General features: G+C 38.4%; 1 protein-coding gene across 11 annotated transcripts; it reads left to right on the forward strand.

Annotated features, from left to right (window-relative positions):
* The first annotated feature begins 5,467 nt into the window (after positions 1 to 5,467).
* LOC149789715 (uncharacterized) lies at positions 5,468 to 29,215 on the forward strand. 11 transcript variants are annotated; one of them, XM_089971713.1, is made up of 9 exons: positions 5,468 to 5,639; positions 6,014 to 6,043; positions 6,783 to 6,824; positions 7,199 to 7,228; positions 7,968 to 8,009; positions 15,536 to 15,577; positions 15,952 to 15,981; positions 16,720 to 16,761; positions 24,016 to 29,215. In XM_089971713.1, the coding sequence occupies exons 1-9, from the start codon at positions 5,561 to 5,563 to the stop codon at positions 25,092 to 25,094; spliced, it is 1,416 nt and encodes a 471-aa protein (XP_089827839.1). In that variant the 5' UTR covers positions 5,468 to 5,560; the 3' UTR covers positions 25,095 to 29,215. The 11 variants fall into 11 exon arrangements, with proteins under 11 accessions (XP_089827839.1, XP_089827842.1, XP_089827843.1 ...); XM_089971716.1 differs by lacking the exon at positions 15,536 to 15,577; XM_089971717.1 differs by lacking the exon at positions 7,968 to 8,009.
* The last annotated feature ends 42,874 nt before the right edge of the window (positions 29,216 to 72,089 follow it).

Here is a 72,089-nt window from a genome sequence, read left to right on the forward strand (position 1 = left end):
GTACTTTTCTGTTTTCTCGCGTCCGGAATATAGACGAAACGTTTTCACTACGTAGACCTTATTGTAAGCATACATGATTACGTCTATATTTGGACGATTGTAGCATGGCTTTACGGTGGACGTTTCTGTCCCTGTTATATTAGCTACGTGGTAAATCACCTGCCTGGCGATATCATCGACCTGCGCATTATCAAATGGCTTGCAACCGGCGGTTTCCTCGGTGTTTTAAATTATAGTAGTATTGGAAGCCACGTATACTGCTGTCCTACATCATAGGTACCCGCATGACGGACATCGTATATGCTGTACCTGTATAATCTCCAGTATGGAGAGTGGTGTAGAACTAGCTCGTTTCTAAGTTAAAGTCGCTAGCACAATCAGGCGTCAAGTTGACTACTGTATTGACCAGACTTATGCCCATGTCCCAACCCGAGAGGTATGAATATTTGCTGCCAGGAACTAATTGCAGTCGCAATGACCTTTTCTGCAGCGTTTCTACCGTTGTGGGAGTGCACATTTTATACCCTTCTTAATCTCGCTGAATGAGACCGTACCCACGATCTTGGACATTGGAGCCGCTGTCCTATGTGTCGCCGACGCCATCAAATGGGCTGTATTGATGATGCATCAAAATATGTTACCAAGCAGTTTACCGTTAAGTAGCTGAGGCTGTTAACGTTTCGAGTTAGACGGGTCAAGCAGACAAGTGTCGTTGTTATGAAAGTCAAGAGCTCGACGGAGAAGTGTCAAGGAAAAGGTATGAAGCTCAATGCCATTGCTGGAACGTTGCTTCGACAGAGTTCTCTTGGGACTAGCACATGACATAATGAGTGAGATACACGGGGGTGGGCGTGGTTTTCACGATGCCACTCTAAAAGTTCAAGCAAACTATAGCGAAAGAAGAACCGCACGACAGGCCGCCGAGGCTGCCACAAACGGATGCCTACAGGGAAGCATCGATGTAGCGAATGTTCACCATAGTTCCTTCAGCTCCCATCGTAGTGACTTTCCGTTAGGTAACTATCTTGATGGCGTCGATCTCTTAGACCCAGACGGCAGACAGTTCTTATAATGGAGACCTATAAGAATGTTCTTAAACGGTACGTTGCAAATGGATTGGTTAGATCATTGGGCCAGCTGTAATAGACCAGGATGAAGTCGTTCCGTAAACCTTTTGGCTCCACTCAAAGTTTTAGTATTCGCGACGTTACTGGTGTTGACGGATGGCGGTATGGGTCTGCCAAAAGGGACTATATGCACTGGTAAAATGTTTTACTGGTTTGTTGGATTGTCCGGTAGGATGACCTCGTTATAACACGATTCATACCGGTACAACGTTGTATTCGTCATCGTCCCTTCCGAATATTTTCGTCTTGGTGCAGATTTTAAGAACGTCCTGCCGTCTTTGGTATGTTCTTATGGATAGCCAACGTTTCACTCTTAAGCATCATGCTTGTGCTGGACGTAGGTACTATCTCCGTAACCAACCTTTTATTTGCGTTAAGAGAAGACATATATCCGATATTTCGATAGGCACAACACGGCCTTGTCTAGATACACCGGACGGTTGGGCTTGAGCTAGGTGTTTGGTCGTGTGAAGCGCTACTCGTTTGCCGTCAAATATGTTACGGGTCTGAATGGTTGCGTCAGCTATCAATTCTGATAGCGTGTATTCGTGACCTTCTGGACGAAGCAGTTCCAAGTAGATACGATGGTATTCTATGGTCTTGTAGTTGACAATTCAATGAGGCTGGCAATAGCGTATTACCACGGCATGTTATCGGTGGGTTTGTCATGCCATCATTGAGGAATTCGACTCGTGGTCTTGTAGGCGCCGATCCATAAACACTGCTTGTTGACGTTGACGTGCTTATATAGCATCTAGGTCGGTTTAGATGACATGTGACACATGCAAAGGGTTGAATATTAAAGTACACATTGTTGTCTCCTGGCGTTGGTAGGTTAGTCTGCTGCTGCTTAACACCTATACCACGGCTGTCTCTGGTGTTTTCATGGACCACGTTCTTCCCATTGAATACGTGGAAACATGATCTGCAGACTGGGTAATCAGCATCGGATTTCTTCTGGATTCGTATGTGTCCGGTCCCTATTATAAATATATTTGGTTATCGTTGGCCTTGATATGTCATAGACCCTAGTTGGATTCAGCTTATCAAATAGGAGGCCTCTCGCTCTCTCTCACTTTCTCTTACATCTAGTATTGCTTCTAACGGCCCAGGTTCTGACGCCGGCATGGTGCAGCCATGAAAGCAAGACCGATTCAAAGCATCGTTTTTCACTGACTTTAACATTTACGATGATCTGATTGGGAACGTGTTGTGTCGTTTAAATCTGACTGTTGCCGTCATATAGTCAGTAATGCAAGGTCAGCAGGTCTTTCTCCTGCCAAAATCCAATAACGTTTTGAGTCTTTTATTTATATAGGTTTTCTTGATCAGGCTTAGGTGAATGTGGGTCTCTAGCTCTGCTCGGGTTTGGTTGCTATGCAGGTACTTAGTGCTGGTTAACGCATTGTCCTGGTCGGTCATGGGTCTTTTGAACGTGCACCTTCAAGCTCAGGCTGTACATTACTATCTTCCTTATCTCTCGACGGTCGTGGCTTGGAGCATATAAGCTGAGTCCGCTTCTATGTTTCTTGCATCATGTGATGTTTATGACTGCTTTATTTGGATTCGATTTCGGTGAATGATGGGTACATTTTAAACATAGATCAGGGATTTGGTTGTTGGAATATGATGTGGACTACCCAATTTATGTATTTTTTAAAACTCTTTCAGAGAAAACGTCTTACCACAAATACCATAACCCTCAGAACCTTATAGGTACCAATTCAATAAGAATCGTTTCTGTGTTTGATTGAGCTGAAAATGTTTTTGGTTTTATTGCTCACGGTTTTTTATGCTTTCGGTTTTGCTTCGCAGAATTCAATAACGCTGCATATTCTGAGATGTATTTCAGTTGCTTTTTAAATGCTTCTCTGGGTTCCATAAATTACGGAGAAACATTTTTTCCTCTCTTTCTAGGTTACAAATATATTAAACTGACTGAAGCAATTTAATATTTTTTTCACATTTAAAATACATTTAGCTTGGTTTCGTTTCAATTCTATTTTAGAAATTCACCAAATTGTAACACGTAATTAACTTCCCAGTAGGAAGTTTATTAGGGATTTATGTGATTTATCGTTTGTTCACATACTGTTTGACCTTTAGCTACTGAACCTCACTAGATGTTATTGTGCATGCATGTAAAAACAGATTTAGTATCAGGTTTCTCGCCTTGTCAAACACTATCAAATTTATAGGCTTATGCAACAACAATATTTAAGACTAGAACGCGAAGTTACTCATCAATCGTATGAGATTGTTAGAAAGTTTGAAAGATAACAAAAGCCAATGACCTGATGGTTTCACAGCTAAATTTGTAAACGCTTTCGATATTGACATTGAGGTCTTTGTAGAAAGAACAATGAGTGAAACAGATTAATCTGAATCCTAACCAACTAGATCGAGACAATGCATTATAACTTGCAAAAACAAAGAGCACGAACGAGAGTAATTCAAGAAACCTCCTCGGCGCCCGTCTTCTATACTTCATGAATTAAATAATATGTGACGATTCAATTCGTTCTGAAGAAAGGAGATATACTGGAAAAAACTACAGGGATAACGTGTGATATTCTGTCATTCACATAACAGTAAAAACATTCGGATATATTATTTCATCTGACTGAAAAAGCATTCATTCTATTCTATTCAAATGTATTCAGTGTGATTTCATTTTCATTAATTTATACTAATTATAAGGCACTGAGTTAAACGTTTATTGTAATATCTCTTCGGCAATTTTAGAAAATGAAATTATCTCTACTTCTCCAAAAAATGTCTCCAGGTTGGAGAGACGGTTATCTATTATCGCAATACCTTATTGTATTATGCATACACATATTCTCTGTACTAATAAGGAATAATAAGATAATGAAAGGTATCAAATTAAAGGAACCATACTATTTATTGTCGCAGTTCTTTGAATCTATCAACATCTCTATTGAAGCATTTAAATTCTTTTCATTTATTTTAGGACTGAAACATTCAATTGCTGAAAAAATAAGAGTGTGTATAAGAATTGCGATGTATTGTTTAGAAACATTTCATATGAGTTTACAATTATAGCGGGTAACTGAATTTAAATCATTGGCCATAAAGGTTTCGGTCGATTTCCGTTGCGATAGTATGGTGTAGTTAACGTTTGACCATTTTGATATAAAGTAACAGTTATCGATTGGTAAATAACCATTTTGAGATAATAGTTTAATCATCCCAAAGAATAATTATTTCATGGTCCTGTTACCATATATACCATTTAATATTCTCTGAAATTAAAGTTAATAATCTTAAACTTTATATAGCAATCAAAAGTGGAAGCAAAATGTATAAAATTAGTTTTGAATAAAAAGTGTTAGACATGGATTAATTTATATAGGTTTGTAATTAAGAATGTTTTGTAGAATGCATTAATCTAATAATAAATGTATCAGTTTGCTTGGATAAAATATACAAGAACAAATACCTATAAGATTATGAAATGCAAATGTGATGATAGTATCCTATGAGATACAACAAAGCATTTTATTGTTATGTTTTGATGGCTTGGAAATTGTTATTAGAAACAGACTACACAGCACATATGGGGAGATCTAAGGATAGCAAATATATGTATAAATCCACTTGTAAGGATTAATTAGCTTCTGTATTCTATTAGAAATAGCTTGAAAATAATGTAATTTGTATTCGTGATATACTAGCAGTTGTTGGAAGTATTATTGATGTTGTTAGGTTTAAAGCTAAATATGGCCTCGACATGATATTTCTTGCCATTAAATCATTATTTACTATAGTACACTAAAAATATTTTAATTATCATCAAGTATCTTAATCTTCAAACACCAAAGTTCTAATGTTAAAAGATCTCGACGAATGGGTGTGGGTGGGCATGCACATTAAAAAATTATTTGATCAGTTTATAACATGCGGTTTGAGAGTGATCATGATTTTATGCCCATTCAAATATATGCCTTCAGCATAAATATAACTTTGGAACGTCTGCTTTTTTAATGCCTGCGTTCTTGTATGCATTCATGTTTCTAGTCGTGCATATCAAGTTTGACGTATACTTGGACATCACTAAATGTTCTTGCGCATGAAGTTGAAATTGAGCATAAAATCATATGTGTGGCATTATTATACGCTCCATCTATACCTACACAGTTCCTATGTAAGAACAATCTTGAAGATTACTACGCAAAGTTACGCCTAAAAACGGACTACATTGTAGAAACGTATGACACACGGCAACGAAATGTTTACAAAAATATATTAGAATGTCATGGACAATATAAAATTGGATCCTTACCAACTGTTTTGAGACAAATGACCTGTCAATATCGTTACTCAATAATGAGGAAGACACTAGACTGGGTTAAAGATATATACATTGTCTTACATTAGGTTGAGTTATTTTGTTGCTAATTCGTTATCTGATGGACCTGAATTATAATCTATTTTCATATCTTTCAGAAGGAGAAAATGTTCCAAGCGGTAATTCTTCAAACAATGGGGGTAAATATCAATAATTCCCAAAAAGCATTTTCTCCGTTTGCCTTGCTTACGTATGAATAAAGCTGTTGATTCCTTAGTTGCATAACCCTGTAAATCTGCACATTTGCATTTTTCTTTCAGTTGCTTTTGTCATTCTGAAGCGTGTTCCACGAGATATGACCAAGGTTTCTCTACTTCGATTTGCCCAAAAAAACAAATCAAAACTTACTTTGATGTTAATAGTCACATTTAAAATAAATCTCTGCTATATTTATTTCAATAAATTGTTTATCATATACAAGTAGAAATAAACACAGTCTAAGATTTCATTTCATGCTTACACATGAATTTAGTTGTTCATTCATTAGTTGTACAAATCTGTATTTTACTTTCAGCTGCTGTTGAAATGAGGGCGACTCCGCAAGGTATCACGAAGTTTTCTCTCTTTCGTTTTCCTTAGAACTTGAAACTGACTTTGAAGTTTTAATATTAGTAGTCAAAATAGAATTAAACTTACCTATATTTATTTCGATAAATTCATTATCATAGATTAGAATAAGTAAACATATTGTAAGACGTGATTTCAAGCATATAAAATACTTATACGCATGAAGTCTTTTAGTATTTTCAATGATTCGGTAATTTAATAATCAAATATATGCCTTCAGCATAAACATAGCTTTGGAACGTCTGCTTTTTTAATGCCTGCGTTCTTGTATATATCAATGTTTCTAGACGTGCATATCAATTTTGAGGTATACTTGGATATCACTAAATGTTCTTGCGCATGAAGTTGAAATTGAGCATAAAATCATATGTGTGGCATTATTATACGCTCCATCTAAACCTACACTGTCCCTATGTAAGAACAATCTTAAAGATTACTACGCAAAGTTACTCATGATAACGCACTAGATTGCAGAAAAGTTTGACACACTGCAACGAAATTTTTACAAAAATATATTAGAATGTCATGGACAATATAAAATTGGATCCTTACCAACTGTTTTGAGACAAATGACCTGTCAATATCGTTACTCAATAATGAGGAAGACACTAGACTGGGTTAAAGATATATACATCGTCTTACATTAGGTTGAGTTATTTTGTTGCTAATTCGTTATCTGATGGACCTGAATTATAATCTATTTTCATATCTTTCAGAAGGAGAAAATGTTCCAAGCGGAAATTCTTCAAACAATGGGGGTAAATATCAATAATTCCCAAAAAGCATTTTCTCCGTTTGCCTTGCTTACGTGTAAATAAAGCTGTTGATTCCTTAGTTGCATAACCCTGTAAATCTGCACATTTGCATTTTTCTTTCAGTTGCTTTTGTCATTCTGAAGCGTGTTCCACGAGATATGACCAAGGTTTCTCTACTTCGATTTGCCCAAAAAAACAAATCAAAACTTACTTTGATGTTAATAGTCTCATTTAAAATAAATCTCTGCTATATTTATTTCAATAAATTGTTTATCATATACAAGTAGAAATAAACACAGTCTAAGATTTCATTTCATGCTTACACATGAATTTAGTTGTTCATTCATTAGTTGTACAAATCTGTATTTTACTTTCAGCTGCTGTTGAAATGAGGGCGACTCCGCAAGGTATCACGAAGTTTTCTCTCTTTCGTTTTCCTTAGAACTTGAAACTGACTTTGAAGTTTTAATATTAGTAGTCAAAATAGAATTAAACTTACCTATATTTATTTCGATAAATTCATTATCATAGATTAGAATAAGTAAACATATTGTGAGACGTGATTTCAAGCATATAAAATACTTATAATCATGAAGTCTTTTAGTATTTTCAATGATTCGGTAATTTAATAATCAAATATATGCCTTCAGCATAAACATAGCTTTGGAACGTCTGCTTTTTTAATGCCTGCGTTCTTGTATATATCAATGTTTCTAGTCGTGCATATCAATTTTGAGGTATACTTGGATATCACTAAATGTTCTTGCGCATGAAGTTGAAATTGAGCATAAAATCATATGTGTGGCATTATTATACGCTCCATCTAAACCTACACAGTCCCTATGTAAGAACAATCTTAAAGATTACTACGCAAAGTTACTCATGATAACGCACTAAATTGCAGAAAAGTATGACACACTGCAACGAAAGTTTTACAAAAATATATTAGAATGTCATGGACAATATAAAATTGGATCCTTACCAACTGTTTTGAGACAAATGACCTGTCAATATCGTTACTCAATAATGAGGAAGACACTAGACTGGGTTAAAGATATATACATTGTCTTACATTAGGTTGAGTTATTTTGTTGCTAATTCGTTATCTGATCGACCTGAATTATAATCTATTTTCATATCTTTCAGAAGGAGAAAATGTTCCAAGCGGTAATTCTTCAAACAATGGGGGTAAATATCAATAATTCCCAAAAAGCATTTTCTCCGTTTGCCTTGCTTACGTGTGAATAAAGTTGTTGATTCCTTAGTTGCATAACCCTGTAAATCTGCACATTTGCATTTTTCTTTCAGTTACTTTTATCATTCTGAAGCGTGTTCCACGAGATATGACCAAGCTTTCTCTACTTCGATTTGCACAAAAAAAAATTGAAACTTACTTTGACATTTTGATATTAATAGTCACAGTCAAAATAAATCTGTGCTATATTTATTTCAATAAATTGTTTATCATATATTAGAATAAATAAACATAGGGTAAGATTTCATTTCATGAATATAAAAAGATTACCTGTATGAAGCCCTTGAGTGTTTACAGTGGTTTAATAGTTTGATAATCATACATGAATTTGAAAGTGACCATAGTATCATCTGTGTGACATTAATATACGATCTTGGTACACCAATAGAATTATTAGTCTTATGCAAGAGTAATCTTAAAGATTACAACGCAAAGTTATTCTTAAAGAGGTATAAGATTGTTAGAAAAGTATGACACACAGCAGCGAAATTTCCTAAACTCGTCCAGAATGGCATGGACGGAATTTTAGTGTCAATAATGAATGAAGGATATACAATTGGATCATTCTCAGTTGATCTGAGACAATAAACTGCATAGTCTGGAACGATATATGAATGTACTGAATATATGTTTAATTGCATAATAGCAAGAAAAGCAACTTCACAAATGTTTCCATTTTCTTATCTGCATATAATTTTGACAACGAATCCACTTTTATGCGAATCCAAGTTATCTCAGACCAATCAATGCACCTTTTACAGAGATCTCTCTGCAATAATACTGGCTTTGTTTTACGTATGAAATTTGTAAAACAGACTACGAAATAATATGTCTCGCGGCATACAAAACAGAACAAACATGTTTTGAAAAAAAAAATCTTATATTCGGAGAAGCAGTTTCATATATATTAACTGTCTTGCATATGTATATATTTCAATTCCGAATCGAAGATGCAGCGGTCGTTCCATGTTCCTTGCGATCTTGGAGGTTTGCTAGTTAGAAACCAGTGCCACCGACGGTGATGGTATTTTACTATTGTTGCAGTGGACAAAAGCAACTACCATTCGGGTCAACCTCCAATGATCAAAACCCAGGTGCGTATCGACTCGCATGTATAACTCCCACCCCTGTGTCGATTGTGAAGCAGGCAGTTGTCAGAGTAACACTATCGTCTTTCCTCGCATGCTGTGACAAATCAGATGGTATTCTGTATATGTATACCGGCATATTGAAATGCATGGTCTAGAGGAGGCGCGTTTACAATGTACTTTACCAATTCCCGACCAACATTTTCACGCAGCCCAATCTGTACGCGACTCAGTGTCGGCTTGACAGAACGCACCAAAACCAAGCAGGAAAACGCATAATAGCTGAAAGGAAGTTGTGAATTTAGCTCATGTTTAACCCTCCGGTTGATCAGTTAATCGTCATTTAATTAACATTGAGTGAAAAGCATTTTAATGGACGCACAGTGGTGCCAACGAAAGCTTTCGTAGCAACATCCATAGGAACCAACAGATTTGCCATAATTACAATTGTCTCCGAAGTCTATATGGTCAACTATGTTGCTGTCGGGTTTAAAGACTCTTTCAACGTCTTAACGGTTTACAAGGTTTTTGTAATAATCCCTTACCGGCTTTGACGTATTGCTTTCTGAGCACATCACGCTTCCACTTCAAGGCGGCTATGCACAAGAGCATGTTTCCCTAATCTGTCCCGTCATCGCATAGGAACCTGGTCACCCGAAATGTAACGTGCTCGTTTTCATAGACATTTACCACAGTTACGCAATCCTGACATCGAGGTAATCTTTTTCGAGCCCAGTCCGAATCATTGTTGTACTTTTCTGTTTTCTCGCGTCCGGAATATAGACGAAACGTTTTCACTACGTAGACCTTATTGTAAGCATACATGATTACGTCTATATTTGGACGATTGTAGCATGGCTTTACGGTGGACGTTTCTGTCCCTGTTATATTAGCTACGTGGTAAATCACCTGCCTGGCGATATCATCGACCTGCGGATTATCAAATGGCTTGCAACCGGCGGTTTCCTCGGTGTTTTAAATTATAGTAGTATTGGAAGCCACGTATACTGCTGTCCTACATCATAGGTACCCGCATGACGGACATCGTATATGCTGTACCTGTATAATCTCCAGTATGGAGAGTGGTGTAGAACTAGCTCGTTTCTAAGTTAAAGTCGCTAGCACAATCAGGCGTCAAGTTGACTACTGTATTGACCAGACTTATGCCCATGTCCCAACCCGAGAGGTATGAATTTTTGCTGCCAGGAACTAAATGCAGTCGCAATGACCTTTTCTGCAGCGTTTCTACCGTTGTGGGAGTGCACATTTTATACCCTTCCTAATCTCGCTGAATGAGACCGTACCCACGATCTTGAACATTATAGCCGCTGTCCTATGTGTCGCCGACGCCATCAAATGGGCTGTATTGATGATGCATCAAAATATGTTACCAAGCAGTTTACCGTTAAGTAGCTGAGGCTGTTAACGTTTCGGGTTAGACTGGGCAGGCAGACAAGTGTCGTTGTTATGAAAGTCAAGAGTTCGACGGAGAAGTGTCAAGGAAAAGGTATGAAGCTCAATGCCATTGCTGGAACGTTGCTTCGACAAAGTTCTCTTGGGACTAGCACATGACATAATGAGTGAGATACACGGGGGTGGGCGTGGTTTTCACGATGCCACTCTAAAAGTTCAAGCAAACTATAGCGAAAGAAGAACCGCACGACAGGCCGCCGAGGCTGCCACAAACGGATGCCTACAGGGAAGCATCGATGTAGCGAATGTTCACCATAGTTCCTTCAGCTCCCATCGTAGTGACTTTCCGTTAGGTAACTATCTTGATGGCGTCGATCTCTTAGACCCAGACGGCAGACAGTTCTTATAATGGAGACCTATAAGAATGTTCTTAAACGGTACGTTGCAAAATGGATTGGTTAGATCATTGGGATAGCTGTTATAGACCAGGATGAAGTCGTTCTGTAAACTTTTTGGCTCCACTCAAAGTTTTAGTATTCGCGAAGTTACTGGTGTTGACCGATGGCGGTATGGGTCTGCCAAAAGGGACTATATGCACTGGTAAAATGTTTTACTGGTTTGTTGGATTGTCCGGTAGGATGACCTCGTTATAACACGATTCATACCGGTACAACGTTGTATTCGTCATCGTCCCTTCCGAATATTTTCGTCTTGGTGCAGATTTTAAGAACGTCCTGCCGTCTTTGGTATGTTCTTATGGATAGCCAACGTTTCACTCTTAAGCATCATGCTTGTGCTGGACGTAGGTACTATCTCCGTAACCAACCTTTTATTTGCGTTAAGAGAAGACATATATCCGATATTTCGATAGGCACAACACGGCCTTGTCTAGATACACCGGACGGTTGGGCTTGAGCTAGGTGTTTGGTCGTGTGAAGCGCTACTCGTTTGCCGTCAAATATGTTACGGGTCTGAATGGTTGCGTCAGCTATCAATTCTGATAGCGTGTATTCGTGACCTTCTGGACGAAGCAGTTCCAAGTAGATACGATGGTATTCTATGGTCTTGTAGTTGACAATTCAATGAGGCTGGCAATAGCGTATTACCACGGCATGTTATCGGTGGGTTTGTCATGCCATCATTGAGGAATTCGACTCGTGGTCTTGTAGGCGCCGATCCATAAACACTGCTTGTTGACGTTGACGTGCTTATATAGCATCTAGGTCGGTTTAGATGACATGTGACACATGCAAAGGGTTGAATATTAAAGTACACATTGTTGTCTCCTGGCGTTGGTAGGTTAGTCTGCTGCTGCTTAACACCTATACCACGGCTGTCTCTGGTGTTTTCATGGACCACGTTCTTCCCATTGAATACGTGGAAACATGATCTGCAGACTGGGTAATCAGCATCGGATTTCTTCTGGATTCGTATGTGTCCGGTCCCTATTATAAATATTTTTGGTTATCGTTGGCCTTGATATGTCATAGACCCTAGTTGGATTCAGCTTATCAAATAGGAGGTCTCTCGCTCTCTCTCACTTTCTCTTACATCTAGTATTGCTTCTAACGGCCCAGGTTCTGACGCCGGCATGGTGCAGCCATGAAAGCAAGACCGATTCAAAGCATCGTTTTTCACTGACTTTAACATTTACGATGATCTGATTGGGAACGTGTTGTGTCGTTTAAATCTGACTGTTGCCGTCATATAGTCAGTAATGCAAGGTCAGCAGGTCTTTCTCCTGCCAAAATCCAATAACGTTTTGAGTCTTTTATTTATATAGGTTTTCTTGATCAGGCTTAGGTGAATGTGGGTCTCTAGCTCTGCTCGGGTTTGGTTGCTATGCAGGTACTTAGTGCTGGTTAACGCATTGTCCTGGTCGGTCATGGGTCTTTTGAACGTGCACCTTCAAGCTCAGGCTGTACATTACTATCTTCCTTATCTCTCGACGGTCGTGGCTTGGAGCATATAAGCTGAGTCCGCTTCTATGTTTCTTGCATCATGTGATGTTTATGACTGCTTTATTTGGATTCGATTTCGGTGAATGATGGGTACATTTTAAACATAGATCAGGGATTTGGTTGTTGGAATATGATGTGGACTACCCAATTTATGTATTTTTTAAAACTCTTTCAGAGAAAACGTCTTACCACAAATACCATAACCCTCAGAACCTTATAGGTACCAATTCAATAAGAATCGTTTCTGTGTTTGATTGAGCTGAAAATGTTTTTGGTTTTATTGCTCACGGTTTTTTATGCTTTCGGTTTTGCTTCGCAGAAATCAATAACGCTGCATATTCTGAGATGTATTTCAGTTGCTTTTTAAATGCTTCTCTGGTTCCATAAATTACGGAGAAACATTTTTTCCTCTCTTTCTAGGTTACAAATATATTAAACTGACTGAAGCAATTTAATATTTTTTTCACATTTAAAATACATTTAGCTTGGTTTCGTTTCAATTCTATTTTAGAAATTCGTTTTTATTAATGAAAATAGAGTGACCAAATTGTAACACGTAATTAACTTCCCAGTAGGAAGTTTATTAGGGATTTATGTGATTTATCGTTTGTTCACATACTGTTTGACCTTTAGCTACTGAACCTCACTAGATGTTATTGTGCATGCATGTAAAAACAGATCTAGTATCAGGTTTTTCGCCTTGTCAAACACTATCAAATTTATAGGCTTATGCAACAACAATATTTAAGACTAGAACGCGAAGTTACTCATCAATCGTATGAGATTGTTAGAAAGTTTGAAAGATAACAAAAGCCAATGACCTGATAGTTTCACAGCTAAATTTGTAAACGCTTTCGATATTGACATTGAGGTCTTTGTAGAAAGAACAATGAGTGAAACAGATTAATCTGAATCCTAACCAACTAGATCGAGACAATGTATTATAACTTGCAAAAACAAGGAGCACGAACGAGAGTAATTCAAGAAACCTCCTCGGCGCCCATCTTCTATACTTCATGAATTAAATAATATGTGACGATCCAATTCGTTCTGTAGAAAGGAGATATACTGGAAAAAACTACAGGGATAACGTGTAATACTCTGTCATTCACATAACAGTAAAAACATTCGGATATATTATTTCATCTGACTGAAAAAGCATTCATTCTATTCTATTCAAATGTATTCAGTGTGATTTCATTTTCATTAATTTATACTAATTATAAGGCACTGAGTTAAACGTTTATTGTAATATCTCTTCGGCAATTTTAGAAAATGAAATTATCTCTACTTCTCCAAAAAATGTCTCCAGGTTGGAGAGACGGTTATCTATTATCGCAATACCTTATTGTATTATGCATACACATATTCTCTGTACTAATAAGGAATAATAAGATAATGAAAGATATCAAATTAAAGGAACCATACTATTTATTGTCGCAGTTCTTTGAATCTATCAACATCTCTATTGAAGCATTTAAATTCTTTTCATTTATTTTAGGACTGAAACATTCAATTGCTGAAAAAATAAGAGTGTGTATAAGAATTGCGATGTATTGTTTAGAAACATTTCATCTGAGTTTACAATTATAGCGGGTAACTGAATTTACATCATTGGCCATAAAGGTTTCGGTCGATTTCGGTTGCGATAGTATGGTCTAGTTAACGTTTGACCATTTTGATATAAAGTAAAAGTTATCGATTGGTAAATAACCATTTTGAGATAATAGTTTAATCATCCCAAAGAATAATTATGTCATGGTCCTGTTACCATATATACCATTTAATATTCTCTGAAATTAAAGTTAATAATCTTAAACTTTATATCGCAATCAAAAGTGGAAGCAAAATGTATAAAATTAGTTTTGAATAAAAAGTGTTAGACATGGATTAATTTATATAGGTTTGTAATTAAGAATGTTTTGTAGAATGCATTAATCTAATAACAAATGTATCAGTTTGCTTGGATAAAATATACAAGAACAAATACCTATAAGATTATGAAATGCAAATGTGATGATAGTATCCTATGAGATACAACAAAGCATTTTATTGTTATGTTTTGATGGCTTGGAAATTGTTATTAGAAACAGACTACACAGCACATATGGGGAGATCTAAGGATAGCAAATATATGTATAAATCCACTTGTAAGGATTAATTAGCTTCTGTATTCTATTAGAAATAGCTTGAAAATAATGTAATTTGTATTCGTGATATACTAGCAGTTGTTGGAAATATTATTGATGTTGTTAGGTTTAAAGCTAAATATGGCCTCGACATGATATTTCTTGCCATTAAATCATTATTTACTATAGTACACTAAAAATATTTTAATTATCATCAAGTATCTTAATCTTCAAACACCAAAGTTCTAATGTTAAAAGATCTCGAAGAATGGGTGTGGGTGGGCATGCAGATTAAAAAATTATTTGATCAATTTATAACATGCGGTTTGAGAGTGATCATGATTTTATGCCCATTCAAATATATGCCTTCAGCATAAATATAACTTTGGAACGTCTGCTTTTTTAATGCCTGCGTTCTTGTATGCATTCATGTTTCTAGTCGTGCATATCAAGTTTGACGTATACTTGGACATCACTAAATGTTCTTGCGCATGAAGTTGAAATTGAGCATAAAATCATATGTGTGGCATTATTATACGCTCCATCTATACCTACACAGTTCCTATGTAAGAACAATCTTGAAGATTACTACGCAAAGTTACGCCTGAAAACGGACTACATTGTAGAAACGTATGACACACGGCAACGAAATGTTTACAAAAATATATTAGAATGTCATGGACAATATAAAATTGGATCCTTACCAACTGTTTTGAGACAAATGACCTGTCAATATCGTTACTCAATAATGAGGAAGACACTAGACTGGGTTAAAGATATATACATTGTCTTACATTAGGTTGAGTTAATTTGTTGCTAATTCGTTATCTGATGGACCTGAAGTATAATCTATTTTCATATATTTCAGAAGGAGAAAATGTTCCAAGCGGAAATTCTTCAAACAATGGGGGTAAATATCAATAATTCCCAAAAAGCATTTTCTCCGTTTGCCTTGCTTACGTATGAATAAAGCTGTTGATTCCTTAGTTGCATAACCCTGTAAATCTGCACATTTGCATTTTTCTTTCAGTTGCTTTTGTCATTCTGAAGCGTGTTCCACGAGATATGACCAAGGTTTCTCTACTTCGATTTGCCCAAAAAAACAAATCAAAACTTACTTTGATGTTAATAGTCACATTTAAAATAAATCTCTGCTATATTTATTTCAATAAATTGTTTATCATATACAAGTAGAAATAAACACAGTCTAAGATTTCATTTCATGCTTACACATGAATTTAGTTGTTCATTCATTAGTTGTACAAATCTGTATTTTACTTTCAGCTGCTGTTGAAATGAGGGCGACTCCGCAAGGTATCACGAAGTTTTCTCTCTTTCGTTTTCCTTAGAACTTGAAACTGACTTTGAAGTTTTAATATTAGTAGTCAAAATAGAATTAAACTTACCTATATTTATTTCGATAAATTCATTATCATAGATTAGAATAAGTAAACATATTGTAAGACGTGATTTCAAGCATATAAAATACTTATACGCATGAAGTCTTTTAGTATTTTCAATGATTCGGTAATTTAATAATCAAATATATGCCTTCAGCATAAACATAGCTTTGGAACGTCTGCTTTTTTAATGCCTGCGTTCTTGTATATATCAATGTTTCTAGACGTGCATATCAATTTTGAGGTATTCTTGGACATCACTAAATGTTCTTGTGCATGAAGTTGAAACTGAGCATAAAATCATATGTGTGGCATTATTATACGCTCCATCTAAACCAACACAGTCCTTATGTAAGAACCATCTTAAAGATTACTACGCATAGCTACTCATGATAACGCACTAAATTGCAGAAACAATGACAAACTGCAACGAAATTTTTACAAAAATATATTAGAATGTCATGGACAATATAAAATTGGATCCTTACCAACTGTTTTGAGACAAATGACCTGTCAATATCGTTACTCAATAATGAGGAAGACACTAGACTGGGTTAAAGATATATACATTGTCTTACATTAGGTTGAGTTAATTTGTTGCTAATTCGTTATCTGATCGACCTGAATTATAATCTATTTTCATATCTTTCAGAAGGAGAAAATGTTCCAAGCGGTAATTCTTCAAACAATGGGGGTAAATATCAATAATTCCCAAAAAGCATTTTCTCCGTTTGCCTTGCTTACGTGTGAATAAAGTTGTTGATTCCTTAGTTGCATAACCCTGTAAATCTGCACATTTGCATTTTTCTTTCAGTTACTTTTGTCATTCTGAAGCGTGTTCCACGAGATATGACCAAGGTTTCTCTACTTCGAATTGCACAAAAAAAAATTTGAAACTTCCTTTGACCTTTTGATATTAATAGTCACAGTTAAAATAAATCTGCGCTATATTTATTTCAATAAATTGTTTATCATATATTAGAATAAATAAACATAGGGTAAGATTTCATTTCATGAATATAAAAAGATTACCTGTATGAAGTCCTTGAGTGTTTACAGTGGTTTAATAGTTTGATAATCATACATGAATTTGAAAGTGACCATAGTATCATCTGTGTGACATTAATATACGATCTTGGTACACCAATAGAATTATTAGGCTTATGCAAGAGTAATCTTAAAGATTACAACGCAAAGTTATTCTTTAAGAGGTATAAGATTGTTAGAAAAGTATGACACACAGCAGCGAAATTTCCTAAATGGCATGGACGGAATTTTAGTTACAATAATGAATGACGGATATGCAATTGGATCATTCTCAATTGATCTGAGACAATAAACTGCATAGTCTGGAACGATATATCAATGTATTGAACATATGTTTAATTGCATAATTGCAAGAAAAGCAACTTCACAAATGTTTCCATTTTCTTACCTGCATATAATTTTGACAACGAATCCACTTTTATGCGAATCCAAGTTATCTCAGACCAATCAATGCACCTTTTACAGAGATCTCTCTGCAATAATACTGGCTTTGTTTTACGTATGAAATGTGAAAAACAAACTACGAAATAATATACAAAACAGAACAAGCATGTTTTAAAAAAAAAATATCTTATATTCGGAGAAGCAGTTTCATATATATTAACTGTCTTGCATATGTATATATTTCAATTCCGAATCGAAGATGCAGCGGTCGTTCCATGTTCCTTGCGATCTTGGAGGTTTGCTAGTTAGAAACCAGTGCCACCGACGGTGATGGTATTTTACTATTGTTGCAGTGGACAAAAGCAACTACCATTCGGGTCAACCTCCAATGATCAAAACCCAGGTGCGTATCGACTCGCATGTATAACTCCCACCGCTGTGTCGAATGTGAAGCAGGCAATTGGTAGAGTAACACTATCGTCCTTCCTCGCATGCTGTGACAAATCAGATGGTATTCTGTATATGTATACCGGCATATTGAAATTCATGGTCTAGAGGAGGCGCGTTTACAATGTACTTTACCAATTCCCGACCAACATTTTCACGCAGCCCAATCTGTACGCGACTCAGTGTCGGCTTGACAGAACGCACCAAAACCGAGCAGGAAAACGCATAATAGCTGAAAGGAAGTTGTGAATTTAGCTCATGTTTAACCCTCCGGTTGATCAGTTGATCGTCATTTAATTAACATTGAGTGAAAAGCACTTTTAATGGACGCACAGTGGTGCCAACGAATGCTTTCGTAACAACATCCATAGGAACCAACAGATTTGCCATAATTACAATTGTCTCCGAAGTCTATATGGTCAACTATGTTGCTGTCGGGTTTAAAGACTCTTTCAACGTCTTAACGGTTTACAAGGTTTTTGCAATAATCCCTTACCGGCTTTGACGTATTGCTTTCTGAGCACATCACGCTTCCACTTCAAGGCGGCTATGCACAAGAGCATGTTTCCCTAATCTGTCCCGTCATCGATAGGAACCTGGTCACCCGAAATGTAACGTGCTCGTTTTCATAGACATTTACCACAGTTACGCAATCCTGACATCGAGGTAATCTTTTTCGAGCCCAGTCCGAATCATTGTTGTACTTTTCTGTTTTCTCGCGTCCGGAATATAGACGAAACGTTTTCACTACGTAGACCTTATTGTAAGCATACATGATTACGTCTATATTTGGACGATTGTAGCATGGCTTTACGGTGGACGTTTCTGTCCCTGTTATATTAGCTACGTGGTAAATCACCTGCCTGGCGATATCATCGACCTGCGCATTATCAAATGGCTTGCAACCGGCGGTTTCCTCGGTGTTTTAAATTATAGTAGTATTGGAAGCCACGTATACTGCTGTCCTACATCATAGGTACCCGCATGACGGACATCGTATATGCTGTACCTGTATAATCTCCAGTATGGAGAGTGGTGTAGAACTAGCTCGTTTCTAAGTTAAAGTCGCTAGCACAGTCAGGCGTCAAGTTGACTACTGTATTGACCAGACTTATGCCCATGTCCCAACCCGAGAGGTATGAATATTTGCTGCCAGGAACTAATTGCAGTCGCAACGACCTTTTCTGCAGCGTTTCTACCGTTGTGGGAGTGCACATTTTATACCCTTCTTAATCTCGCTGAATGAGACCGTACCCACGATCTTGGACATTGGAGCCGCTGTCCTATGTGTCGCCGACGCCATCAAATGGGCTGTATTGATGATGCATCAAAATATGTTACCAAGCCGTTTACCGTTAAGTAGCTGAGGCTGTTAACGTTTCGAGTTAGACGGGTCAGGCAGACAAGTGTCGTTGTTATGAAAGTCAAGAGCTCGACGGAGAAGTGTCAAGGAAAAGGTATGAAGCTCAATGCCATTGCTGGAACGTTGCTTCGACAGAGTTCTCTTGGGACTAGCACATGACATAATGAGTGAGATACACGGGGGTGGGCGTGGTTTTCACGATGCCACTCTAAAAGTTCCCGCAAACTATAGCGAAAGAAGAACCGCACGACAGGCCGCCGAGGCTGCCACAAACGGATGCCTACAGGGAAGCATCGATGTAGCGAATGTTCACCATAGTTCCTTCAGCTCCCATCGTAGTGACTTTCCGTTAGGTAACTATCTTGATGGCGTCGATCTCTTAGACCCAGACGGCAGACAGTTCTTATAATGGAGACCTATAAGAATGTTCTTAAACGGTACGTTGCAAATGGATTGGTTAGATCATTGGGCCAGCTGTAATAGACCAGGATGAAGTCGTTCCGTAAACCTTTTGGCTCCACTCAAAGTTTTAGTATTCGCGAAGTTACTGGTGTTGACGGATGGCGGTATGGGTCTGCCAAAAGGGACTATATGCACTGGTAAATTGTTTTACTGGTTTGTTGGATTGTCCGGTAGGATGACCTCGTTATAACACGATTCATACCGGTACAACGTTGTATTCGTCATCGTCCCTTCCGAAGATTTTCGTCTTGGTGCAGATTTTAAGAACGTCCTGCCGTCTTTGGCATGTCCTTATGGATAGCCAACGTTTCACTCTTAAGCATCAGGCTTGTGCTGAAGGTAGGTACTATCTCCGTAACCAACCTTTTATTTGCGTTAAGAGAAGACATATATCCGATATTTCGATAGGCACAACACGGCCTTGTCTAGATACACCGGACGGTTGGGCTTGTGCTAGGTGTTTGGTCGTGTGAAGCGCTACTCGTTTGCCGTCAAATATGTTACGGGTCTGAATGGTTGCGTCAGCTATCAATTCTGATAGCGTGTATTCGTGACCTTCTGGACGAAGCAGTTCCAAGTAGATACGATGATATTCTATGGTTTTGTAGTTGACAATTCAATGAGGCATGTTATCGGTGGGTTTGTCATGCCATCATTGAGGAATTCGACTCGTGGTCTTGTAGGCGACGATCCATAAACAATGCTTGTTGACGTTGACGTGCTTATATAGCATCTAGGTCGGCTTATATGACATGTGACACATGCAAAGGGTTGAAGATTAAAGTACACATTGTTGTCTCCTGGCGTTGGTAGGTTAGTCTGCTGCTGCTTAACACCTATACCACGGCTGTCTCTGGTGTTTTCATGGATCACGTTCTTCCCATTGAATACATGGAAACATGATCTGCAGACTGGGTAATCAGCATTGGATTTCTTCTGGATTCGTATGTGTCCGGTCCCTGTTATAAATATTTTTGGTTATCGTTGGCCTTGATATGTCATAGACCCTAATTGGATTCAGCTTATCAAATAGGAGGTCTCTCGCTCTCTCTCACTTTCTCTTACATCTAGTATTGCTTCTAACGGCCCAGGTTCTGACGCCGGCATGGTGCAGCCATGAAAGCAAGACCGATTCAAAGCATCGTTTTTCACTGACTTTAACATTTACGATGATCTATTTGGGAACGTTTTGTGTCGTTTAAATCTGACTGTTGCCGTCATATAGTCAGTAATGCAAGGTCAGCAGGTCTTTCTCCTGCCAAAACCCAATAACGTTTTGAGCCTTTTATTTATATAGGTTTTCTTCATCAGGCTTAGGTGAATGTGGGTCTCTAGCTCTGCTCGGGTTTGGTTGCTATGCAGGTACTTAGTGCTGGTTAACGCATTGTCCTGGTCGGTCATGGGTCTTTTGAACGTGCACCTTCAAGCTCAGGCTGTACATTACTATCTTCCTTATCTCTCGAGGGTCTTGGCTTGGAGCATATAAGCTGAGTCCGCTTCTATGTTTCTTGCATCATGTGATGTTTATGACTGCTTTATTTGGATTCGATTTCGGTGAATGATGGGTACATTTTAAACATAGATCAGGGATTTGGTTGTTAGAATATGATGTGGACTACCCAATTTATATATTTTTTAAAACTCTTTCAGAGAAAACGTCTTACCACAAATACCATAACCCTCAGAACCTTATCGGTACCAATTCAATAAGAATCGTTTCTGTGTTTGATTGAGCTGAAAATGTTTTTGGTCTTATTGCTCACGGTTTTTTATGCTTTCGGTTTTGCTTCGCAGAAATCAATAACGCTGCATATTCTGAGATGTATTTCAGTTGCTTTTTAAATGCTTCTCTGGGTTCCATAAATTACGGAGAAACATTTTTTCCTCTCTTTCTAGGTTACAAATATATTAAACTGACTGAAGCAATTTAATATTTTTTTCACATTTAAAATACATTTAGCTTGGTTTCGTTTCAATTCTATTTTAGAAATTCATTTTTATTAATGAAAATAGAGTGACCAAATTGTAACACGTAATTAACTTCCCAGTAGGAAGTTTATTAGGGATTTATGTGATTTATCGTTTGTTCACATACTGTTTGACCTTTAGCTACTGAACCTCACTAGATGTTATTGTGCATGCATGTAAAAACAGATCTAGTATCAGGTTTTTCGCCTTGTCAAACACTATCAAATTTATAGGCTTATGCAACAACAATATTTAAGACTAGAACGCGAAGTTACTCATCAATCGTATGAGATTGTTAGAAAGTTTGAAAGATAACAAAAGCCAATGACCTGATGGTTTCACAGCTAAATTTGTAAACGCTTTCGATATTGACATTGAGATCTTTGTAGAAAGAACAATGAGTGAAACAGATTAATCTGAATCCTAACCAACTAGATCGGGACAATGCATTATAACTTGCAAAAACAAGGAGCACGAACGAGAGTAATTCAAGAAACCTCCTCGGCGCCCATCTTCTATACTTCATGAATTAAATAATATGTGACGATCCAATTCGTTCTGTAGAAAGAAGATACACTGGAAAAAACTTCAGGGATAACGTGTGATACTCTGTCATTCACATAACAGTAAAAACATTCGGATATATTATTTCATCTGACTGAAAAAGCATTCATTCTATTCTATTCAAATGTATTCAGTGTGATTTCATTTTCATTAAATTATACTAATTATAAGGCAACTGAGTTAAACGTTTATTGTAATATCTCTTCGGCAATTTTAGAAAATGAAATTATCTCTACTTCTCCAAAAAATGTCTCCAGGTTGGAGAGACGGTTATCTATTATCGCAATACCTTATTGTGTTATGCATACACATATTCTCTGTACTAATAAGGAATAATAAGAGAATGAAAGGTATCAAATTAAAGGAACCATACTATTTATTGTCTCAGTTCTTTGAATCTATGAACATCTCTATTGAAGCATTTAAATTCTTTTCATTTATTTTAGGACTGAAACATTCAATTGCTGAAAAAATAAGAGTGTGTATAAGAATTGCGATGTATTGTTTAGAAACATTTCATCTGAGTTTACAATTATAGCGGGTAACTGAATTTACATCATTGGCCATAAAGGTTTCGGTCGATTTCGGTTGCGATAGTATGGTCTAGTTAACGTTTGACCATTTTGATATAAAGTAAAAGTTATCGATTGGTAAATAACCATTTTGAGATAATAGTTTAATCATCCCAAAGAATAATTATTTCATGGTCCTGTTACCATATATACCATTTAATATTCTCTGAAATTAAAGTTAATAATCTTAAACTTTATATCGCAATCAAAAGTGGAAGCAAAATGTATAAAATTAGTTTTGAATAAAAAGTGTTAGACATGGATTAATTTATATAGGTTTGTAATTAAGAATGTTTTGTAGAATGCATTAATCTAATAACAAATGTATCAGTTTGCTTGGATAAAATATACAAGAACAAATACCTATAAGATTATGAAATGCAAATGTGATGATAGTATCCTATGAGATACAACAAAGCATTTTATTGTTATGTTTTGATGGCTTGGAAATTGTTATTAGAAACAGACTACACAGCACATATGGGGAGATCTAAGGATAGCAAATATATGTATAAATCCACTTGTAAGGATTAATTAGCTTCTGTGTTCTATTAGAAATAGCTTGAAAATAATGTAATTTGTACTGGTGATATACTAGTAGTTGTTGGAAATATTATTGATGTTGTTAGGTTTAAAGCTAAATATGGCCTCGACATGATATTTCTTGCCATTAAATCATTATTTACTATAGTACACTAAAAATATTTTAATTATCATCAAGTATCTTAATCTTCAAACACCAAAGTTCTAATGTTAAAAGATCTCGAAGAATGGGTGTGGGTGGGCATGCAGATTAAAAAATTATTTGATCAATTTATAACATGCGGTTTGAAAGTGATCATTATTTTATGCTCATTCCCCAAATTATCAAATTCATATTTGGGTATGAAAATCCATATTTACAGTGAAGGTATATTTTTTACTTATATTTATGTGTAATGATAATCGTTAACTTTCTTTTTTTTTTGCGTTCGCCGATAATTGCATAGTTTACCTGCTCCGCTTTATATTGTCCAGCGTTATCGCATCTACCTCCATCTCTCGCCCAATTTGATGTATGCATATCATTAAACATATCGCAATTTTTAATGAGCGCCGTTAGATTCATGATAGATAATATGTATCTTTGTATTTATTCCAGGGGCCTTTACGTGTACCTGTAGCGAAGAAGTTATTTTTGAAAGACACGAATGGGAGAAGTGGAAGAAAGGAGACCACATTATCAGGCCAGTAAAATGCCTCTGCCTTGGATACGTGCACTTATGTTTTCATCATGCAATATTAATGTCAGATATATCAGAAACTGATGTGGATAAGACTGAAAATAAAGTACAACTGGACCTTGTCGGTTTTTCTAAATCAAAGATAAGGAAAGCAGAGATCAAAAACGAATCAGAGAAATTGAAGTTTAAAGATATGGACATTTACAAGATCGACTATAAGCACCCAAAGTGCAAAGGTGAACAGGTCGTCCAAAATGTTATGGAGATGAAGGATAATGGCAATCCGTATCACATTCTCATGAATAATTGCGAACATTTAGTCAGAGGTTGTGTTGTGGGGGAGACGAAGAGTCTACAGGTTGATGCCATAGATAGATGTTGTACCCAGTCCGCGTTTGGCTTTTTACCGAGATTTTTAAGAATAATTCTCGCCGTCGGTTCAATAGTCCCTGATGATTTTAATCCTAACAATGATAAATGTATAATAGGAGTACAAGTTTTTGCCACTTGTGTTTACTTCTATGTCATATTAAGGGAGCTCATCAATTCGAACTTTCGGTACAGTGCAGGAAAGATATGCCCGAAATGCCTAAGGAGATCATGGGGATGCTTTTGTGCTTGGACTGTGTTTATTTTCACGGCAATTATTCTACTAATTATTGAGGTTATGGTCGACAATCGTTTGTTCACATATGTTTCCACCGGTGTAACTCTATTTTATTGGCTTATTATTGAGTTATGTAATGTTTGTTCAGAGAGGGTTTTCAGAATTTACATGCGTTGCCTTTGTTGTCTCATTATTTGCACGTGTTGGAGACGTTGCTTTCCTTGCCTGTTTAAGTGTTATAACGAGTGTTGCTGTAAATGTTTTAAGTGCTTGAAAAAGCGTTGTTCTAAGTGCTTGGTAACGCGTTGTTTTAATTGCTTGAAAACGTGTTGTGACAGTTGTTGTTGCTCTTGTTTGGAAAAGTGCTGTCGATGTATGTACTGTATTTGAAAAGCAAATTTGGTTGCCAATGTTTGTAAAAAAGCTATCGTAGAATTGTTGACTAGAGAGAAACATCAAGTGTGTGTGTGTGTGTGTGTGTGTGTGTGTGTGTGTGTGTGTGTGTTGTGATTTGGATAGCTTTAACACTTTTTCAACTATATCGCTACGTTGTCTGCAGTGCAAAGGTTTATAGTGATGTCTAGCAATGTCATGCCGCAGACATGTAGCATGATATGCCACCCAGCCACATTATCCTAACACTAACCTATTAATGACGAGAGCCTAGCGAGGAAGAAGTTGGTACTATTTTTATAAGTCTTTGGTATGACTCGGCCGGGATTCAATCCAGCAACCACCAGTATCCAAAGCGGACGCTTTAACGACTAGGCCACCAGAGCTGTCAACATAACAAATGTCAAGCGCGTGTGCTTGAACTCTACGCTGTCCAACTACATCGTCATATAGCTTTCCCCCCTCTCCAAATTGTGCATGAAAATATTTTGACCACAGTATATGTGGATTCCTTTTTTATTACAAGACTTAGCACTCTCTAGTACCAATCATAACTCGAACAGTTGAATAAAATTATTACGCTGGCACCAGTCCTGAATATGTTAAAAATCGAACCGGGTATTAACAAATGTTATAAATTGTTGTTTTAAAACCAGTCTGATGAAATGAATGTGATAAGTGGTTAAAATATTCTATAATCAGAAAGGCGCATGTATATATACATTGATGCAACATGCACCTTCGGTCGCAAAGTGTTATATCAGATTCAATTTTTATGTTTATTTTCATGATGCGTATATGCCTAATAGCATTGTGTAATGTATAATTATGTATGCCATGCAATAACGAGATGGCACGGTACCTCATTTTATTTACAATGTAGTCCAACTAAACGCTTTATCCTGATTAGAAATATATTGACAATGACCGCAAATAAATCACTACAAGATTAATTCAGGATAGGAAATTATTTCAAGCAATTCATACACTCTAAAAATATATATTTGCGATATCCTTTTCTTTACTTTCTGCAATAAATGACTCTCTTTGTGAATGAAACACGTGTCTTACTGCAATACTTCCTCGATGAATAGCGATGTTATTATTAATCTTGTAGATACTTTGATTGATGGAGAGTACTCTAAGTCAATATACACATTCAAGAAGATGCACTCGTCTCACATAATTATTGTATTTAATATGCTTCATATTCACGTAATATTGCCCGCTGCCAACATTATAAATTTATGTTTGACTTCCGGGAAAAACTTGGATCATATGTAAAATATATATTGCTGCTCTGTTCAAGCCATGCTTAATTTTTATAGCCATGACTGACTGCTTCTGCATATAAATTTGGCTGACATCAGCGGACAAACAAAATCTTCTTGCAGTGGAAACTTTACGTTTTTTCGTTAGAAAGCGCCTTGATATCAAATTTACTTATATAGCCACATTAAACATAGTTATGTAAGAGTAGATTCAGAAGTCGCCCGCATTTTTGAATATGTTGCATAGCAATTCACTGCGACATGTGATGCGGATGTATCAATAGCCCATTTGCCTCCTAGTTACGAAGGTATTGCCATGACTCTGGTTATTCCATGAAAAGAGAACGTAATATAAGGCTCATTTTCAATTTTTTAATGCCCTAAAGCGCATCTTTTCATTCTATCAAATGCTTTCTCAAATGTATGAACATACAAACGAATTTCCGCAGATAGTGTCAAACGAAACATAGGTGTCCGATAACACTCGGCTGCTTGGCGTAAAATGTTCTTTCCGCTAATAATAAAAGTAAACGTTCAGGCAGAGAGCTCGGATTTATTTTCATTTGATTCCGTTCTGATCAAAATCACCCCTCCACTCACAACCCCCTTAAACACCATAAAAAGACACGCTAAGGCATTCATTACTTTCACATCATCAACAAAATCATCAGCACCAGCATAAAGCTACGTCAATAGACCCAGAGTCAATCTATAGCCAAACCCATCGTCATAATAACTGCCTCCTCATTCACATACACTGCCTTTTCCTGCTCCTAGTTCTCACATCATGTTCTCTTCCAGCGGCATCATATCAAAGCTGTCATTAGTTAGTGTGATTTAAATTGCTTGCTTCAGTAACAATGACCTTCAACTAGTTAGTGTTATGAAATATGAATATCTTTGATTCTCAGATTACATAACTTGGATGCTGAAAACATCATTTAGGACATCTGCTTACATATATGCATGTATATATTTCAAGTATCACAATTTTATGAGTAATATATCCTCCAGTTGTCAAGAGTGATTAGAATACTATATCGATATTTATTTTATATTTAGGTCTGTAAGATGTGGCCTTGTGTTGGTTTTAATATTGTACAATATAATTGGCATATAAATGAGTCATATAAACTTCAGTATTAAACATACAATGTGTCGATAGTATAAAAGCAACTTTTATATCATATTGATTTTAGCGTTCATTATAAAGATGCATAGTTCTCAAAGGATAATTAGAAAACGCCTTAAAGGTATATTAGAAAGTGCTAATTGCAATTGCCAGTAAAGTCAAATTAAAAACAATCATAAACGGTATTTGTATTGATGACTTTTAATTTGAAAGGAACACTCTACACCCAGATAAAACTAAAGTTAGATAGAAAATCATACACGGCATTTGTATTGATGACTTTTGAAAGAAGCATGCTACAAAGTGAGATGGACTTGCATTCAAAACAGGGTAATGATACAATGTCTCTAGACTGACAAGTAAAGGTACAAAACGTACCGTCATGCCAAGAGAAATGAGGATTTGCCTTCATCCTAATGACTGCTTTGAATATGAAATGCAATTTTAAAGCTTGGATTTACAGAAATATGTAATTACATCTGATTGACAGCCTGTTCGATGTACTGAAGGACGATATAAAATAGTTTCATAAGAACTACTACACTATTTTCTTCCTTTCTTTCATGCTGAATTATTTCATTTAGTATGAATTGTGAAGGAAAAATTCATATTTATATCCATGTTAATATTCAGATAAAATATTATCCACTTTCACATATAACATTCATCATTAGGACATGTACAACACTCTTGTTTCACGTCACCCATAACATTTATTATATAATTTGTAGCTGATGTATTAATAGGGTTAACCTTAGTTTCCAACAAAATTAACATAATCTGATATATATTTGATCCTAATACTATGTGAATATTCTGTATGTATGCTTATCTATTTTCATATAAAATACTAGTCGGATTTATGTTGATATGTGTATTGAATGATGCGAATATATTTTTGGTAATCTTCTTTCAGTATTAAATGGATGTTTTATATTCAACAAATAGTTATAAAAGACTAGATTACCATAGATCATGTGAACTTAATAAGCTCACAAATATGATTTTATGTATAATGATAATGATATATACACAGTTGTCTCCGTTCCCATGAAAGTAATGACAATGTCAATCAAGCAGAAAATAGCTCGGTCTTTACTATCAACTTGGTGCATAAACCTGGGAAGTAATTTGCGGAGGACACACAAAATCCTGGCGAATTAGGATGATTCGCCGAGGGCGGAGTGAATCATATATGTTCCCGCAGAGTAGACAAATAATGTTCCAAATATGATATTGTCTCCTTCGCCCTAGTATTGTTCCAAATACGATCTTGTCTACTTCCGACCCTGTATTATTCCAAATATGATCTTTTCTCCTTCCGCCCTTGTATTGTTCCAAATATCATCTTGACAACTTCCGGTCCTATATTATTCCAAATATGATCTTGTTCCAAATATAGTTCTCATTAGTGGTTACTTATATGGTAGGTTTTATCTCCAACTTCATGGAAAATGTCAAGTGATGTTACGATTATCTGGCAATCGTACGTTGGGTTGAGAACTCTTTGGATTGGATATGAAAAGGATTTCATTACCTGTATGTATGCATAATTAGTAACTACTGACATACAATATTGTCGATTTAGTTGTATCTATAAATGTATTAGCATAATTGCTTAAATATCTGGAAAATGTATATATGCTTAATGTATGTGCAATTACATGTATTCATGAACGTGAACATATGTGAATATATATCAATGGTATTACGTACCTTTGTCTGAGTACTTTGTTATCTATCTATATATCTATACATCTTTATATCTATCAGTTTATCTATCTATATGTATGTCTGTCTGTTTATATATCTATCTTTATCTGCTAATGTAAGGATAAAACATAATTCAACATAAAACAATAGTTTATATTAAATACAGTTAGTATTACAGAGTTAAATAATCACCAATAAGTTATGTTCTGGGTTTGCTAGCGTGCACAACTGATTAAATATTTTTAAGGATGGTCGACAAAAAAGTGTTGTAAGGCAGTAAACTAGAATGATACAGAAATGATATCAAACCTTTAGATCAAATTAAAAACAAGGAGGACTTGTAAAGAATTAACGACAGTAGCGACATCGATAACGTTCCTTGTCGACAGAGGATGTAAACTATCATCCTGATGTTTCACTGTTTAAAGTATTAGTTGAAGATCGTTTATTGAACAATCATATAACTATAAGAAATTGTATATGATTTGTGTAAATGTAAAAGAAACATTTCACATAACATTCTCAGTGAGGTCAATACAATTCTTGAACAGTCATAGCCAACATGTTATCCATTCATCTAGTTAGATATAAACACCGTCTCCAAACTAGTGATGGATATTGTGCAGATATCAGCAACAATATCATGAAACATATTCTATAAATTCTGGAAGCGAAGCAATTAACTTCATAGTGCAGGGATACAATTGTTGTCGTAACCCGTTGTCCCTGCTTTTATTTTCAGTAGGGAAAGAATTAAAATTATAGTCTGATATATATATATATATATATATACATACATATATATATATATATATATATATATATATATATATATATATATATATATATATATATATATATATATATATATATGTGTGTGTGTGTGTGTGTGTGTGTGTGTGTGTGTGTGTGTGTGTGTCTGGTAATTCGTGATAACCTGTTTGCACGCTTTCCTTAAATTTTGTCAAAATGAAATCTGTTATAATTTGCAAGATGTGATATACATAAATAGAGATAGACAGAAGTGTGCCTGTGCGGTGATTCAAACTTTAAATTTTCGATCCTAATAATACACATTTCTGCCTCGGGTTGCCTGTACGGAGACAAAGTGGTCAATCGTATCGTCATCTTTTGTCCTTCTGCCTCGGGTTGCCTGTACGGAGACAAAGTGGTCAATCGTATCGTCATCTTTTGTCCTTCTGCCTCGGGTTGCCTGTACGGAGACAAAGTGGTCAATCGTATCGTCATCTTTTGTCCTTCTGCCTCGGGTTGCCTGTACGGAGACAAAGTGGTCAATCGTATCGTCATCTTTTGTCCTTCTGCCTCGGGTTGCCTGTACGGAGACAAAGTGGTCAATCGTATCGTCATCTTTTGTCCTTCTGCCTCGGGTTGCCTGTACGGAGACAAAGTGGTCAATCGTATCGTCGTCTTTTGTCCTTCTTATGTTGATCCTTCAGGGTGCTGTTCATCATGTCTTGCAACAACAATAACGACGACAATGACACAAACAACAGCAATGAGGATAAAACAACAATGACGACAACGACGACGATGACAACCCTCTTGCTAGCAGAAAACAATACCCAGATTCTGCGTCATAAGCATCACATACCAACAAGTTCGTATTAAAAGGGTCTATTCAAATAAGTGTTCAATGTTCCACATTTGCGAGTTTTGTTTTGAACTGAGCCAACATAAGAATCAAGAAGTTCGTAAGTTTATATCATATAATTCAGCGCACCTTTTAGATATAAGAAAGATTCTTTCTCTTACATTTAGACAGAAATAATATCTCTCCAATGAACCCCAGGTTGACCTATAGTTATTTTGCGACATCTGTTATTGTCTTCTATTGGAAGAACAGGATTTAACACAAGTCATTACAACCTAGGAAGTCCTCCTCTTACAAGACTTATCACATTTTGAGTATCACGTGGTACTTTGGCAAAGAGTAGGTATTGTTGTGTATTAACTTCTCTAGTGTAACAAAATGCAATTATAAATAACACAAATTGATAAATGCTACATTAAATGCAAACGTAAATAATTGTAAAAATAGCAATTAAATTTTTAATATGAATATGTATAAATTTATACCCGTCGATTACCTCAATCTTCCTGAAATCTTCCAGAGATTATAATTTATGTAATTTTTCGAACTGAAGCACACATCCCGATACATATCTACAGTCTTCCAATAAGTCTAATGATCAATATTCTTTTCAAACAAATATTCTGATGCCCAAATCATCTGCAATAAAACCGTAAGTACATTAAAAGGCTGTGTTGTTTAACTAAATCAACTCCAATTTTTGACAGATTGGGCGTCAAACGTAAACGCAAAGACATATACCATCCACAAAATCTTAGACTGCTGTATCATTTAAAAATAACACCAGAGTATTTATTTATTGAAGCACTTGTATATCTGTTATGCGAAAGTTAATATTAATTTTACTCTATTTATATATTTATTCCGTTCCATCTAGATATTATAGTTTTTCGTTTTCCTAAAACACGTCACTTGTCATTCAATATGTATTATTATGGTCACTGTTGAAAACATTAGATTTTAATTAGAAATCTTATACAGTTCCATATATTGTAACAATCAAAGAGGTTACTTGACCTAGCGATGTCAAACCCTGGCGCGATTCCGCCATAAGTCATAAGTTTCCCCAGATTTCAAAGACCACTATGCATCTACTGTTGCAAACTGGAAAATCCGATGTGTCCATTATATAAATAAGTTTACAATCATTAATACAAGACCACAGATCTCACAACCTTCCAATTGTCTATCAACCGCATAACTGCATGGTTTCTCTTCATTAACTTTACTTAACGTACCGTCAGCATTTCACGCCGTAAAACTGTTCTACCAGCTAACTATTTTGCACCGCCACCTTAGGCCAGTCAAATCATGGTTTTAAGCCACTTTTCGCCTGTAACTTTGCATCTCTTCTACCACCCTAGTAACGATAAACGGATCCTGCCGACGACGGAACAGTCCCTTCTCGTTTCGTCCATTGTGTAATTTCCTACGGAGAAATCATGAATACCTTGAGTCAAACAATCTATATAAACCACTATATTTGAATAGGGATTATTGAACTCCAGGGACACTCATGCGACTCTGACCTGACTTCACCAAAAGTAAACCATGGCATAATGGAAACTCACTAACACTTCACTTTATGACTTTTGCTCCTAGCAATTGGCTAATTATTTCGCACTGAGGAATATTTCCCCAGGAGTAACTTCCCATAATCAAACAAGTAATCACAAACATCAAAGAAATCCTTAAAACTGGTCGCTATAAACAAATGCACATATTCAAATGTATATATATATATATATATATATATATATATATATATATATATATATATATATATATATATGTGTGTGTGTCTGTGTGTGTGTGTGTGTGTGTGTGTGTGTGTGTATGTGTGTAAATTCTTTAAAAGATGATGGATCATTCTCTGTTTTTTTGTACGTGTTCAATACTTTTCGGGATTTCAAATACTTTATTCCATTATATCCTTCATTGTTCTCGTGTAACTAAAATAAAGTTGTATGTAACATATTTCTTTGCAAGTCGTATTGTATACTGTTCGAAAAGATGTTAGGCTCATATTGAACATAATGGCACTACGGAAATTTTCATCACTTCCGATTTTGAAGAAAAAAAATGAAACCAAACAGGAAAGTCAAAATTTGTTCAAAGATATCCTGAAGGTGCAGAAATGGTATAATAACTCGTTCAAATGTAACAGGGTACCTGTAGCATACTTACTTGGGACGGCGACGAAGATGACGACAAGAACAACAACACAATGACCCACACGATATCGGGCAAATAACTACGTGGCCTATTGCCAAAATTAAATGAAATATATGTATATATTCCGATTCAAGAAGGTAGCGTATCAGTATGTGTGTACCTGTGTGTTCGTACATGTGTGTATACGTGCCTGCATATGTGCAATGAAGTGTTCATGAATTTGACCGTAGGCACTATCAGACTTACTACTCACACCCTTTGCCCAAACGAAAGCCTTAAAACCAGAGGCTCTAAAACATTTACGTCTTGTATAATGGAGAAACATACCTAATAATTCTTATTTCTTTTACCATAACATTTTTGGAACAAAACCAGCTTCTCATATTTTGAACTCTGTCACCCACTCAATTATGCCTAATGTGAAATCCTTAACTCTGTGTGTCTGTGTGTGTGTGTGTGTGTGTGTGTGTGTGTGTGGTAGAAAGGAAGAGATAGTGATTGTCGAGCTCTAAATATATAGGTCATAAGCGACAAATAGCTTTCCACTTCCCATCGGTATACACTGATAATATTATAATCAAAGAGATTTGAATCTAGTCAATGATGCTCACTTTGTCTAGAAGTTAATATGGAAGCTTCACACACGAACGACGAGGGTTCAAAACCTGGAAAAAATTTAACTAACACTAATTTTGTTTGTACAAAATATGTTTGCTTTACAAATCAATATTTTCATACTTTGAAATCTGCCGCCCATAGAGTTTTGCCGCTCTGTGAAGCTTCTTACCTACTTAACGGAAAATCCGACACATTGTGTGTGTGTGTGTGTGTGTGTGTGTGTGTGTGCGTGTGTGTGTGTGAGAGAGAGAGAGAGAGAGAGAAGCTTTCAGTTGCCTGCCAATAAACATTGATAACATTAACACCATGACCTAATGAATCTAAACTACCAAGGTTCAAATCGACCAAAATGGAAAATGATTTTGTCTTTATTATTTACGTGCTGTTTTAAATTTTCTTGGTCAGGTTAATTTAATATTTTATTGATTATATTATCTGCGCGAATAATGTTTTTAAAGAAATCTCATCTGACTACAAAAGAACACATAGGTACTACTTACCTGGGACTTGAGAAGGTTCTTTAAATAGAATCGTGTTGACTTAAGGCATCAATGAATCTAAGTACAGCAAAATTGATACAAGGACAAAATAGTAAGTTCTCTGTTCAACTTTAATGACATTGGAGTTAACGAGTTCAACTTTAATCCTCTCACAAAGAGCATTACGCATAATACTAATGGATAATACCGCTCATTTTATGGTTGTGAAACCTGGTGAATCTCCAGCCCGAGTTCATGATTCAATGTCGAATCTCAGTCATAACAACTCAGTGGAAAGGTACTGTTAAACAAAAAGTATGTTCTTCATACGAAACTGCTTTACAACTGTAGACTAACTGAAGACACTTTGATTAATAGATTTCAGAAGCTATCACTTGAAGGCAGTTAGCAGCGGAGGTGGTGGGATGGATGAACCGACCGTTTTTAGGGCCGCTCCACCTGTGCCCCTTTACAATCTAGACCTTGGAAAAGTACTGATTTCTTAATCAACAAATACCAAACCTGGCCTCCAGGGGGTGGTAACTGACCTTGTTTACGACCAAAATGAAATAGTAGCCACCCGGGGTGTCTAGTTTCTTTCAATATATGATTGATCTATATCAAAATTGAATAGTAAAATATAGTGCTCAACCAAAGAGTTATTCTAGATCTAATCGATAACGTGTTTTCGTATCGTGTAAATTGATTGTAAAGAACCCATTTTGGCTTCTCAGAGCATGTGCAAAGGAGCTTTTAAACTTATTTGTGTCCATGTTGTTTGGGTACAACGTCTGATAAATATTGCACAGTGTGTGTGTGTGTGTGTGTGTGTGTGTGTGTGTGTGTCAACGACGTTAAAGATAACCTGAAAATTGCAGTTATCTCTGACCACCTTGGGGATATGAGTGTACCGCTGAGTTTTGTAAATGACATATGACATATGGCTGGGTTTGTTTGCTTGTCAAGCATGACAACAACGTAAACCACAAGATTATTAATACTGCCATCAAGATTTTCGGCCGAAGTTACATTGCTGATGTCGGTGATAAATTCAACAACACCTGTATCGGAAGGAATCTAATGCAGCAGTATTGAATACCTTGAGGACATAATATTATCGCTGGTCGTTCGCTGATGGCGCTACTAAAAATAGTTTCTCCAATTTGAGCCATCTCATTATCATGCTTGAGCAAAAACTGCATTTTACCAGACCCAGAGGGGCCAATGACACTGGTTCAAATATAATTGCTGGATGATGCTTGACGGGTGTTTGCTTTTGTGTCGCTGAACAGTCTACCACGTTCATATTCTAGAATTATGTATGCCATTCTGATCTTTGCGTGTAATTGAAAATATATATCATATGGTGGAGCGACTAATGATCGTCGTGGGTGTATTCTTTTTTCTCACTGGTTTTTCTGTCAAAATCAAACCTTGAAGTAGCCGTTGATGGTTTAATCACAAATAATCTGGTAAATTCTCTCTGTTTTATAGATTTAGTCTGATTCCGCAAATTTTATTGGGTAGATTCTGGTCTTGGAAACTGAACCTTAATTACAGTTAGCTGAAAATATATCTCCTGCAATAGTTTTGAGGCACTCCGTCTACTCAGTATATAACTAAGGCAAAATATTTTCTTTAATATAAGAGAATACCGGATTGTCATATATGCTGTCATGAACAAAATAAAGTTGCCAATGGCTGACGATTTGGTCCACAACCAAATGTGGAAATCCTGCTTGTTTTGGATGTTCTGATATCACGCCACCATGATCAGGAGGGGAAGGTCAGGTCCAAAACCATACGTGAAATGCGGGGTGGATGTTAAAAGAAATTCTGAGCTTTGTGTTTCTTCTGGTGGCAGAAAATACAGAGCATTGGAACGGTACTCTGACAAAATAATATAATTATGGAGACAACCAGGCCCGGCCAGACGATGTTGAATATAGCGCTGAAAGACAATGAGTAATTGTAAAGATAATTTTTAAATACCTGACTTAGATTCCAGGGAAGGTCAAGTCGCCTGGCCGCCCTCTGAACCTTGCTAGGATGACGTTTAGCACATAGGGATTCCACGCGGTGTGTGCCTGATCAAAAACTACCATTAAAGAGAACATATCCTGTTGACTGTAAAATAAACGTGAAAAATAGGTTCATGAAGGGCAAAAAATGAAGGGGCCCAAGTAGTGAATGGGGATCCTATAGGGTCTATGGGACTTATCATTAAAAATACCCTTGGGACAATATAGGGTCTATGTAAATTTAACATGGAGAAAAATCGTGGGACAATATAGGGTCTATGGGAATTAACATGGACAAAAATCGTGGGACAATATAGGGTCTATGGGAATTAACATGATCAAAAACCCCTGGGACAATATAGGGTCTATGTAAATTTAACATGGCCAAAAACCCCTTGGACTGTATAGGGTCTATGTAAAATTGAAACAGGGAGGGTCTCTATCTCTAAAAATGAAATAAAAAAAGGGTAGGCAATTGAAAGGCTATCTCTTTTCGAGATATATGGCTGGCCCTGAAAAGGGCCTTTGGGTTTATGTTAATATTAATATTAACATAGATGGCATCTGTTACATCTTCTTCTTCTTAAACTCCTTCTAACTGCCGGTCCATACACAAGTACCCTCTTGAGACATCCTTGTCTTTCTATATAAACTCTCCTCATCCATAGACTTGTATCTGTCCTATCAACAAGAGTCCACTTGGACCGGACATACATGAGCATGTCCGTCCTGAACATCATTGTTGACACAAGGGTTGAAGATTGAACGTCCGTCCACATCTTGAGGCTCCGAGAAACAGGTGAATCAATGCAGTCAACGGCGCTTATTTATAGGCAGAGGCAGGATTGAAACGGATTGAGTTCATTCACCAATCCGAACACGCGTTACAAAATTCAGCCAGCCTCATCCAATCCGAAGAGAGCAGTCTGTGACGTCACGTAGTCAATATAGATTTGCTAGCGCTTGTGTGCAGTCAATCTATGCGACAGTGATTCAACATGACGGAAACTCAGAAAACGATCCAATGGGGTGCACCAGCAGCGGAGACCGCCCAAGGGAACCCGGACTTACTTTCAGAAGAGGTGAATTGGGATTTTGTGGATTTTCTCTCCTCGCAAGAATTTGTTCCGGAACCTGCGTTACCTTCTTCATTACCGCAAGTGGAGAATTTTAGACAGAGACAGAAAGAAGAATTGGAGAAATTTATACAACGACAAAAGGAAGCGGAACAGGCTTTTCTCCTACAGCAACAGCAAGAAGAAGAGGTAAGAAAAAAAACAACAGCAGCAACAGCAAGAAGAAGAAGTAGCAGCAAAGAAACAAGAGGGCGAAAATCAAACGGTCACGGTACTGTTGGACATTTTAGCGGAGTTGAGAAGTCTGAAACAAATGTATCAGACTTCTTTATCACGACCGAAGAGAATACGACCTTCCCGAGCTAAACACGTCAACCCTGTGACTAAGCCTACCGTACCACCCTTAGTGATTTCAACTCAATCATTATCATCATCATCAACATTACGTAGTCCAGAAGTAGGCCTTGGCCGTGGCAAAGGCTTAAGGCAGTTAAAGTTGATTGCTTAAACTCACCCCTACACCAAAAAAGGCCCTTTTCAGGGCCACCCACATTTCTCGAAAAGAAATACAATTTCAATTTGCCAATAACTCCAAAAAAAAAATAACCCACCCATTTTACCTTATAGTACATGTCTGTGTATGAGTGCGTGAGTGTAGCTTCTTATTTTAAAATCAAAACTCAAAGACACTTACCTTATATCATTAATTTATTCTTTTCTCCATTTTTTTTACAATCCAATTCACAATTCACAACACAGCACTTTAATTAAAAAGTTCATTGACTTCTTCTGTCTGCTTGTTTAGTCTCTCTGTTTTTTGAATTTTTTCACCGTCACACTCTTTTCCTCTTCTTCTTCCTCCTCGCTTTCTTCCCTTTTTCTTTTTTTCTCCTGTTTCTTTTTCTTCACCTGTCTTCTTTCTTCCTCAGAAGAATCCCTCTCTTCCTCCGAAGAATCCCTCTCTTCTTCTGAAGAATTCCTCTTTTCTTCTGATTCCTCTTGTTTCTTTTTTGGGCAATCTGGAGACCAATGTCCTTTTTCTTTACAATAATAACAGGTATCTTGACTTTTGTCTTTTTTAGTCCCTGTTTTTGTTCTTTTTTGACGGTCTGGGCACTCTGAAGACCAATGCCCTTTCTTCTGACAGATATAGCAAGTATCTTGACTTTTATCTCTAAAGGAAGGAGAGTAGTCCGTAGGCTGGTCTGAAGAGAATTTTCTAATGACCCCTCGCAAAGCTCTGACGAAACGTTCCATCTGGTTAGTCTCTTCCATCGTTGTGCTAGGCTTGAGACTGAAATGAATAGTGAAAGGATAAGACACGCACCCTTTTATATACGCTGGTCTGCTATGACTATAAAGTAGCTCATGGTGTTTGAACTTGAGTCATTTGACTTTTTGCTTTCACGATGAAACGATCCAATTCATTTGAGAAGAAAGAAGAAAGTAAGAGGCAGAAACGTGATCTATCGCCTCGTACCAGGGCTGAAATTTTGGCACAAATTCATGCCAGTGATTTTGAAGAGGACATGAGTGAACCAGAATCAGAAACCTCTAAACCAATTTCACCACCCTTAGTCAACCCTGAAAAATACTATTCCATTCGAGAGACGGAAAAGCGCTCCTCTAGAAAATTTAGAACCACGGCTTACAAATACACGGTGAAGTTTAAAGATTTCAAGTCCGAAGTACCGTTAGAGAAAGCAGAAGGGTTCATCACCGGAGTGTGGGATTCTCTGCTCACTTCACTCAAGCAACAATGTCAACCCAAAGAAGACGATCGCTTGAGACTTTCCATACAACACGACGGTTTGAAATCCCCTGTTTGGATCGAGTTTAGCACCCCTGCAGAATTGACCGCTTCCAAAGTCATGGACAAGATTCAACACGTGCAACAATCTAATGACCAGTTTGACATCACCGATGGAAAAGCCACATTGGACATGACCCACGTCTCTCCTCCTCAAGGGACCGGACGCAAAAAGATGTTATTGGTGAACGACCTTCGCAGCATTAAGCGTAGCCTTGTCCAAATTCACAATCCTCGTGACCAGATGTGTTTAGCCCGTGCCATCGTGGTGGGACGAACCTATGTCAACAAGAACGACACGGCAGAATGGAAAAGAGACTGGGAGAACATTCGACAATCGGACCGAGCCAAACAACGAAGTGAAGCAGAACTCCTGTTACGACAAGCTGGCATGTCCAAAGACACACCCTGCGGCATTCCTGAGATGCAAAAATTGCAAGATGCCCTAGCTCCACGATACACTTTGAAAGTGCACCCTCAAGAAGTGCGCGGGTCTCTGTTGTTTCGAGGGCAAGATTTTAAGGACGGAAAATACATTCATGTTTATCATCACGATGACCATTTCGATACCATTACTAGTATCACCGGATTCCTGGGATACGGTTATTACTGTGAGAAATGTGACCATGGTTAAAATAATCGAGAGCAACACAAGCATTGTGGATCGAAATGCTCAGGATGTTTGGCCTCTTCACCCTGTCTGAGCGAAGAACCAGTGCCTTGTTCAACTTGTCTGCGCACGTTTGTCAGCCCTACCTGTTACCAACAACATCTGAAAACGCAAGGTTCACAGAAGAAATGTGCTTGTCAACTCCTGAGATTGTGCCCTACGTGTGAACAAGTCATACGTACCAACAGTACCAAGGCACACGTATGTCGAGGAAAGAAAAAATGTCACATTTGTCACCACATCGTGGACTTGGAACACCAATGTTACGTGCAAAAATACCAACCCCCACCAGAGAAAGAGGACGGTCACAAGAAGAAAGGCAATTTCATCTTTTTCGATTTTGAATGCATGCAAGAGACCGGCATTCACATTCTTAATTTCTGCGTGGCTCATCGAGCGTGCGAGAAGTGCATTCAAGAACCTATCTTCAGTCATTGCCCTCACTGTAGCAAGATTCCTGGAGGGCGTGAAAAAATCTTTCGGGGACCGAACACGTTAGCCGATTTTGCCCAATGGGTCTTAGACCCCATCGACAAGACGTGGAGCCAAGAGGACATCGAACTTTACGGAGATTGTCATCGTCATGCCACGGTGATGGCTCACAATTTCTCCGGATACGATGGACAGTTTCTTCTCAGATACTATACGGAACAAGGCACCGAACGTCCTAAAGTGACTTTGAACGGAGCCAAAATCATTTTCATGCAAGTGGGACAAGTGCAGTTTAAAGATTCGATGAGTTACTTGGCCATGCCTTTGAGTCGAATGCCTAAAACGTTTGGAATGACAGAAATGGCTAAAGGGCACTTTCCACACTTTTTCAATACGGAAGCCAATCAACACGCCGTTCTACCCCATTTGCCCGAGGCTTACTATTACGACCCCGACAACATGCGTACCGAACAACGAGAAGCTTTCTACGCTTGGTACCAGGCTCACGCCTCGGACCCTTTCGACTTTCAGGAAGAAATGTTAAAGTATTGTCGTTCCGACGTGGACATTTTACGACGTTGCTGTGGAAAATTTCGAGAACTGTTCATGGAACAAGGAGGGGTCGATCCTTTGAAAGAAGCTTGCACCATTGCCAAAGCGTGTTCTTTAGTGTATCGACAACGATTCATGCCTGAAAACACCGTGGCTGTCATCAGCCCTCAAACGACCCACTTTGTCAAACGTCAATACTCGGTCAAAGCCCTACGTTGGTTACATTACTTGTGCGACAAGGAAGACAAGTGGATTCAGCATGCCCGCAACGGAGGGGGCGAAAAGACCATCGGAACGTATTCGGTCGATGGCTGGGACTTAGAAAACCCCAAGATCGTGTACGAGTTTAACGGTTGCTTATTTCACGGATGTCCCGTCTGTTACCCTGACTGTGGCACTAAAAATCAGTTTTTTCAACGAACCATGGAAGACTTGTACCAGGACACTTGTCAGCGGCGCCTAAAGTTAGAACAGGAAGGATACCAAGTGGTGGAAATGTGGGAACACGAGTACGATCACCGTATGAAAACCGATCCCGAGTTTAAACGTCTCGTGGAAAGTTACCAGTTCATGGACCCGCTGAACCCGAGGGATAGTTTGTACGGAGGAAGGACCAATGCCACCTGTTTGCTGTACCAAGCCGACGAAGAGAAAGGAGAAGAAATCAAATACTTGGACGTGTGTTCGCTGTATCCCTACGTGTGCAAATATTGTCGCTTTCCTGTAGGGCACCCGCAATTGCTGACGGAACACATCGACCTGAAAAACATTCGACAATACGAAGGCTTGATCAAGTGTAAAGTTTTGCCTCCCACGAACCTATACCATCCCGTCTTACCTCACCATTGTCAAGGCAAACTGAGGTTTCCCTTGTGCCGTACTTGTGCCGAAACGTGCAACCAAGACCAACCTTGCCATCACAGCCAGGAAGAACGGGCCTTGACGGGAACCTGGGTCAGCGTAGAATTGTTCAAAGCTCTGGACATGGGATACCAACTGTTAGAAGTGTACGAAATTTGCCACTTTCCCAAGACACAACAATACCACAAGGGTGACCCCACGCAGAAAGGCATTTTCGCAGACTACGTGGATGCCTTTTTGAAACTGAAGCAAGAAGGCAGCGGCTATCCTTCCTGGTGTCACACTCCCGAAGACCAAATACAATTCAAAGAGAAATACTACGAACAAGAAGGCATCACTTTAGACCACATCGAGAAAAACGAAGGCAGGCGATCGTTTGCCAAAGTGATGTTAAATTGCTTGTGGGGTAAAATGGCACAACGACCGTGTTTACCCAAGACGGAATATTTGACAGAACCTTCCCGCTACTTCCAGATGATTCACGACAAAACCAAATACATGAAACACGTGGACGTCGTTCGAGAGAATTTGATCTTGGTCAATTACGAAGAAGATCTGGACTTTGTACAAGACGACCCTTTTGGAAATGTCATCATTGCGGCTTACGTGACAGCCCATGCTCGCTTAAAATTGTACGAAGCTTTAGAACTGTTAGGGGAACGCGTCCTGTACTTTGACACGGACAGTTGCATTTACATCCATCACCCGATTCAACATCACCCTAACATCGAAGGAGACCGTTTAGGAGCCTGGACAGACGAGCATCCCGACGACAAGATTCTAAGTTTCGTCAGTGGCGGTCCCAAAAATTACGGCTACGAATACCGTGACAAACAAGGAGAAGTGCACACGACGTGCAAAGTGAAAGGACTGACTGAATTATCGTACCAGTCGAGTGGTCAACTTTGGGGTATTGAAAGAAGCCTTGCAATCGGGAGAGGATGGAAACTTTAAAGTGACCACTTACCAACCCAACAAGATTGTACGTTTACCCACTCACCACATCGTCAGTCGACCTTTGGAAAAAGTTTATCAAATCGTGTACCAGAAGCGAGTGCGACTTCCCAATCATTTCACCTTACCGTATGGACACGTTGGTATAAAACATTGGTTGTAAGAGGATAGTCACCCACCAGAAAGATGACTTCGCCACAGCAAGAATCGAGTGAGAAACCCGATGAGAACTCCAAGTTCAAACCCTACCATTTTCCAGTCTTCTTACCTGACTATTGTGATTGTGCCCGTCGATTGGACACGTTTCAGAAATGGCCTACGGATAGGGAAGGATTACCTTCTTCGCATGTTTTAGCTAGAACAGGATTTGTCTACTTGGGACCTGAGTCAGGATTGGGATACGAGGTACAGTGTTTCGCTTGCGGACTGAAGTTACGAATGGATCTATGTATCTATAAAGATTCAGCTATTCTGGAACATACTCGATGGTCTCCGTACTGCCCTTACCTTTCTTTGGCCTTTCCACCCATCACACTACGGTACAATGTTGACGGTACCTTAGAGACGGTAACTTCCGAAACAAGACATAAAAAACGTAAAAAAGGAAAGATGTACAAGCTGGAGACTGCATTGCGACTAGTATAAAAAGGGGGCTATGGTCAAGATCGATAGTTCATTGTGACTACCAAGATCGAGCGAACAAGATGAATACTTTGAAAGAGACATCGTTCCAGTTTGGGGATTGTAAAAAAGTTGTATCTTCCTCTAGTGTGACTAATACTGGATGGATAAGACCCAGGCATTGCGACGGAAAATGTCCGGAAGGAAACTGCGATTGTCCATGTGGTTACCATTGTAATTGCGTAACGGAGTTTGCAGACGAGTGCGAATGTGAGCCTTGCGATGGGTACGATGCTGTACGTTGTGACCTGAGCGATGCCGTAAAGCATCATGGGAACTTTAGTGTCACTACCCCTGTCATGGAAAGTGATGCTGTGCGTGTCAAACCTGAGGGATGCGAAAGTGATGCCGCTCGTCCTCTTAGACATTTTACCGGGTTTCGTTTTAAAGGGGAATGTTCATCTTCACGTCTACCCCCCTACGGATGTCAACCAGCCCTGAGCAAACTCCTGTTCCTGTCACCCAACCCTCATCGAAACAAACCTGTGAAAAACGAATATTCGTTTCCTGTGCGTTTGTTGGAATACTGCGACTTTGAAAATCGTCTTCAATCGTTCAAAGGAAAATGGCCTAAGTATCTGGGAGGACCGACCCCCGAAGAATTAGCCAGAGCCGGATTTTTCTACTTGGGCGAAGGAGATAAAGTCAATTGTTTCAGTTACGGTGTGTCACTTCACCACTGAGAACCGCAAGATTCGGCCTACGTAGAACATGCTCGATGGTCACCGAATTGTCATTACTTACCCTTAGTGGGACCGAGACATTGAAGTAACTTCTTACCATGTCGTTGACGAAGAAGAAACCAGATTGGCTAGGAGTCAAATGTTGGACATCACCGAGACCAGTATTTAAACTTCATTTCAAAAACGATATTGAATCATTACCTAAAGAACTGCAAGAGAAGATTTACAAGGAAGTTTGGCAGGGGTTTGCCAGAGTGAAATCTCAATGGGTCACTGTAGAACTTTTGTGTCGAGAAATTCATAAGAGGAAAGTGAAAAACGTCAACCAGTGTGTTAGATTTCTTTGGGTCAAGGGTGCATTCATCCTATTATATCGCTTTAGACCGTTTACATCAAAAGAGTTCAGTGACATTCTTGGACGTTACCCTGAATGGCAGTGGTCAGAAATTACTCACTATGTGGATTACTTTTGTGAATTGTACAGACTGACCTATTCATGAGTACTTTACAAGAGAACATTCGTGCTTTGCCTGTGGAATTGAGAGAAAGGATTTCCCGAGAGCTGGTCAAAATACAAGTGAAACGTAAAGAACAATTGCATCCGTTACGTCACCAGATCTTTAACCACTGGTACCTGAATGGTATAAGAGAACTGATTCGTCAGAAATTGTTTCAATGGTCAGACCTTGTTCAATACTTCCAGGCCCCCGATGATTCACGTGTTGATCATTTTGGTTACTTCGAGATTCACCTAGAGCAACCCCTTGAGGAAGACGAGGTAAAGGATTACCAACATTTGTTACGTGGAATCTACTTAGCGGAAGAGGAAACTTCTAATCGAACTCTGACGTTTCGGTTACAGTGTGCAAGATTTACATTCCCAACTGGAGAACGAAGATCACTGGCTAGAAAGTACGTGTATTCTTTTCGAAACAAAGAGACTATAAAAACAGGCTGCTATGCCACGACTTATGTCGTATGTCATCCAACAGATTCCGTGGAAGGAACTCAATGACCATATTCAAACTGTGGATCATTATCATCGATTATTACAAGAACTGTATCCATTCAATTTGGGACGACAAGTGGTGTGTGTCTTAGTGACTTGTTTTCTGGGATTTCGTTTACCAGCCGATTCTTTGTGGACTCTTTACGATCAGTACTTACCACCTCCATGGCCTTAAATGGTCACGAAAAACTTCTTTTGCTCAAAGCCTTGCGGTTTCATCTGGATACTTCTCGACCTCAACAGGAAAAAAAGATTCGTCAACTTTTAGCTACCCAAGACGTGTATGACGATGTGTGTGTAGCTTGTGACTTACATCCCCATTGGACAGATGTCCGTGCCTGGAAAGAATGGGGTTTTGAGGCTTGGACCCAAGAAGTGGCCCAGTATGCACGAGAGTTGTTCAAGGAAAAAAGTTACTTTTCAACCCGTGTTAGTGACGGTGCCAGAAGAACCCGTCACCCAGGACAGGACTGTCGTGGACAGGCCTGAAAGACCCTTTCGGGAGGACACTTGTGTGACCTTACCCCCTACTATAGAACTGGTTAGAACATTACCCAAAACATCTTGTTGTACAGACACTTGTGTTTATTCCACGTTCATGGTTATCATGTGCCTTTTATCCTTGTACTTAAGCCTTTGGCTTTTATGTATTTTTGTCTTTCGTATTCGTGTTTGAAACATTCAATAAACGTGTTCTGAAAAAGTATATAAACTCTTGTCTTGTTTGTTTTTCGTGTCACAAGTGACATTTCTCACACCATGGCTACCTCTGCTGTCTCTGCTCCCTCTTCTTCTACTGTCAAAGTCATCGACGAACACTTAGATCGTGCCAGTTGGGAGGCTTTGTATCTTCGCCATCCCTTTAACATGCTCATTGCTGGACCTAGCGGTTCAGACAAAACCGAATTCGTCAAACGTATGATCGAACATAAACATCATTTGATCGATCGACCCCCTCAACGGATCGTGTGGTGTTACAAAGAGTGGCAATCGGCGTACAACCTCTTGCGAGAAAGTCAAGGCGATTCCATCGTGTTTGTGGAAGGCATTCCTAAAGAAGACGACGGCATCGTCTCTGACTCCTGTCTAACCCATTTGGTCATTTTCGACGACATGTTAGGAGAAGACGAAGAAGAAATTAAACTGTGGTTCACGCGCAAAGGGCATCACCGTAATGCCAGTGTCGTTTACATCACCCAAAATTTGTTTCAACAAATTAAAGCCCATCGTACCATCAGTCTCAATGCGCATTACGTGGTCTTGTTTAAAAGCCCTCGAGATAAATCGCAAGTGCAAGTCTTAGCCAAACAGTTAGGAACGCCTTGGCTGACTCAGGCGTACGACGATGCCACTCAAACGCCACACGCCTATTTACTCGTCGATTTGAAACCTACCACCCCCGAGCATTTGCGATTTCGTACCCACTTGTTTCACCACTGGTGCCAAGACGGAGGGCCTGTCCTGTACACGTCTCCGTCCTCGACTTCATTTCACTCCCCATCAAAAAATCTATAAAAACCTCAGACCCTTTTTCGTCTGTCTCACTCTCAGTGCGAACATGACGTCCCTTCAGTCGCATCTTCCCGTCAAATTGATTCGTGCCTTGTATGGCATCAGTCGAGAAAAAGATCCACAAACACGAGCTCGTGTCTTAGAAGCTAGTCTCAAAGAAGTCTTACGATGGTTCACGGTGACGGCACGTCAATTACTCCAAGGAATCATTCAGATTCCTCATCAAACCAAACGCTTTTTCGATCGAAACAAAGTCACTTTGGTCCAACTGGCCGATCCCCGCATCGACACTCAAACCAAAAAACAAATCATTTTGAAACCTGGAGGGAGCGGTACTCTAGGAGGGGTCATCATTCGCTCACTCTTAAGATGGGATCCTAATGCCCCCAAAGTTATCCCTAAGACAAAAGTCCAACGAAGCCCCAAGAAGAAAAAGAAAAAGACCAGGTCCCCAAAGAGAAGAACTTCTCCAGTGGCGGGACCCTCCTCTTACCAGACACCACCCCGGAAAAAGAAAAGAAGCCCCAAGGAAAAGAAACAGAGAAAAAGTCCCCAGAAAAAGAAAAGTCCACAGAAGAAAACTAGTCGCAAGAGAGGCACTGCGGCCAGGACGCAACCTTACACTCGCAAACCACGACCTGCACAGCGGTGACTGTGTCTCCGACAGCCTCACGTTTATCCACTTCTCCGTTGATGTCACCAGGAACTGAAGAGTACTTGGAGACGTTAATCACACCAAAAACTTCTCCGTTGATGACCCCCAAAAGAACTTCCCCAGTGGCAGGACCCTCCAATTTCGTGGCAGTGGCTGCTGCTCACAAAGTACCTTCTCCCAAAATCAAAGTCCATGAAAGATCGGGCATGTTACAAAGTTTACTGGATTTGTCCAAGCAAGAACTGACTCGATTTAGTCCGTTACGTACCCCTGCACGACGTGTCATGCCTGTCATGAAGTTGATACGCCGTAAAGACAATCAGTGGCGACGCGTTCCAGTATAAAAAAGGCCTGTGACCAAGTAGGGTATCAGTGTTTTTTTGGTGCTCCTAAAGACTCAAAGATGTCACCCTCCAGAAAACCCCAAGGAAAGAAAAGGAAAGGACTACCACCACGTTTAGCCAAACATGGGGACCTGTTATCTGTCCTGTCCAAAGCTTCTCCACCCCTACGAAAAAAACTCATTCAAACGGCCTCCAAAGAGGTCATCGATACCGTGTGCGAATGTTGTTTGAACGTTTTGAAAGGCACGATCCCTTTGTCCAAACACCAGAAACAATGCTTAGGCAAACATCGTCACGTTCTTCGCCAAATGGGTCGAAAAAAAATTCCCATTCGTCAAAAAAAGAAGATGTTAGTGCAACGTGGAGGCATTTTGCCTCTCTTGTTAGGTCCCATACTGAAAGGAGTCTTGGGAACCATGTTCGGAGGACTGGTGGGAGCAAGATAAAAAGGCCCTCAGAAGTCACAAGATCTCAGAATCGACCCCTGACAACCCCATGGAAGGACGAAAACTAGCTTTAGTGCCTTACAAACGATGGATGGAATACCATCGGTGGCAAGAACAACGCACCCCGCATTTACCTCCCAATCCCCATTTGAGCGAGATGTCCCAGTTACAACACGAATTGCAGTCCTTGATGGATCGCCAAGATTTGTCCGAAACAGAAAAATCGCAAAAGTACGGTCAACTCTTGCAACGATTGCAATTCTTTCACCAGAAAGCTTTAGACGAAACAGCTCTACCCACTTTGAAAGATTTTAAGACCTTGATGAAAAGTCCAGCACCATCACCAGTACCAGTACCAGTACCAGTGGTCAAGACAGAAAAAGGAAAAGAAGAAGAAGAAGGGTTTCAAACTCCACCAGAAAAAGTACAGAAGTTAACAACACCACCTACCTCCAGAATTGGATGGATTAAAAAGATGATGGCCACCCCTTCTTCATCACAAGAGAAAAAGAAAGTGAAGACAGAAGTGAAACAAGAACCGATATCCCCCGCTCAGACATCCTCCTCCTCTTCAACACCTATTGCCGGTCGCACACGCAAAGCATTGCAATCCAAGAAAATACCCCAAGAGAAAAAGAGTAGCCTCTTCCAAGAGTGGGTGCCTTATTAAGACACCAATCAACACAAAAAATGGAAAAAGTCTTAGCCAGCATTTACTACGACCCCTCCCATCCTGCAGGTTACGCAGGAGTTCAAAAATTGTATCGTGCTGCCAAAACTCGACTGAAAAGTCTCCGTTTACCTCAAGTGCAACGATGGTTACAAGAACAAGCTACCTACACTTTACACAAACCCATTCGACGCAAGTTTGCCAGAAGTCGCACCCGAGTGGAAGGCATCGATCATCAATGGCAAGCCGATTTAGCCGATGTCTCTCATTTGGCCAGCTACAATCGTGGCTACAAATATTTGTTTTGTGTCATCGACGTTTTTTCCAAATTTGCCTGGGTCGTGCCCTTGACTTCCAAATCCAGCAGCGAGTTAGTGCGAGCTCTACAACGGGTGTTGAAACAAAGCGGTCGTCACCCTCATCGATGGCAAACGGACAAAGGCACCGAATTTCTGAACCAAGCTTTCCAAAAAGAATTAAAGAAACGTGACATTCATTTTTTTACCACCGAGAATCCCGAAACCAAAGCCAGCATCGTGGAACGTTTTCAACGCACTTTGAAAGAATGCATGTGGAAATATTTTACGCATCACCACACTCTGAAGTACATCGACATCTTACCGCACCTGGTGCAAGCGTACAACCAATCTTACCATCGAAGCATCGGACGTGCCCCGCAAGACGTGACTCCCGAGAACGAAGTATTGGTGTTTGAGCGCCTGTTTGGTACGTCCCCGACGAGGGCTGTCCCCAAGAAAAGTGGAGAGTTGGTCGTAGGAGATTGGGTGCGCATTGGCAAAACCAAACGCACTTTCGACAAAGGTTACTTACCTAACTGGACGACCGAATTGTTTCGCGTCACTGGACGAGTGCATGGTCGTCATCCTACCGTCTATAAATTGGAAGACATGAACGGAGAAGTACTCAAAGGAACGTTTTATTTACCCGAGTTACAACGTGTCACCAAAAAAGAAGACGACGTGTACGACATCGAAAGCATTCTCGAACGCAGAACCCGTAAAGTGGGCAAACGACGTGTCAAAGAAGTCAAAGTACGTTGGAAAGGATATCCACCCAGTTTCGATTCTTGGATCGACGCTTCGCAAGTCATCGACTATAAAAAGAAGTGACCATCATGCCCTTTCACACAGCAGACGCAGCTACGTCGACCACTCCTCCTTCACCTAGTTCTTCTGTGCAAGATTTACAAAAACAACCCTTGTGGGTGTGGTGTGGAGAACGTGTGCCTAAAACGCAAATCGTCTTTTTCTGTCAAATCTTCGTGGTGTATTGTGTCATCGGGGCACCCATCGCCAATTTGAGTTTGCAACAAGGAGACAAACAATTGTGGACCATTTTATTGAGCAGTTGCATCGGTTACCTGCTTCCTAATCCCTCCCTGAAATTCACCTCGAACGGGAACCCCGGGAACCTTGTGTCCAGTGCCAGTGCCAGTCACCACTTCAATCACAACCAGAACCCCATTTTGGGCGGAGACACGCCTCTGACGTCCAGTAATATCCCCTCGGACAGCCACAGAACTCTGGAATTATGAGTCACCAAAACCAATTTTACTTAACTTTACCCAGTGACAGTTCCATGGAGGTGTTTCCCCACAACACGTTGTGCTGTTACACGGCCAAATTACCTCAGGCCATCCCCTTAGATCACGAAGCCCATTGGGAAGTGGCTTTGGTAGAAATGATTCACCCGACCCAAGTCCTCAATGTCCTTCCCAACCAAAATTTTTTTGATGTGGAAGTTAATGACGAGCCATTGCAACAGGAATTGAATAAGAGAACCACGTCTGACATTAAAACCTATAATGAGACAACTAAAACGTGGACTTACCACTTGTCCATTCTCCCAGGCTATTATTTCAGTGGTCATCATTTGGTCAGCGCCATAGCCTCCAGGTTCAATGGCGTGTTCGGGAAAGCTTTTGAGATTGTCAAGAACAAAAGTGTCACCATGGAGTACCACAAAGTAGCTCGTCGCTTCTTGATGAAATTTGAGCGGAGTAAAATCCTGTCCATTTCATTTTGTCCTGAATTGTTTGACATGTTGGGTGGAGACATGGAGATGAGGAAGAAATTTGATCAAAAAGGTGAGCAAGTAATCATTCACGACAACGAGTCTTTTGCCAAGTATTTTCGTACCCCGGTAGAACTGAACCAAGGACTGAATTTGATCTTTGTGTACTCCGATGTGGTGGAGTATAACGTAGTGGGACACACCTCCGTGCCGTTACTGCGTGTCATTCCTTTCAAAGTGGATTCTGCCACGCTCACTGACGAGGAAGGTGGAAACACTTATCACGTCCACCGCGAATTTGTCCATCCTCACTATTTGCCGGTCAGCAAGTCGTATTTGGACACGGTCAACATTACTATAAAAGGAGATTTGGGACAAAATATTCCATTCACCAAAGGAAAAGTCACGGTGAAACTCCATTTTCGAAAACGGTTTTCTCACGACTCGTAAGTAAGTCATGTATCCAGTGTACCGAGGGGTCGCACGACAGCGAGGACACGGTTTAGGAGATATGTTAAAATCGGCCTTTCGTTCGGTGGCCCCAGTCTTGAAACCGATGGTGACACGCGGATTGCACGCCTTGAAAGATGCGGCACTGACGCAAGGCAAAGAATTTCTCCAAAATGTCATCATCGACAAACAAAACCCTAAAGAATCCTTCATGAGGGCTGGCAAAAATGTCTTGCTGCAAACGGGCAAAGACATTTTGGGTCGACGAGACACACCTATAAATGCCCTGCACGCTACCGAGTCAGGCATTCAGCAAGGACAAGGCAGAAAGAGAAGACGAAGAAAACACCCTTTCACCAGACTTCAAGCTAGAAAGGCCAAGAAAAGAAGAACCGTTCGAGACTTAGACGTTTTCGATTATTGAAACACAGGAAAAAAATGATGCACCGAGAGTCTTGCGCTTGTTCCAAGACGGAACTGGATCTGTTTGTCATGCCCCCCACCATGATGACCATGCAAGAATCCCAATGGGTGGAATTTCACCGCGTCTCCTCATTGACCGATTCCGCTCCCATCGAGTTTGAAATCAAGGGACAGCCCGAAGATTACATCGATCTGAATAGCAGTTACTTGTACTTGAAAGTCCAAGTTCTAGATAAAGATGATGGTCCAGTAGAAGACACTGAAGAAATAGCTCCCGTCAACAATTTCATGCATTCCTTGTTCAGCTCAGTGGATTTGTACTTAAATAACAAACTAGTCAGCAGCAGCATGGATACATACCCTTACCGTGCCTACCTGGAAAATCTCTTGACGTACGGAATAGATGCCAAGGATACTCATCTCAATGCCTGTGTGCTGTGGGTACCTGACGAAGCGGGCAAGTTCGACAAATTGGATGGAAGCAATTCCGGCTTTGAGGCAAGAGAAAGCAAAATCTTAGACAAGAAGAGTTTAGAACTGATGGATCGTTTGCATTTGGACATGTGGTTGCAAGAGAAATATTTGCTGAACGGGGTGAATGTCCGCTTGAGACTGAATTGGAGCAGTACCGCTTTCCATTTGCATGCTGATCCTGCTAAGGCTCCTAAAAGCAAAATCGAAGAGGCCAAACTCTACGTACGACGCGTGGAAGTGTTACCCAAAGTGGGAAACGACATCAGTCAAACGTAGAGCAGAACGACCGCCAAGTATCCCATACGACGTGTGGAAGTGAAAACGTTCACCATTCCCAAGGGACAGCATTCTATGATCGAAGATCATCTGTTTCAAGGACAGTTACCCAAGCGTTTAATCCTTGGTATGGTCTCGAATTCAGCCTTCAACGGAGCCTTCGGTGAAAATCCTTTCAACTTTCAACACTTCAACGTGAAGAAAATCGAAGTCAGTCGCGATGGCAAGACCTTGTGTACCCGACCTTTCGAACCTGACTTTGATCCCAAAAAAATGAATTACTTGAGATCGTACTTGTCCCTGTACGAAGCCACCGGTCAGTTAGGAACCAACACCAGTCACGGCATTGAGTATGAGGATTATGCAGGAGGCTATGCTTTGTGGGCTTTCGATTTCACTCCAGACCAAGGCAGCGACGAGGGACATTTCCACCCTATAAAATCCGGTCAGATTCGTGTGGAACTTCAGTTTGCAAAAGAACTACCAGCGACAGTGAACGTCATCCTGTATGCCGAATTCGATAATACCATAGAAATCAACAGTTTGAGAGAAGTCATTCTAGATTACTAGAAACCATGGAAGACTGTTATCCCTCATTACCTAGTGGAGAAACTTTGGAGATGGAATGTGAGGAGACCCTGGAAAAAGAAGAAGTAATCATGATGAAGTCGAGATGGCCAGAACAAGAAGCCCATTTAGTCTCCTGTTTTGCCAAACACTTGGTCGATAAAATAACAGAATTGATCAAGAAAAATTGCTATGGATGTCAAAACGATCATCCCAGTCAAATTCAACACGATAAATGCCTGATGTTGAGTCAAGAAGAAAAATTGGACGAGTATCTGGACGAAGCTTGGAGTCTCATCTCGGACAAAGACGTGTTGCACCAGTGGTATAAAGACTTGCGTGAACATTCTTGTCCACCATTAACCACTCAAGAGATCCATCGTATTGAAGCTCTCCTGAATCAGAGTGAGGAAACAGAACGAATAACCGTTTATTCGTCAGACATTTTCAAGCAAAAAGTCAGGATCGAATTGACGACTTATTATTGCCTGTGAAGAAGAAAACAACATGGATACCTGGGAACTTCATTACCTTTTGAACCACAGTTCGTATACGGCTTCTTGGAATCCTGTCGTCTGTGCTAAAGATGAACTCCCTCATCGCAAACCTAAAGACCATCAAGCTTACGTGATCAACACGGACGACAGTCATCTCCCAGGAACCCAATGGGTAGCCGTCTACTTTCCTCAAGAAGGATGTGTGGAATATTTCGATTCGTATGGATTACCCCCTTTGGAAGACGATATCATTGACTTTATGAGAAGAAATGCTCAGATCACCCGTTTCAATAATGTGAAATTACAAGGCACAGATTCCTTGGTGTGTGGAAAGTATTGTGTGTATTTTCTGCATCATCGCAGCCTGGGCTATTCCTTAGAACATTTAGTGACTCATTTCGATCCTCGTTCTTCTGCTAGAAACGATGTGAAAGTAGATCAATGGTTTTGTGACCATTATGCTTATCTTTTGTCTCAAGCTAGGAAACGTAGTGTCCATCAATGGCCTAATGATTTCCAACAGTGGAAATCACAATTTCATTCACAACGTTGTCAGCCCTGTTTAAAGTAGTTTGTATTTGAAGAAAAAAATGTTTGGGTTTTAAAGAAAATTGTTTGATGTTATTATTGTTAAAAATGTTAGAGTTGTTGTTTAGTGTTCAGTGATTTTTGAATAAAAAATGTTGTGTTTTGAAAAAAATGCCTTTGTCTTTTGTTTAGCTATAAAAATGTTGGATTGATGCTCTTTCATTTCTTACTATCCCTCCATTAACACTCATTGAACGTTGCGACTCGAAAACCGTGTGGGGGATGTTTTCCTTCACGTCCGCGCTTTGACTTTAAGAACCGGGGGTTGTTTCAAGTCTAACCATCCATTGTCGACTCATCCTCCTAAGAAGATGTGCTCCAAACTAGCTAAGCTCAACGAAGCCTACGTGAATTTGCATAGGGTCAGACACAGTCTGATACCGAAGCCAGAAGAAATAGAGAACGTGAGAATGCTAAAAATCACTGAAGACCTGATAGAAGAGCTCTTCAGAGAAGAAATGAACAGGGAAAAAGAAGAATGGACAGAGAAGTACAGACTTAAGAGACAGCAGCAACAGCAACAACAACAACAACAACAGCAGCAACCTGAACCTGACAGAAGCTTTGTCGATTGCCGTATCGACACCAAAGAGTTCTTCTTCTCTTTCCGAAGAAGCAGACCTATTGCCAGAAAGTCTATAATCAGAGGACATCGCATTCTTAGAAACTAAAAAAGAATGCCATAGCAAACAAAAAAAAACAGCCCTTTTCAGGGCTACCCAATACTCTAGAAAAGAAATAACCATCGATTTGCCAATGTGCGTGTAGGTAGAGTAGTGTGAAAATAAACACTAACTCTTTTTTAAAAAAATGTGAGGGTATGTGTTTGTGTGTTAGTGTTAGTAAAAGTTAAAGTAAGTTAAGGTGAATAGTAGATTAAAATAATGTATTTTTTGGTGTTTGAGGTGTATATTTGGGGTTAGATTGGATTGCTTAGAGTATGTAAATAGTCTATTGAAGTGATTCATAAAAAATTTTTAGAATAGGAATGAGTAGCATAAAAAGTGAGTGAGTGTTTCTTTTAGGTCCGCGCTGTTGTTGTTTTTTTTAGGTCATGATCTAGGTAAGATGAATTTTATGTTTTTTAGGGGGATGTTTTCCATCACGTCCGCGCTTTCACTATAAATTAAAAACTAATCGTCAGTTGGGCCCATCGTTGACCTGTTAACAGCAAGACAATGAATACAAGGATTGTGAAGCTGCTAGAACTCCAGATGCACCTGGAATATGCCAGGCGCATAGTAAACGAACTATCAGCGGAGGCTATCGTAGAAGAAGCAAAAATAAAGAAGGAAGAGGAGGAGAGAAGAGAGAGGGAAGAAGAGGAAAAGAAAATAGGAGAGAGGATGACTTATAAGATACCAGAGACAGAGGATTGGGGTGCTGAAGCAAATCATCCCGCCTCTGCACTCTCAAGACAAAAAGTAAAAAGAGACTGGAGTCAAAGATGTGTGTTTGGCGCCAGACCTGGAAGGTGCAACCATTAGATAGGTGCATCTGGAGTTGAAAAAAACAGCCCTTTTCAGGGCTACCCAATACTCTAGAAAAGAAATAACTATTGATTTGCCAATGTGAGTAAGTAGAGTAGTGTGAATATAAACACTAACTCTTTTTTAAAAATGTGAGGGTATGTGTTTGTGTGTTTGTGTGTTTGTGTTTGTAAGAGCTCAGGTATGTTGTGTGAATAGTAGATTATGGGTTTATTAGCGTATGTAAAGAGTATAGTTAGGGTTATATTATATGAAATGAGAAAGTAGGGGATGTTTTCCTTCACGTCCGCGCGTTGTTGGGTCATGATCTAGGTAAGATCAATTTTATGTTTTCAGGGGGATGTTTTCCATCACGTCCGCACTTTCAGTATAAAACTAACAGTGTTGGTCATTGGAGCTCATTCTACGGAATAAGCAAACAAGAAGATGCCAGCAGCTTCAGCTTTATACAACGATCTTATGGGAAGTTGGTATTGGATGGTAGATGGATTGAGTGTAGCAGAAAGGGTTGAACAGGAATGGAGGTATGCAGTGACAAAAGACTTAGTCTCAAGACAAGTAAACAGCCTGCACTTAGCCGTAAACATCGTGAAAGAAATGATAGAGGATGAGGAGAAGAGAATCAGAGGTTTAATTAACCCACCGTATGTCAAAGTGGGTAAGTTAAAAGAAGCAATAGATCATGTGACGAGTGCAAGGTGCTTTCTAGAAGAAATTGTAGAATGGACAGATTGGTGTTTCGCGAAGTGGGGGTTAGAAAAACTTAAGAAAGCTGAAGAACTAATGAGGAATGTGCTGACCAAAGAGGTCAAGAAGATCAAAGAAAAGTGGTCCAATGAAAGAAAAGACGAAGAAAATAGAAGAAAAAAGGATGAACTAGAAAAACTGAACACAAACTGGATGAAAATCCAAGAGAAGTTCCGGGCCATGGGCCACCCGGACTGGCTGCCGGAAACAGAAAAGAAGAAGAAGAAAGGAATGATGGACAAATTAAGAAGATGTTGGAAAAAGTTAAGAAGATAAAAGAAGAGAAACCCAAAGGCCCTTTTCAGGGCCAGCCATATATCTCGAAAAGAGATAGCCTTTCCATTTCCTACCCCTTTTTTTATTTCATTTTTTATTTTTTTTAAAAAATAGAGTCCCTCCCTGTTTCAATTTTACATAGACCCTATACAGTCCCAGGGGTTTTCTGGCCATGTTAAATTTACATAGACCCTATATTGTCCCAGGGGTTTTTGGTCATGTTAATTCCCATAGACCCTATATTGTCCCACGATTTTTGGCCATGTTAATTCCCATAGACCCTATATTGTCCCACGATTTTTCTCCATGTTAAATTTACATAGACCCTATATTGTCCCAAGGGTATTTTTAATGATAAGTCCCATAGACCCTATAGGATCCCCATTCACTACTGGCCCAGCGGTACGGCAATGACAAATGGCAAATATAGCCAGTAAGAGAAAATGTGCAAAAATATCCTCATGAACGTTGAAGGATCTCCATGGTAGGACAATGAAAAATGTGCAAGTAAAACATAACCCCATGACGGGCCCCATGAAGAGGCCAAATGGTACGGCAACGCAGCAAAAATAGCCTGTAAGAGAAAATGAGCAGAAATGGCCAATAAGGAGGGTTAAAAATACTCAATTAAGAAAAATAATAGCATCATTTAAATCCCTATTTTTCATAAATTGTGCTTTTGTATTTATCCTTGTACTTTTGAAAATCGAAATTGACACACGACTTAATACATTTTCCTAGACAATAGAAACATCCCAACATCTGTTGTACGTTCCGAAAGTCTACTAGAGACGCAGTCTCGCGCATGGTAAATTAACATTGATCATCCCAAAAAAATACTGCTAATCTGCATATCCTGGGCATTGCCACCTCCCCTATAAAAGAAATTTATATATTGTATAATGAACCAACAACATATTAGCGCGATTATCTCTGAGATTGAGAAATTACAACAAAATGGTCTCTCTCATCAGTTTGATGCTGGAAAAAGACAGCAATAATTTTGGAATGATAAAGCAACGACAGGAAGAGGGTAGATATACTCTATTAGCAGAAATAAATCCATCGCAATACTCCAATGCGAAATGAAATTGTCCCTTGCACAAATCAACGATAATAGTGCGATTGATAAATTTGTTCTACTGGCAGGCACCATTGAAAATATTTGATCTGGAGAATATGAAACGCGAAAGGCTGTATCTATGCGCGCGATACAGCTAAGCAAACTTTTTGCATGTATCGGTGCATTCAAAATTCAAATTGAGACATCCCCCCCCCCCGTGTACGTACACTGGGTGAGCGGGCGACAACGTGGAAAGAAAATTATAGACGGGGTATCCAAACTAACATAACGTATGTTTTCTTGGCATTTGTTTTTCCTAGGCCAGTATTCAGGGCCTGTCTCGCACATGCAAAATCGCCAACCAATACAACTTCACTTCACATTAAGGCGACAGCCACTACAATTCGACTGAACAGTCAGTCGAGTTCCTCGAGATGCTACCTATATAATGAAATTTGTGGACGACAGCCATAGAACGCAAACGTAACGCGCGATAATGTACACTCGCTACAATTAAAAAATATAGTACAGTTCGGTCTAAATAAAAAATATAACTCCGTTGCAGTCTTATCATAATTGCAGGAAAACATCAGGGTTTTATTTGTTCTTTTGTAGGTTTTTTGGGGGTGGGGGGTGGGGGTGGGTTTCACCCGCACGAACTTTCAACGATATTTACCCTAATTATTACTAATACTATTATTATTATTATTATCATAATTATTATTATTATTCCGTTACACTGTTCTCTTGAAATCATTCCTTTAGAATGTGTATGATTAATTTTACCTGGTTATAGTTTTTTCAGTAACTCTTGTAGAGGACCTTGAATCTGCTGAATTCAGTTATCCTCTTCTTTCAGACAGATACTGCATCTAGATACAGCTAATGTGGAGGGTCATTTCACGTCTGAAATGATCCAGATTTCACTTAATGAAAATTATAAGGAGCTCCCCAAAAATAAAAGAAAAAATTAATCTCATACTTCCGTTAATTGAAAGAGGAAACTGTAAAAGTAGTTAATAATTATAAGACGGCAAAAATAAAATCCTTCAATCGATCACAAATATAAAGCAATTGAATACGCTTTAAAAATAATCTCTCTCTCTCTCTCTCTCTCTTTCTCACTTGTCAAAGCTTTTTTAGAATTCGTCTGCTTCAGAGATAAAATGTGTTATTTATCATGGATATATTCAAATATGACAGTTAAAACAGCTGTTTGGCTACTGTTTTCAAGATAGTTAAGTTTTACATTTTAAGTCTATGTAGATGGTTTAGATAGTAATTTTATTCATGCATTATAAACCTAGGTCTTTTCATGTATTTATGGTCGCTTTACATGATACTATTTCAACTGTCCTCTTTATGTACAATTTAAATACCAGCGGAATGTTTATATAAATAATATTTATTACGAAACAAAAGGTAAATAACTGTTTTGCATATATAAGTACATAGTTTAGTCTTTATTCAGTGTTTACTCGTCGCTTCTTGGCTTGTCTCTTGTATTCGTTACATGCAGCATCTCTTGTCACTGTCCAGTAATAGTCTGCAAGGATTGATAAGGTCCATTTGCCCTGATAGTATTTTTCCATTGTTGCAATGTCCTGGTGAAATCTCCCGCCTTGTTCGTCGCTCACTGCTCCGCAGTTTGATGGAAAAAATCTAGATGAGAATGCAAAAATGTATCTTTTGTGACATGTTGCAACCAAGGCTTTTTATGCCTTGGGGAATTTTTCCACCAACTCCCTGTAGTTGTCTGACTTGTTGTTTCCGGGAAAATGTGTTACCACTAACTGGAAGGCTTTCCATGCCATCTTTTCCTTGCCACGCAGTGCACGGTCAAATGCATCATCTCAAAGAAGTTCACCAATCTGAGGACAAACAAAGACACCATTTTTATCTTAGCTTCACGTAACCTTGAATATTTTCCACGGAGGTACTTTAACGCTGCTTGTGTTTTTCCATGGCCTTGACAAAGTTCTTAATCACACCCAGCTTGATGTGCAAGGATGGTGACAAAATCCTCCTTGATTCAACATGTGGTGGATGCTGAACACTTTTCCTCCCAGGCTACAATCTGACTCCAGTGAAAATGGTTCTGGTGCATCAAGAACCAACAGTCTTTCTCCGTGGGATATTGGACGTATAGCTGATGGAGTGTTTGGATAAAACACATTCCACTTTTTCTATTTTGACACGCTTTTCCCAACCGGAGGCCCCATGCAGAAGTAACAGTTGCTGATATGATCTGCTGGCTGTCTCCAAATCATTGGCACTGGGCCCACCTTTTCCAGTTCAACCACCGTTGCACAAGTGTTCCAGCATGTGTGGGGCCCACCTCTTGTCCTGATCTCCAATTTTGCAACCAAAATAAAGGTGATAGGTTTTCTTAACAATAGTGGTATAACTGCGCTTAAATGATGAACAAGTCACCTCACCACAATGGGAGCACCTGTCCTGTTCACTACTCTGTACTCGCATTACACGAGATTTTACTCTATATTTTGTCAGACAACATCAGAGATACTTCGCCATCTTGGATTAATATTTCCTTAAATTTCCTGTTATTATTTAGTTATATGCCTTAGTGCACATGTACATAAGTCCACCTTTTACATTGCTCAATTCTTGTTAGAAATGGTTTAAGAAATTTAAAACTAAGCATTCCAAATATCTAATGTTTTTCTTGAAAATGGATTTTTCTAGACACTTTAAAAGGTCAAAGTCGGTCTGATTGTTTGCAATATCTTCCGTTTGGTTTGAAAACCATAGTCATTTATAGACGGTTAAGTTTGGGTATAACTTTCTAATTAGGAACACTTTATAAAAAAGGAAATAATTGTTAAAGCAAGCAGACGGTTATATACATGATTAACCAATACATATTACCCAGCGCTTGGAATGAAAGCGACACCTGGTAGAAAATGTGTATTACTTTGTACTCACAAAGGCTTTGACGTAGCCTTCGTGTTCGTCCGTAGTCATTGATATTGTTTGTCAATAAATGGCGTGATTAACATCTTAGAAAAAATATTACAAGTAAATGTAGATCACTTAACAAGAAGTAAATGAAGATGATACATTATATAACAACAACTCCTACTTTATTTATATCCAGCTTAATATCAGCATGACAACTATGCATGACGAAACTGTCATTTTGACGATTTATTGTTTAAATATGAAATTAAAACTTAGACAATTGTCAGTAAATAAAGTTTGTAATATTGTTTACGATGTTAATAAAAGTTTTGTATGTCAATTTTGTATGATAAATATGAATTACCTTGATACACCTGTCTGAATTTAGTTATGTCATGACTCTTAAAGCGTGTGGCATAGATATATCCCTGTCCATGGTCCCAGAATGTAGCACGGATTCGTGGTATTCCCAGTTTAAACGTACGCACAAGTTGAAATTCATCTGTAAGTTGATGAATACAAGGGTATCCAAATCTTGATGTTTGTATGTATATTTACTTTCGCTGGGATTCAAAATGTCGTATCCATAGACACCATTGTTTGGGGAGTCATGACCAACATGGCAATAAATGTAAATCAAGTTGTCTTTTGTTTTCACGGAACTATCAATCCCCCATCTGTGACCTTTCAAAATCTGGTGAAGCGTGTCAACATGTCCATCATCAAAGGACACAATACAATACAATGTCCTGCCTTGCACCAGTGACAACAATATTATCTTTGAAGGTGACAACCCCATGATATTCATCAAATACTATCCGTAAAGTGCAGGTCGTTGCTTTAACATGTGGCATGTCCGTAGAATCAAAGGATGTGATTTTCAACAAACCGTAGCTCAGAATCACACATAATTCCATTTTAGTATTCAGACTCATGGCACCTCATTCTGGCTCCAGTCTGTGTGTGGCCAGTAATTTTCCATCCTGGAGTCCGTGAATCTGGAGTTTCCACGCAGTCCTATCTATGATGATTATCATTTCCCTACACAGTTCCTCTGTAGATGGAATACTCGTTGACTGTGGAAGTAAGTGATATAAACATTATTACATACGCACACAAAAAGTAAAATACTAAACATGTATACTTGATAAGAATTTAATTATATTTCTAACCCTTTAAAAGGTCACAATTGTTATAACAATTAAAATCGTCTTAGTGGTGGTCGTGATCATTCTCATCTTATAGTTACAAGATGGATTTATAGCAGACAACATATGCATTCATACATATGTTCACATAAACACATAAATATTGATACATATCTATGCAAACACAACAAAATAAATGTAGAGTACACGCATCTTGTTTTCGAAAATCCCACGTTCCCTCGGTGTACCTTAACCCTTTTCATGATGTGTCTGTCGCGGACAAGACATGGTGATCATCATGGATTGCCCACGACGTGCCTTGTAGTGGACGGATTAAGTTTCGTTGCTCCAGTTAGAAGCCACAGTAAAATAATTGTTTAACTATGGACATCCACTACAGCGCGTGGAACAGACCTGCTGACTCAGCTACTATTTGGATTTTTAACGTAGGCTTACCAAGTTTTCAGTCATATCGCTACTATGTAGTGTGGCAGTCGGGAACTGGGGCACCATGCCTCAGACATGTAAAATCATGCCCCACCCAGTCACGTTATCCTAACACCAGGCCGACAAGTCCTAACATTGATCTCTTAATGCTGAGCGCGAAGAAATGCAGCTGCTAGTAATATATTTTATAAGAATGGCTACGCCGTCGTTCGAACCTGAGACCTCCCGTTTAATATTCAAAACTCACCCACTAAAACGCAATCACATTCATGTATCGCGAGAGATTAAAGATTTCCGAGCAACGAATGCCGAGACAATTTAGGTGTTTCATAGTTATGCAAAGTATATTTATATTAATTTAATATGATAGAGAGAGATTCTGCTTTTAAATAAAAAAGGAAAAAAGAAAAAAAAGAAATCACAAGTGAGGATTAGCGGGTTTCATACTGCCAGTTACTTTTAAATTGTACATGTTGCTACATAATTAAATATACACAGCACTATCCAATATGCAACTAATTCTAGGTTAGCTGTTTAGTACATGCGACCCAAATATACATTTCCATGCGAAAAATTTTCTCAGGAACTTGGCACGTGTTTACTTTTCCTATTTACCTATTGGACCGCTCCGGTGGACTATTGGTTAGAGCGTCCGCCTCGGATGCGGGAGGTCTTGGGTTAGATCCCCGACCGAGTCATACCAAAGACTTACAAAAATGGTACAAAAAGCTGCCTCGCCTGGCGCTCAGCATTAAGAGGTTAGTGTTAGGGCTGGTCGGCCTGGTGTCAGGATAATGTGATTGGGTGGGACATCATGCTACATGTCTTCGGCATGATGCCCCAGTGCTAGACACCACTATAAACTGCCACACTGCAGACATCGTAGCGATATGACTGAAAAATTGTTAAAGCTACGTTAATAATCCAAATCACACACACACACACACACACACACACACACACACACACACATTTACCTATTGTCCTAACGCAGGCTCTGCGAGCCACGCGATACCACATTTTATGATCAACAGTTAAATAAGCATACATATAATTGCCGGTTGGGTTATCCGATGACTTTCATATAATAGTACAAAATGAACAGGTATTAGTGGTGAAAAAAAAGTGAAATGGCTTAAATATTATCATTAGGAGATAAAGTTGTATGTATTATTTTCAGTTAATGCGTATAAAAATTTGGTACATTAAATTCTTTCAATCCACATGACAAGTACTTCAGTTAGCTTCTAGCTTATACGATGAGTAACTGTACAAAATATCATCTTATGTGTGCAAACTTAGTTGAGAAATTGGTATTTACGGTATTCGATTGTATTTACAGTACAAAAAATATCATCCAGTTTTTTCTACTTTCTTGAGCTTTATTAAACAAAAATTCTTGCTAAGTACAATATGAACTACTTCCAAGCATTGTACCTATTTACTTACTTTATGTACCTATTTACTTATATCGAGTAATCATCGCAGTCAATTTTATTTCGGGGCCCCGAGTGGCCGAGTGGTCTAAAGCGCTCTTCGTTACGGATCACTGCCATCTCATCTCTGTCTGCGGCGGTTCGAGTCTAGGATTCAGTCAATGTGGGTATGTGAGAAAGCTTGCCAGTAGCTTCTCGTGGGTCGGTGGTTCTTTCCGCGGTTTTCTCGGGTTCTTCCTCCACCATTAATACTGGCCGCCATGTATAGCCTATCGTGTGCTGAAAAATGGCGTTAAACCCCACAACAACAACAACAACAATTTTATTTCAACGTAATGTCAGTAGACGAATTCCAAATTGAAGATAAATGTAATGTAATGCGTTTACACATACATATTCTCTAATTATCAATGCATGTTTCCAGGTGACGTCGATCACAAGTTATGGTACATAATCTCTCTCTCTCTCTCTCTCTCTCTCTCTCTCTCTCTCTCTCTCTCTCTCTCTCTCTCTCGTGTTTGCATGTTTTGTGGGTTAACAGATGGCTTTACATTTTGTAATAGACTAAATCAATTGCTCACTGATTAAAGCTTAGTTTTGTTGAATTATGATAAGACAATATCTTGCGTAAAAATAGTGCGAATATTGTTCGATCCCAGGAGAAGACAAAACCTGTTAAATATTTGGGTTGCGTCTTTTTTAAGAGAAAAAGCTCCATACCTGTACCGCACAGTGGCAAAGGGCGCGGTCTACAACCAATTGCGGTGTATGTCCAGAAGCGGATGGAGAGACAGGGAAGTAAAAAAGTAATACGGCACCAGCAGTGATTTGCAAATGACCAAAGCAATCAGGTTATGTTGGCATGCTGACAATATGAGTTTGATCAGTCACTCGATACAAAGATGAAACTTGTTTAATGGGTATAACATAACGGCTAGACGTATTTCGCACAAATCGTGCAATTCTAATTCCATGAAAAGAAAGCGTATCATTCAAATATCATGTTCAATTTCTTTTGCTTATGTAATTGGTTAAATCGTTATGTTTTGCATACGGTGGCTCGTTTTGTTCTAATCTATATCTATATCAAGATCTCTGTTATTCCATCCATTAATTACATATTTTATTATTAATTACCCGATCAGGGCAATAACACCGTAGTCGATCATCTCCTAGATAACGATAACCAAAACACCATACCAGGTGGGGGATATCATATATGATGTATCATATTTTGTCTCCCTCCACGCACCACCTAACATTGTGCAAATATAAATAAATGATTTACCTGCCTCAAAATATGTTACTGTCATCTACATATGTGTACAAACATACACACCAAACAAGTCGATTTCGTGAGTTGTAGCTAGCAATATTTTTGACGAGCGTACGAAAGTGCATACGGACGAACGGAAATGATCAAATCAAACTGTTATATCCGTACGATTGATATAGTCAAGTGAAATTTGATCTTGTTTATATCCATATGACATTAAACCTTGTCAGACATTTACAAACGTATCAATTGATAAAGTGTCAGCTACATATTAACCCTTGGGAAAAGGTAGATATAATACGTAGAAACATAAATGACTCATTGTTTGATTTTGTATTCCAGAAGGTGAAATTTTATAACATCTGCTGAAAGTTTATTGACTTTTATTTCTTTGCATACTTTTAACGTGTGTGTGTGTGTGTGGTTGTGTGTGTGTGTGTGTGTGTGTGTGTGTGTGTGAGAGAGAGAGAGAGAGACAGAGAGAGAGAGAGAGTCTAGTTTGAAACGGTCGCTAAGTTAAAGAAATCAATTCCCACTGTATGCAAAGTTATTATATTCCAAAGTTTGAGGAATGATTTTATTGTAAAGTATGTTAAATTCCTGAATGAGACATTTTTCAGTCTTTGGCCGGGGAGAAACCTGCCGAGTTCACTAAAAAAAAATAATATGGGAGCGACAGCCTAAGGAACAACATTTAAATCAAGCTTGTTTTCATTTAAAGAGCCAATCAAAAGTAGTTAGAAAATCGCTGATTCAGAGAAACAATAAAAGACAGTTTAACCGTTTCCAACAAAAATATCAATCCTGTATTAACTGACATATATTGGCAATTGTCTCTGTCGATTACGTACACACAAAGAGACACGCGCACTCGCATACAAGCGCACATGCCTTATTTAGAAACAATAGCATGCTTTATATTAACCATATTTTTACATTAATACAAAATAAGGAAACACATCTAGATCATGGTGCTTTACGGTCAAACGTTAATACGTAAATACATTCTGTAAACTAATAGATAAAGATTAGTCCCTACCGACCAATTTTAGTGCGTTTCAAAACGGCATCACATTTGGCATACATGTCAGTGGATTTTTTTTCTATTTCTTTCAGCTACACATCTAGTATTGTTTGTAACATTAGCTAACACAGCTTTGTATTGATCGCTGAATTTCCGACGTAATAACTCTATAGTGCCTTTATTTGAAATTATGAAAACATTATGCAACATAATGTCAGTATTAGCATGTTACGGTGTTTATAGTATGCCAGTATTAGCATTTTGCGGTATTTATAGCATGCCAGTATTAGCATGTTGCGGTGTTTATAAGATGCCAGTATTAGCATGTTGCGGTGTTTATAATATACCAGTATTAGCATGTTGCGGTGTTTATAATATGCCAGTATTAGCATATTGCGGTGTTTATAGTATGCTAGTATTAGCATGTTGCGGTGTTTATAGTATGCCAGTATTAGCATGTTGCGGTGTTTATAGTATGCTAGTATTAGCATGTTGCGGTGTTTATAGTATGCCAGTATTAGCATGTTGCGGTGTTTATGATATGCCAGTATTAGCATGTTGCGGTGTTTATAATATGCCAGTATTAGCATGTTGCTGTATTTATAGCATGCCAGTATTAGCATGTTGCGGTGTTTATAGTGTACCAATATTAGCATGTCGAGGTGTTTATACTATGCTAGTATTAGCGTGTTGCTGTGTTTACAGTATGCCAGTATTAGCAAGTCGCGGTATTTATAGAATGTCGGTTTTCGCTTGATGCCGTGTCTATACTATGCCAGTATTAACATGTTGCGGTGTTTATAGTATGCCAGTATTTACATGCTGCGGTATTTAAAATATGCCAGTATTAGCATGTTGCGGTATTTATAGAATGTCGGTATTCGCTTGATGCCGTGTTTGTTGAATGTTGCAATACTTATCAATAGCATGCAGGGTCATACTTGTAAAATATTCTACTCTATACAAGGACATCATAAAGATCGAGATAATCCCAAGAAAGCGTGTCTGAACGCGACATATTTCTATGCAAAAGATGGAACACAGTAATATTACCCCTTTATTACCAAAAATGATATCTTTCTTCTAAACCGACATTGTGGCACTGTATGTAAAGGTAAATAATTATGTAAACTTGGTACAAAAAAAGTATCATTGCGGTGGTAAGATTACACTAGTCACAGTGACTCGGGAATATTTATACCAGTTATTGCGCAGTCGGAATCGGTAGCGGTCAGTTCATAATGCATCTGAATACACACTAGTAGCCACAATCAACACTGAGCAAAGCGAATGGGGTCAGTCACTAATACATGTTGTAATAATGTCGACTACATTTCTAACTGCAATCATAATTTTCTTATTGCACGTAAAATGAAATGAACGTGATATTCCAAAGAGGTCTTTTTTTTTTTTGATAATTTCATTTGAAAGAGTCCATAGTTTTCCCACAAATATGATTTCACAAATTGAATGACAGAACAGAAATAAATACGCAGCCAGCTGAGTCAAGACGCATCCATCTCTGCTTAAATCACGTGTACTTCGCGTGCAAATGACACAGCTAATAAATCCAGTCCATAACCAGCAGAACATAGTAGAACCGACTTAAAAGCCCAAAATACATCCATTCCAGACCAACTTGAAAAGTTTTTGCAATGCGCTTTCATTCACAATATAACTATAATTAAACAAAAAAGTCGATTTTTGTTTAAACTAATGTCGATCGTTCACCGAAGTTCAAAGGTCGTTGTGCGGTACTATGTGAGCATTAATGTCGTTTTAGTGTATTGATGAATATAAGCTTGTGTATTTATTTTGGAATACGGCATAAATTTAATTACTTCGTTTCTATATATTTTCTATATTTCTGTGATTCTATGATTAGGCAGAATAAGAAAATGAGTATATAATGAAAAGGTTACTGTGTTTGTATGCAAAAATATAAACTTGTTTCCTCGGAGTAATACCTCATTCCCTAAAAGGTCGTACGGTAATAATCTGAAAAAAAAACTATATATTCTTCATTAACGTCTTTATATTGTCAGAATCTTGCAGTATTTTCCACACTGCACTGCTTCATATTGCAAGACACGAGTGCCTAAAACTAGTACAGTGTATTAGGAACTACTTTGTAATGATCAATTTTTACAAGCTGTTTCGTCAATTTGAAAGTATAGGTGTTAAAGTTAACAATGTGAACGAGTTTACTGAGTCACAAATGAAAAGTTAAAAAAGCAAACAAATGAATGTGATATTCGCAATGTCAGCAACAAACGTGAGAGACGCAGTAATTGAAATTCAATTCTTAATAACCAGTCATTTAGGAGAAGTATTCGTAAGTTTCCGCAAATCGAATGGTTCAGACTATGTCCAGTGCTCTCTCGGGTCTACAGAAGTAGCGCATAAAATCATACTGAAGCTAAGAGCTATCGCATATCTATCAGAGAAGTACCATTTTACAAGTCAGTCAAAACTCTAAATTCGTGCAAAAAATGAAACTGACGGTTTTGGTAGTAAATTAAAAGCATTAAAGCCAGTACGCAAAGACGACGGAAGAGTATTTCAGCTGGATTAATGGAATGTCACAATACAGCTGCTTTGCAATTTACCCAGTTTAATTATTTTGACACAATGTTTGGCCAGAAGACATAAACTGTACTATAGATCTCATACCTGGGGACCATCCAGCAGCGAGCATCCTTTAACTGGCAATAAGAATCGTAATAAATATACTTACATTTAAGCATCTTGAATTGTCCAAAAATGTGCTTTCTTAGTTCTGCAAATCCGAATGAAATGACCCATGTCTTGGAAAACCAGATACACACCAAATTGTATGCATTTAGACTACATTTCCAACTGAAATCATATTCTCCTTTCAGCACTGAATTGAACTGACCCAATAGCTCCAGTCCATCATAAGCAGAAAAGCTTAATCTAGTTGGATCAACATGACAACAAAATCCATCCATTTCAGACCAACTGGAAAAGATTTTACAATGCGCATTTATTCGAAATATAACTCTACATTTCAATTTTAAGTAGACCAAAACTAATGTCGAGCGCGCGACGAGGTTCTAAAGGTTGCCGGTTGCTGAGCTGTGTTTTGTGCGCATTATATTGTTACTGAATATTGATGAATCCACTGATGTTTTCCTTTGCTATAATGTATTCCTTTATTATTAAGCCTTATGTAGGAAAATGAAATGAGTATATATAACCAAAAGGTTATTGCATTTGTATGAGAAAATATGAACTAGTTTTTTTTTCTGAGTAATACCTCACTCCTAATATCGTATTACTCAGTGAAAACTCGTTCATGTTTCCTATACAAATGCAGCAACGTATATCATGTGCAATTCTAAATCAGGAGTGTTGTCTTTTGGTGTTGTTCTAAATTTACACTTAGTCCAAACAGTATGTTTACTGATAGTTTAAACTGTTATATTTGTATCATATTGTACCTATGCTTGGAAATACATTTGTTATGGTTAGGATTCTCTCATTGGATTCGATCTTTGATATATATTATATTTGCATAACTAATGGATACACTCCAGGACTGGACGCTAAAAAGCGAACTAAAAACGTTAATGTTAAATGCAACTTATGTGTATAACGATTAGATTGTGTCGTCTTATACCAGTTCAATGTGATAGGGGTTATTGTATAACTGTAAACTCAATGAAAAGATGGCATTCCAAACAGTTCTAAAATCGAATTACAAAAAGCTGAGTTTGGGGATTTATTTTAGAGTTTTTAGCTTACTTCATAATTCTATATTTAGACGTAGCCAAGAATGGTGTGTTTCCGTCTGATTTTTGTATTCCTGGTACACATAGGATTTCAGGTTTCCTTTTTAATACACGTATTAAAGCATCTGTATGCAGAGTATGAACATATTCACTAACCGATTCAATTAAGTATGCCAGACTTCACGTAACAAAAGGGTATGAACATGTTCACAGACATAGACTATTAAATATGTCAGACCAGAGGAAACAGAAGAGTTTGGATATATTTACTGGCATATCCCATTAGGAATATCAGGCCTTGAGTAACAAACGAGTATAAATATATTCACATTTACATTTCATTTCGTACGCAATAAACCAGGTTATAAAATAGACGGAGCACTGGCATCTAAATTCAAAAAATTTTAAAGTTTCATAATTGGTTTAATTGAGTTTTGTACGTGAAGAAGAAATATGTGTGTATATTGATGAACTATTACAGAGCAAATTGGATTTGTAAGTGAGTTATATATCACTTACTGCTTTCAATTGTCAAATCCCCAACATTTACCAGAGTAAAACCATCTTTTATTGTCATCCTGTGGCCATGGTTCTATGAGATTGTTGTTCAGGCTTATCGACTCCAGGTGACGATAGTTTTAAGCATAAGCACAATTCCGACCCGATTGGGCTGCAAATTTTGAGCTATATGCATGTCATCACCACTGCTTAATTTATACATTATATACATTATTTTAGAAGTATCAGTTTGTATCTATGCCATGTGCACAAGAGATACATAATTTATAAATGATTGACGGATATCAGCTTCTTTCTGAAATAAAATGTCTAAAATATAAAATCACATATAAAATATGGTCTGTAAAAAGCTTATGAACAAAAATTAGCAGTCACTTTGTGCAGCTGTAAACAAACAATAAATTATTATTGTTTTTCATGCAAGAGGGGCTACAGTGTTCAAAAACGCTAATTAAACACGTACGTCCACTTCCTATGCATTTAGTGCAGTGCAGCACGAATTTTTGTGAAGTAAATGCATAAATAATCTGAGATGTACCGGTTACTTCGATCCATGGATCGATCGGTCGAGAAATATTGTGTCATGAATAATGAGCAAGAATAAACTGAATCATCTTTATTTTCTCCTGTCGTCGTAGAGGTATTGTGCCATCTTATATGTGGAGTGTCACCTTATTGGTGTCGTGTCATCTAAGAGGTGTCGTATCATTACACAGGTGCCGTATCATCTTAGAGGTTTTCTGACATTTTAGTGGTATTGTGTCATCCTACTGCCCTTTTGTCATATTAGATGTACCGTGCCATCTTAGAGGTGTCGTGTCATCTTAGAGGTGTCGTGTCAACTTAGAAGTACCGTCTCACGGTAGAGGTGCCATGTCCTCTTTGAGGTACCGTGTAATCTTAGTGATCTTGTGTCATCTTCGAGGAGCGATTGATGACAATGATTGGGCAAAGTACTGTGTGTTCGTGTTTTTCAAGTTACAGGATGGTGCAAATGTTGTTGATGGGGAGATTAGTGATAGGTTCAAACGCTGTTGATGAGGAATTAGTGATAGGTGTAAATATTTACGATTTGGAGTTAGTGCGTGCAAATAATATAGGTGGAGAGATTGGTAGTAGTGGTGGTATATGATATTAATGGGGAGATGTTGGTGGGTATAAAAACTGTAGATATAAATATTATTGGATGTAAATTTTGGTGTAATGGTGTATATAAATACAGTATGTGACGAGTTATGGTGGATATAAATACTGTATACTGGTTGTTCGTGGTGGGTATAAATACCGTAGATGAGGATTTGGGGGTGGATATAAATACACTAAATGGTGAGTTAGTGGTGGAAAGAAATAGTGAAGATTTGGAGTGAGTGGTGACTTTAACAGGTTGGTTTAAATAGGTGTGATGGGAGTATCAGATGGATAGATTGGCGGTGGCGGTAAACGCTATAGATGGGTGATGGGAGTAAACGCTGTTGATTTAAATACTGTAGACGGGGAGTTAGTAGCTGAATAGGCTTGTATGAATGTGCGTTGAAATTCTATTGCTGAATAGGCTGGTATGAATGTGTGTTGTAATTCTATTGCTGAATAGGCTTGTATGAATGTGCATTGAAATTCTATTGCTGCATAGGCTTGCATGAGTGTGCATTGTAATTATATTTCTGAATAGGCTTGTATGGGTGTGCGTTGTAATTCTATTGCTGAATAGTCGTGTATGAGTTTGCGTTGTAATTCTATTGCTGAATAGGGTTGTATGAATGTGAGTTGTAATTACATAGCTGAATAGGCTTGTATGAGTGTGTGTTGTAATTATATTGCTGTTTGGATGTATCTGAATGTTCGCAGTTATAATAATCAGAGTAATAATTTGAGTTTTATGTTCCAGAAACGGTCCTAGAGTTTGAATGATTTGTAGAGATGCTGTCAAGTGGTCGGTTTATTTGATAAGAAATTTGGAAAGATGATATTCTCAAGAAATTGGAATTATCATCATCATCACTAAATTATGTCGTCCAATTAAAAAAGGCAATGCAAACGAAAAAAATTAGTTTGCAAAGAGGATGGGATGGGTAAGGAGTGATGAGAGGTGTGGAAGACAGACCAATACTGCTGTATCATACAATTTAGTCTGTAACTACAATGACGATGCCGTGACACCACTTACCCAATACAACTCTGCCATACTACATTCGCATCTTTAATAT

This window comes from Sinohyriopsis cumingii, chromosome 10 (genome assembly GCF_028554795.1).
Source record: "Sinohyriopsis cumingii isolate HCF-2022 chromosome 10, ASM2855479v2, whole genome shotgun sequence".
NCBI classification, from domain to species: domain Eukaryota; kingdom Metazoa; phylum Mollusca; class Bivalvia; order Unionida; family Unionidae; genus Sinohyriopsis; species Sinohyriopsis cumingii.

Excerpts from the sequence above, each read along its gene's own strand:
- LOC149789715 (XM_089971713.1), top strand. The coding sequence starts at position 5,561 with ATGGACCTGAATTATAATCTATTTTCATATCTTTCAGAAGGAGAAAAT. Across the intron at positions 6,044-6,782 it reads AATGAGGGCGACTCCGCAAG|AAGGAGAAAATGTTCCAAGC; the intron begins GTATCACGAAGT and ends CATATCTTTCAG. Across the intron at positions 16,762-24,015 it reads TAATTCTTCAAACAATGGGG|GGGCCTTTACGTGTACCTGT; the intron begins GTAAATATCAAT and ends TATTTATTCCAG.